General features: G+C 63.7%; 4 protein-coding genes across 5 annotated transcripts; 2 read left to right on the top strand and 2 right to left on the bottom strand.

Moving 5' to 3' along the window:
- Window positions 1-17,350: 17,350 nt before the first annotated feature.
- On the bottom strand, window positions 17,351-22,109 carry LOC128829650 (interleukin-27 subunit alpha-like). Its single transcript, XM_054015125.1, is given in 6 exon segments — window positions 17,351-17,871; window positions 17,873-17,938; window positions 18,788-18,937; window positions 19,344-19,448; window positions 19,794-19,981; window positions 21,835-22,109. Coding segments are annotated over 6 exon segments (804 nt in total). The 5' UTR covers window positions 21,899-22,109; the 3' UTR covers window positions 17,351-17,640.
- Window positions 22,110-24,189: 2,080 nt separating this feature from the next.
- On the bottom strand, window positions 24,190-34,681 carry LOC128829659 (phosphatidylinositol transfer protein beta isoform-like). The gene is made up of 12 exons (XM_054015133.1): window positions 34,606-34,681; window positions 34,490-34,520; window positions 33,918-34,063; window positions 33,590-33,681; window positions 29,543-29,550; window positions 29,225-29,299; window positions 28,773-28,856; window positions 27,909-27,986; window positions 25,611-25,721; window positions 24,973-25,095; window positions 24,802-24,879; window positions 24,190-24,631 (listed from the first exon to the last, which is right to left on the bottom strand). The coding sequence occupies exons 1-11, from the start codon at window positions 34,623-34,625 to the stop codon at window positions 24,832-24,834; spliced, it is 816 nt and encodes a 271-aa protein (XP_053871108.1). The 5' UTR covers window positions 34,626-34,681; the 3' UTR covers window positions 24,190-24,631; window positions 24,802-24,831.
- A 1,549-nt stretch (window positions 34,682-36,230) lies between these two features.
- Window positions 36,231-38,564, top strand: LOC128829648 (sulfotransferase 1C4-like). The gene is made up of 7 exons (XM_054015124.1): window positions 36,231-36,362; window positions 37,006-37,110; window positions 37,210-37,328; window positions 37,430-37,556; window positions 37,634-37,728; window positions 37,824-38,004; window positions 38,450-38,564. The coding sequence occupies exons 2-7, from the start codon at window positions 37,035-37,037 to the stop codon at window positions 38,560-38,562; spliced, it is 711 nt and encodes a 236-aa protein (XP_053871099.1). The 5' UTR covers window positions 36,231-36,362; window positions 37,006-37,034; the 3' UTR covers window positions 38,563-38,564.
- Window positions 38,565-40,851: 2,287 nt separating this feature from the next.
- LOC128829645 (major vault protein-like) lies at window positions 40,852-61,344 on the top strand. Of its 2 annotated transcripts, none has more exons than XM_054015121.1 (17): window positions 40,852-40,874; window positions 51,046-51,172; window positions 51,338-51,533; window positions 51,607-51,730; window positions 51,798-51,929; window positions 52,546-52,640; window positions 53,203-53,439; window positions 54,613-54,738; window positions 55,107-55,265; window positions 56,263-56,501; window positions 57,443-57,640; window positions 57,920-58,064; window positions 58,310-58,521; window positions 58,595-58,711; window positions 58,963-59,089; window positions 59,734-59,922; window positions 60,160-61,344. In XM_054015121.1, the coding sequence occupies exons 2-17, from the start codon at window positions 51,051-51,053 to the stop codon at window positions 60,289-60,291; spliced, it is 2,550 nt and encodes an 849-aa protein (XP_053871096.1). In that variant the 5' UTR covers window positions 40,852-40,874; window positions 51,046-51,050; the 3' UTR covers window positions 60,292-61,344. The 2 variants fall into 2 exon arrangements, with proteins under 2 accessions (XP_053871096.1, XP_053871095.1); XM_054015120.1 differs by lacking the exon at window positions 40,852-40,874 and adding an exon at window positions 50,100-50,181.
- Window positions 61,345-63,858: the final 2,514 nt, after the last annotated feature.

The following is a 63,858-nucleotide window of genomic DNA, read 5'->3' as shown; positions in this document are numbered from 1 at the left end:
GGTGGGGACCAGAGGAAGGGGGGGACAGACAGAGGGACAGGGCTGGGGCGGATGGGGGCAGGAGGGAGGTTGGGGTGAGCGGGGGGCGAGCAGGATGCTGGGGACCAGAGGAAAGGGGGGACAGATGGAGGGACAGGACTGGGGCAGATGGGGGCAGGAGGGAGGTGGGGGCGAGCGGGGTGCTGGGGACCAGAGGAAGGGGGGGGACAGATGGAGGGACAGGGCTGGGGCGGATGGGGGCAGGAGGGAGGTGGGGGCGAGTGGGGTGCTGGGGACCAGAGGAAGGGGGGGACAGATGGAGGGACAGGGCTGGGGCGGATGGGGGCAGGAGGGAGGTGGGGGTGAGCGGGGGGTGAGCAGGGTGCTGGGGACCAGAGGAAAGGGGGGGACAGATGGAGGGACAGGGCTGGGGCGGATGGGGGCAGGAGGGAGGTGGGGGCGAGCGGGGGGCAAGCAGGGTGCTGGGGACCAGAGGAAGGGGGGGGGACAGATGGAGGGACAGGGCTGGGGTGGATGGGGGGCAGGCGGGAGGTGGGGGTCACAGGCATGGCAGGGGCTGGGGGCTCTGTCCGGGGGCCATTCTGCCCCACTCAGCCTCGTGCCTCCCCCCAGGATTACGTCTCCACCTTCTCCACCTACCTCTTCGGGGACCAGGCGCACCCGGGCGCAGAGGATCATGGGAGAAGCGGGGAGATGGACTCCCCCGAGCACCCCAAGGGGGTGCCAACAGGCGCCTATGGGGAAGGAGACCCAGAGCATTATGGGTAACGAGAAGGCAGAGGGATGGGGTGGGGGGGCAGGGCACATGGGGACCCCTCACCCAGCACCGGGACCCCACTGTCCCGGAGTCCCAGTCCCGGCGCCGGGGGGAAGTGGGGCGTCCCGGGCCCGGCGCTGGGGTGGGAACGGGGGGTCCCAGCACTCTGGGACTGGTCTGTACAAAGCCAGCCAGGACTCGGGGGCAGCGCGACTCCCCGCAGGACTCGCTGTCCAGGGCAAGGGGTCTCCTGGGTCCGACCTCGGAGTGTCCAGCCCCCGTTCACCCTGTGAGCCCCTCGCAGCGAGTCCCCTGGCCGGACCCCTGGGGCCCCCCACTCCGCAGCCAGCCGGGGCTCCCAGCCGGCGTGTGACCCAGCCGGGTCATTAGCTAGCGTAGGACAGGGCTCGTTAGCACAGACATCTGGGACTTCCAGCCAAGCCCATCTTGGGGGGACCCCGAGCCGGGTGCCCTGGACTCCCCCCAGCCCAGCCTGCGACACTGACCCCTCTGCCCTGCCGACCCCCCTCCTTTGTCTGTCTCCTGGGCCAATGGGTCACCTGGCCTCACCCGCACCTTCCCTGCCAGGCTAGAGTGTGTGTCGGCATCGGGCACCCTGCCCCAGTCACACCTGCCCGGGTCCCTGCCCACCAACACCCTTGCCCCACCCCCGAGATCCTTGAGTGTAACAGAGGGGAAACTGAGGCACACACAGTCTTCACGCAGAACATGAAGAACATTCCCACTTTGTCACATCTTCCCCCCTTCGAGACTGAACTGAGCGGGGTCGCTCTGACCAGTGACCTGGGGAAGTTCAGGGCTCCTTCTCCGGGACAACGCGTCCGCTATCAGGTTGTCACTTCCCCTCACAGGGACCACGTCCATCTCCTAATCCTGCAGGATCAGGCTCCCCCTCAGGAGCTCGGCGTTGGCCCCTCTCAGCTGGTGCAGCCATGGCAGGACGAGTGGTCCAGGTACACTGCAAAGCGCAGCCCAAATAGATCCGGCTGCAGCGTTTTAGGAGCCCAGCCCAGGGCCAGGCATTGCTTCTCTGTGGCCCCATAGCCCTGCTCCCGGGGCAGCAGTGTCCTGCTCCGGTACCCGATGGGGGGTCTCTCCCCCGTGCATCTGCCTGCATCAGCCCCGCGCCCAGCCCTGTGTCAGGGGCATCAGTGAATGCCATAAAGGGCTTGTCAGAGTCTGGGTTTCCCAGCACTGGGCCCCTGACCAGAGCCTCCTTCAGCGCCCGGAGAGTCCCTGGCACTGCCCAGTCCAGACCAGCTTGTCTGGCTTCCCCTTCTCGCACAGCTCAGTGATGGGGGCTGCCAGGGAGACAAAGTGGGGCCCAAACCTCTGGCAGTGCCCCCCATCCCGATAAAGGCCTGGGCCTGGTTCTCAGTCTGGGGAGCGGCCAGTCTCTGATCGCCCCCACCTTGGCCGGCTCTGGCTTTCAGCAGCCGCCCCCCACCTTGTGGCCCAGGTACGACACCTCGGCCATCCCCAGCCTGCATGTCCCAGCTTTTACAGCCAGCCCTGCATCCTGGAGGTGACCCAGCCCCCTCTGCACCTGGGACACCTGGTCCTCCCAGCTCTGGCTAACGACACAGATCTTATCCATGTCCGCTAGGGTCCAATTCTCCACCCCCTCAGTAGCTGATCCCCCTGATGCTGGCAGGTGACCGGCGCCTCCCTGAGCCCGAAAGGCAGGACCAGGGACTTGTACAGCCCCAAAGGGTGACAGCAGCTTTCAACCTGGTCTCTGGATCCAAAGGCACCTGCCAGTCGCCTTTGGTGAGATCCCTGGTCGTGGGGTACCGAGTCCCCCCAGCTTGTCTAGGGTCTCGTCAGGCCCAGGCATGGGGCAGGCATCGGACACGGTGATGGCATTGAGCTTCCAATAGTCCCCACAGACTCAGATCGACCCGTCTTTCCTGGGGACCAGCCCACAGGAGAGGCCCAGGGGCTGGAGGACGGCTGGATCACACCCAAAGTCAGCATGTCCCCGACCTCTCTCTCCAGGTCCTGGGCTGTTTTCCCCAGTGACCCTGAATGGGGAACACCTGATGGGAGGGTTGGTTCCCGTCTCCACCCGGTGGCCAGCCAGGTTAGTGAGCCCCGGCCGGCTGGAGAACAGCTGCGGGTATGAATGCAGCACGGCTCTGATCTCTGCCTGCTGGACAGGGGTTGGCTGGTCAGAGAGGGGAGCTGATTCCAGCAAGGGGCCGGCTCCTGGCTCAGGGAAGAGACCCACCAGGGGATCTTCCCCCTTCTCCCATTGGCCACACACGGCCAGGACCAGCCTCTCCCTGTCCCAGTTCAGCTCCATCACGTTGACCTGGTCCCCTCAGTGGCTGTGAGCCCGGCTGGGCAGTTCCACCACATCGTTCTCCTCACTCGGCTGCTGGATGACCTCGAAGGGCCCGTCCCAGGCAGCTTGTGGCTTGTTCTTCCCTACCGGGACGAGACCCCTCACCTGGTCCCCGGTGCCATAGGCTGAGCGGTCGTCCCAGAGCTTCTGCCTCCCTGGGGCCCTGGCTGGGTTCTCCCTGGCCGGACCCATGAGCTCAGCGAGCCTTTCCCAGAAAGTCAGTCCATGCTCCAGCACTGGTTCTCCCTCGGGGAGCCTTCCCCTCCACAAGCCAGGGGTCCCCTCACTCCCCTCCCATACAGCAGCTGCAAAGGGGAGAACCCCGTGGGTTCCTGGGGCACTTCCCTGTACGCGAACAGCAGGTGAGGTAAGTACTTGTCCCAGTCCTGCGGGTGCTGATTCATAAATGTTTTCAGCATCATCTTCAGGGTCCCATTGAACCGCTCCCACTGGGGTCCGAGGGGCCTGAGCCCAGGAGACTTCACGCAGACATATAGGCCGGGGCCAGGAGTGGGAGCCAGTCTGTCACCCCGCCCATCTGGCTGACAGCATCTATGGCCTTGGGACCCAGCAAGGGGGCTAGATACCAGGGCTTTTCCGCAGGCCCAGCCTGGTTCCAATTGCCAGCCTCCCAAAGGCCACGAGACGGGCATCTATATCTCCCCCTCCTGAACCCGGGACAGCAATTTAGGGTCGAGGTTCCCTGCAGAACTGGCACCCCAGGGTCCATCCCCACTCACCCCTGGACGGGTCCCTCTGCCTCTCAGCTCCGCCATCACCAGTTCCCGCTGCCGCTGTCTCTCCTGCGGTTCTGCTTCATGCTGCCTCTGTCTCTCATGGGCCTCCAACTCCTTCGATCTCAGCTCCAATCCCCTCTGTCTCAGATCCACCGACCGGGAACCCGGCGGAGACCCCCGGCTGGTTGGGGACACGGGTCTCCTGGACACCCGGCTGCTCCCAGCCTCTCTCGCAGCCCCAGCTGGGTCAGGAACCAGCTCCTTAGAGCGATGCTCCCCTTTCAATCGAGCAGTGAGCTGTGAGCTTTCCAATGCGCGGCCCTCTCCCTGCACAGCTCCACAACGTCCTTCTCAAGGGGCTGGTTCTAGGCCAGTGGTTCTCAGCCAGTGTCCGTGTACCCGTGGGGATATGCCGGTGTCTTTCAGGGGGTACAGCAACGCAGCTCGAGATTTGCCTGGTTTTACAACAGGCCACAGAACAAGCACTGGCGAAGTCAGAACAAACTCAGATTTCCCACAGACATTGACGTGTACTGCTCCGTGTACTAGACACTGAAATGTAAGGACAATGTTTATATCCCAACCGATTTCTTTTATAATGCCATGGTTAAAAGGAGGAAGTCAGACATTTGTCTGCACTAGTGTGAGGTGACACTTTTGTATTTTTATGTCCGATTTTGTAAGCAAGTGGTTTTTAAGGGAGGTGAAACTTCAAGTTGTCATGGAGTGTGGGGGAGTCAGAGCTCGTCACCCCCCACTTCCTGCGATTCCCCGTGACTCTCAGCCAGCCAGTGACACAGAAGGTTTATTAGTCAACAGGAACGCAGTCCCAAGCAGGGCTTGTAGCTACAACCAGGACCCCTCAGCCAGGTCCATCTTAGTTCTGCTCCCGGGGTAACAACTTCTTGCTCAGGTACACGATGGGATGTCTCTCCCCCTTTTCATCCTCCTGAATTAACACCGCCCCCAGTCCCATGTCGGAGGCGTCGGTGAACACCATAAAGGGCTTGTCAAAGTCTGGGGTAACCAGAACTGGGCCACTGACCAGAGCCTCCTTCAGCACCCGGAGAGCCCCCTGGCACTCCTCAGTCCAGACCACCTTGTCTTGCTGCCCTTTTACAGCCGAGTGGGGTTCCCCAAGGAAGTCTTGACAGACCAAGGGTATAACTTCATGTCGGCCCTACTCCGGTGCTTGTGGGAGAAATGTGGGGTCCGGCACCACTGGGCCTCAGCGTATCACCCGCAATCCAACGGGCTGGTGGAGAGGTTCAATGGGACGCTAAAGATGATGCTGAAAACATTTATGAATCAGCACCCGCAGGACTGGGACAAGTACTTACCTCACCTGCTGTTTGCGTACAGGGAGGTACCCCAGAAGTCTACCGGGTTTTCGCCTTTCGAACTGTTATATGGAAGGTGGGTAAGGGGGCCCCTGGACCTGATGAGAGACGAATGGGAGGGGAAGGCCACTCCCGATGGAGAGTCGGTGGTGGAGTATGTCCTGACCTTCCGTGAACGACTTGCCGAGCTCATGGGCCTGGCCAGGGAGAATCTGGCCAGAGCCCAGAGGAAGCAGAAGGTCTGGTATGACCGCACGGCACAGGCCTGCACCTTCGCCACTGGGGATCAGGTGATGGTCTGTCCCAGAGTCCCCGGGCGATGCTCTAGAACTGCTCCCCACAAAGCCAGTCAGGACTCTGGGGAGCCTCCTCTCCCTCGGAGCAGACCGTCTTCAGGGCAAGAAGCTCACACGGCTTCACCTCCTGGGTCTCTCCTGGGAGCATTCAGCATATGCCCCTCCGTGCGCTTCCCACAGCGAGTCCGCCCCGGCAGGGTCCTGGGGGAGCCAGAGGGTCCTGCACCCCCCACTTCACAGTCAGACGTGACTCTCAGCCAGCCAGTAACACAGAGGTTTATTAGATGACAGAAACACGGTCTAAACCAGAGCTTGTAGGTCCAGAGAACCGGACCCCTCAGCCAGGTCCATTCTGGGGCCCATGAACCAGACACCCCCGACTGCCCTCACTCCTCGTCCCCAGCCAGCTCCAAACTCCAACCCCCTCCAGCCCCTCCTCTCTGGGCTTTGTCTCTTTCCTGGGCCAGGAGGTCACCTGATCTCTTTGTTCACCTTTAGCTATTTCCTTGCAGGGGGGGAAGGGGCCCTGGCCATTTGTTGCCAGGGAGACAGAGTGTCAGTGATTTATGCACACTGGCCTTTATCCCTCCACCTAGAGACTTAAGAAATGCATAGGGGAAACTGAGGCACCCACATAGTATTCAGAGGAAACATTAAGAACAGTCCCATTTCGTCACATGGTCCTCATCCCTGGAAAAACAAAGTCCAGGCCGCCTGGGAAGGTCCCTTCAAAGTTGTCAAGCAACTAAATAAAGTAAACTATGTGGTGGAGCTGACTAACTGGTGTACCATGTGAATATGATGAAGCCGTATTATAGACTCTCAGGGTTGGAAGGGACCTCAGGAGGTATCTAGTCCAACCCCCTGCTCAGATCAGGACCAATCCCCAGACAGATTTTTGCCACAGCTCCCTAAATGGCCCCCTTAAAGACTGAACTCACAACCCTGGGTTTAGCAGGCCAATGCTCAAACCACTGAGCTATCCCTCCTGAGGAATGTGGTGTTGGCCGTGTGTGGACGTTGGGAGGACCAGGGAGATGACCCTTTAGTAGATCTATTCCCTGGGACAGGAGCAGGGTAACCAGACAGCAAATGTGAAAAATTAGGACAGGGGGTGGGGGGGTAATAGGAGTCTATATAAGAAAAAGACCCCAAAATTGGGACTGTCCCTATAAAATCAGGACATCTGGTCACCCTAAACAGCAGCTGCCCCCCCCCCCCCTGGAAGCAATTCCCCTCTCTGATCGGCTGACCCCTGCCCAGCGAGCTGAGATCGGAGGGGTGCTGCATCTGTACCAACAGCTGTTTTTCAACCAGCCTGGATGCACTAATCTGACTGTCCACCGGGTGCAGACAGGATCGCACCCGCCTATAAAATGCTCCCTCTTCCGAGCCACAGGGAAAACTGCTCAGGACCTGGAAAGAGAGGTCAATGACATGCTGGCTTTGGGGGTGATCCAGCCGTCTTCCAGCCCTTGGGCCTCGCCGGTGCTGCTGGTCCCCTAAAAGGACGGGTCGATCCGGTTCTGTGTGGACTATCGGAAGCTCAATGCCATCACTGTAGCCGATGCCTACCCCATGCCCAGGCCGGACGAGCTCCTAGACAAGCTGGGAGGTGCTCGGTACCTTACCACCATGGATCTTACAAAGGGCTATTGGCAAGTGCCGCTGGATGCAGATGCCAGGCTGAAATCGGCCTTTGTCACCCCTCTGGGGCTCTATGAGTTCCTGACCCTGCCTTTCGGCCTCAAGGGAGCGCCGGCCACCTTCCAGCGCCTGGTGGATCAGCTACTGAGGGGGTGTGACGAACTGGGCCTGTTCTCACAGTGGTCTGTGAATGCTGACAGGGGAGTGTGCTGGGATAGTCTGCATTGCAGGATGGGATCTGCCCGAGGGCGCCCGAGGGCGCATACCTGAGTGTGTAACATGAGAACCCAGGAAGGGGTTGAAGGTGAGGTGACTCCTTAGCCCGGGAAACTGAACAAAGGCTGTGGGAGGGGTCGCAAAAGGAGAGTGCGGGAAGCAGGCTAGAAGGAGGCTGGAGAGATGGCTGGGGGGCAGAGATGGCTCTGACCCCCCAAAGGGGGGTGGGCTGGCATGCCCTGGGACCCCAAGCTGGACCTAACTGAGGGGGGCCCTGTTGTCTGTGCCTGCAAGACCTGTCTTGGACTGTATTCCTGTCATCCAAATAAACCTTCTGCTTTACTGGCTGGCTGAGAGTCATGGTGAATCGCAGGAAGCCGGGGGTGCAGGGCCCTGAGTCCCCCAATACTCCGCAACAACTGGTGGCAGCGGTGGGATCTACTGCACTCCGTGGACGGCGCTTCCTGCAGTAAGTGACTGGGGAGCAGTAAAACGAAGGGGGATTGACGGGGACCAGGCGCGCTGAAGAGTGAGAGAGAGACGGTTATTACCCCTGGGAGTGTGTGACCAGCGAGAAGGACTTTTGCAGTAACAGGGTCCCCCGAGGGGATCGCAGCGAGTGGTCCCAGGGGCGGAGGAGTCTGCAGCTTGACCCTGGCAGAGAGGCGGTGACCTCGAGAAGGGCAGGCACAGAAGGGCTGGCACACTAGGGGGCCCCCTGGGAACTGTGGGGAGCTGTGAGCACACAGGCCGGTGAGTGGCCAGCAGGAAGATGTATGCCAAGCGGCTTAAGAGCGACCTGGTGGAGCTGTGCAAGCAGAGGCGGCTGCGCATTGGGAGGCTCACCAAAGAACAGCTCATTGCCCAGCTGGAGGCAGAAGATCGCGCGAATGAACTGATCCCTGTGTCTCAGGGAAGCAGCCTGGCAAATGCAGCGCAGGCACCAGTGTCTGTCCCAGCTGGGAGTGGTCAGCCGGCTGCTGAGGGCGTCCCGAGACCCCTCCTTCCTATGCCTAGGGGAAGGGTGGGGAGGAGCCCAGCAAATACCGAAGGCGCCGTGGCCCCCCCGGCCAGCAGGGGGTCCCCCCGGCGAAGCTCGCCGGCCAGCAGAGGATCCTCCCGGCGACGTTCGGCATCCGGGGAGCGGAATTGGCTGGAATGGGAGAAAGAGCTAAAACTGAGAGAGCTGGAGGATCGTGAACAACAGAGACAGCATGAACGGGAGGAGAAAGAGAGACAGAGACAGCATGAACGGGAGGAGAAAGAGAGACAGCATCAGCGTGAACGGGAGGAGAAAGAGAGACAGCGTCAGCAGGAACGGGAGGAGAATGAGAGACAGAGACAGGAGAATGAGAGACAGCGTCAGCATGACCTGGAACTGGCGAGATTGAAGGGCAGCGAACCCCCGGCTGCGGTGAGTGAGGGGGGACCCAGGACTGCACGGAGCTTTGATAAGTGCATCATGGCCCCATACAAGGAGGGGGAGGACATGGATGACTTCCTGGAGGCCTTTGAGACGGCCTGCGAGCTGCACCGGGTGGATCCCGCGGACAGACTCCGGGTCCTTACCCCCTTACTGGACCCCAAATCCGTGGCATTGTACCGCCAACTGGGAGAGGCAGAGAAAGGGGACTACGAGCTATTCAAAAAGGCCCTGCTACGAGAGTTTGGGCTGACTCCTGAGATGTACCGGGAAAGGTTCCGGAGTCAAGATAAAACCCCTGAGATCTCATATCTGCAACTAGCCGCCCGCATGGAAAGATACGCCAGCAAGTGGGCTGGTGGGGCCCAGACGAAGGAGGACCTGATTAAACTGCTGGTACTGGAGCAACTGTATGAGCGGTGCCCATCCGACCTGAGGCTGTGGTTGGTGGACAGAAAGCCAGAGAACCCGCGACACGCCGGGCAGCTGGCTGATGAGTTTGTAAAGAGCCGGTCAGGGGGTGGCAGGGAGGAGTCCCAAAGGAGCAATCCCATCACAACGCAGAGAGAGAGTCACCATGGGACCTCCCCGTGGGAAAATACAGAAAAACCCCATCAGAGGGGAACATCCGGCATCAGGACCATCCGACCCACTCAAGGGGACCCATGGGACATGGGCTGCTACCACTGTGGCCAAAAGGGCCACATACGGGCCCAGTGCCCCAGGCTCAGGGACAGACTGAGCAGACCGAACCCACAGAGGGTTGACTGGGTAGAGACCCAGCCCGGCGAGAGGCAGCATTCCCAGGGAAGGGGGGCTGGCAGAGTACCACCTGCTAAGGAGGGAGGAGAGCCCCAGGCCAGCTTCTCTGGGGGGCCAGATGCTCCGGATTCAAAGTTCTCCGTTTACAGGGTTGGCGCGGGGCTGTCCCTGCGGAGCGAGTGCCTTGTTCCCCTGGAGGTGGACGGGAAGGAAGTTTATGGTTACTGGGACACGGGCGCAGAGGTGACACTGGCCCGGCCCGAGGTGGTGGCCCCAGATCGGGTGGTGCCCAACACCTTCCTGACCCTGACCGGGGTGGGCGGGACCCCATTCAAGGTTCCCGTAGCGAGGGTACACCTGAAATGGGGGGCCAAGGAGGGCCCCAAGGATGTGGGAGTGCACCACCATTTGCCCACTGAGGTGTTGATGGGGGGGGGACCTAGAGGACTGGCCCAGCAGCCCCCAGACCGCCTTAGTTGTGACCCGCGGTCAGAGCCGGCGAGGGGCACTGCGCCCTGGCCTTGGGGGGGGTGCCTTGCCTGAGGCGCGGGACTCTAACCTGGTGGGGAGGGAACGCCCAGGGACGCGGCTCAGGGAGGCTGCAGCTTCGGACCCAGCGGGCGAGAAAGAGCAGGTGGCCATCCCCGTCCCAGCTGCTGAGTTCCAGGCCGAGTTGCAGAGAGATCCCTCCTTGCGGAAGATAAGGGACCTGGCCGACCTCAATGCGGTACAGACCATGGGACGAGGTGGCCGGAAAAGGTTCCTGTGGGAGAAGGGGTTCCTGTACCGAGAATGGGCTCCCCCAGGGAAAATGGAGTCAGGGGGGATCAGGAGGCAGCTGGTGGTACCCCAGAAGTATCGCCGCCAGCTGCTGTGCCGGGCCCATGACATTCCCCTCTCAGGGCACCAGGGAACCTGGCGTACCCAGCAGAGGCTGCTACGGAGCTTTTACTGGCCTGGGGTCTTTGTTACTGTCCGACAGTACTGCGGATCCTGTGACCCCTGTCAGAGGGGGAGGAAGGCCTGGGACAAGGGGAAAACAGCTTTAGGACCCTTGCCCAGCATAGAGGAGCCTTTTCGGAGGGTGGCCAAGGTAAAAAGGGCGGCTCTAAACCAAGAGAGCCCAAAGCACAGACCTCCAGACTGGAGCGCTGGGAGAAGACCACAGCCCAGTTGGAGCCCCAGAGGTATGGGGGTGGGAAAAGGGCGCAGGCCGCATAAACCTTCCCACATGCGAACTGCGAGTGCCATCAAGCACCCCGACCTAAGGGGGGGCGTGAAACTGGAGGGGCCTGGTGTAATTCTCACCAAGGAATGGGAGGGATGCGGGGGCATCCATGGGAACGGGGGTAGGTTCGAACTTCCCCAGGTCACTGGCTAAAGTGACCCTGCTCAGTTCGGTCTCGAAGGGGGGAGCGATGTGACGAACTGGGCCTGTTCTCATGGTGGTCTGTGAATGCTGACAGGGGAGTGTGCTGGGATAGTCTGCATTGCAGGATGGGATCTGCCCGAGGGCGCCCGAGGGCGCATACCTGAGTGTGTAACATGAGAACCCAGGAAGGGGTTGAAGGTGAGGTGACTCCTTAGCCCGGGAAACTGAACAAAGGCTGTGGGAGGGGTCGCAAAAGGAGAGTGCGGGAAGCAGGCTAGAAGGAGGCTGGAGAGATGGCTGGGGGGCAGAGATGGCTCTGACCCCCCAAAGGGGGGTGGGCTGGCATGCCCTGGGACCCCAAGCTGGACCTAACTGAGGGGGGCCCTGTTGTCTGTGCCTGCAAGACCTGTCTTGGACTGTATTCCTGTCATCCAAATAAACCTTCTGCTTTACTGGCTGGCTGAGAGTCATGGTGAATCGCAGGAAGCCGGGGGTGCAGGGCCCTGAGTCCCCCAATACTCCGCAACAGGGGGATGGAGAGTTTTGCCGTGGCGTATATCGATGACATCTGTGTCTTTAGCCAGACCTGGGAGGACCACATATCCCAGGTTAGACAAGTGCTGGACCGACTCCAGAAGGCTGGGCTGACCGTAAAACCGGAGAAGTGCAAGGTGGGGATGGCTGAGGTATCCTACCTAGGCCACCGGGTGGGAAGCGGCTGCCTAAAGCCGGAACCAGCCAAAGTGGAGGTGATCAGAGACTGGCCCGCTCCTCAAACCAAAAAGCAGGTCCAAGCCTTTAATGGGATGGCAGGGTACTATCGGAGGTTCGTGCCCCACTTTAGCGTCATAGCCGCCCCCATCACTGAGCTGTGCAAGAAGGGGAAGCCAGACAAGGTGGTCTGGACCGAGGAGTGCCAGGAGGCTCTCCGGGCGCTGAAGGAGGCTCTCATCAGTGGCCCAGTTCTGGCAAACCCTGGCTTGGGCCGTTTTCCTGTCGGCTAATAACCCTCTGTGTCACTGGCTGGCTGAGAGTCCCGGGGAATCGCAGGCAGTGAGTGCAGGGCCAGGACTCCCCGACGCTCCCTGACAGCCCTCAGCAGCCAGCCGGCCACAGGGCGCACATCCCACCACTGCCACCAGTTGTGATGGAGTTCCAGGGCCGGTCTGTGGAACTGCTCTGTGTGAAGCCGGCCAGGACTGTAGGGTGCCACGACACCCCACAGGGCTCGTTGTCCGGGGCAAGGAGCCGCCTCCACTATGGTGCTTCCTGGGTCTGGCCCGTGAGCTCCCTGCCGCAAGTCCCCCTGGACAGGCCCCTTGGGCAGCCGGAGGGGTCCTGCCCCCCACTCAGCAGCCAGCCGGGACTCCCAGCCGGCCACCTTGCAGGGGACAGGCCCGGCCAGGCCATTCTCTGTCCCAGGCAGCCAGTCGCAGTCACACCTGCCCTCCAGGGGGCGCTGACACAGTCACACCCTCTCCCCCCACCAGACACTTGAGTGACACACAGGGGAAACTGAGGCACACACAGTATTCAGAGAAAATAAGAAGCTTCCCACTTCGTCACACGCGGCCCCTCAGGGGCAGGACGGGGGTGGGGGGCTAGTTATACAGGGACCCCTCGCCGGGTGCTGGGATGTGGCCCCTCTGGGGAGGGGCTGGGCACATGGGGACCCCTGGCCTGGTGCGGGGGGCAGGCGGCCCCTCTGGGGGGGGGCGGGCATACGGGGACCCCTGGCCTGGCGCGGGGGGCAGGTGGCCCCTCTGGGGCGCGGGGGCCGGGCACACGGGGACCTCTGGCCCGGCACGGGGGGCAGGGCATACGGGGACCCCTGGCCTGGCGCGGGGGGCAGGCGGCCCCTCGGGGGGGGGGGGGCCGGGCACACGGGGACCCCTGGCCCGGCGTGGGGAGCAGGCAGCCCCTCTGTAGTGGGGCAGCTGGGCACATGGGGACCCTTGGCCCAGCGTGGGGGGCAGGCCTCACCTCTCTTTCTCCCCCGCAGGGAGGAGGCACTGGGGGGACAGCACAAGGATGCAGGATGCCCGTCCCCGCAGGTACGTTGGGGGCAGGTGCCTGGGCACTTCCCCACTGAGGTTTGCCCCCCCTTACCGCTCTCTGCCCCCACAGGTGCCCCCAGATACCCAAGACCCCGCCCCCCAGGGGGGCCACCCAGTGCTGACGGAGTCCGGAGCCGACATGGGGTCTGTGTCAGACCAGGACACCCTCAACCCCCTCTGGTCATGTGAGTGGGGGCTGGCGGGTGCCATGGGGGCAGAATGTTGGGGGCGGGGACAGAACGTTGGGGGCTGAATGTTCGGGGGGGCAGGGCCAGAATGTTGGGGGCTGGAAGGTTCTGGGGGGGCAGCAGTGAAGGGGGTGAAGGGGATCAGGGGGAGCTGTGGGGCAGGGCAGGCGTGTCTGACCCATTCACCCCTCTTCTCTCCCCACAGGGCCGGGGGCTGTGACCCTGGAGCCTAGATCTGGGGAGCTGACAGCCCCAGGGGGACGGGCACCGCCCCCCAGCCCCTCCCTCAGCCGGGAGCCCGGCCCCCCAGCCCTGCCCCCGGCCAGCGAGGAGGGGTGGGGAGGGGGGCGCAGCAGCTGGCAGGGGGCCCCGAAGGAGGAGGAGGGGCCCGAGGAGGGGGGGCTCCCGGGGGGCCGTGCCCAGGGAGGGGCCCATGGGACCGGCCGCATCTGGCTGGAGGAGCAGGGGGAGCCCAGGGGGAGCCCCTGCCTAAGGGCTGAGAAGGAGGGGGGCACCGGGGGGGCCAGCCCCATGAAGGAGGGAGGAATTGGGTGGAGTGACACCCAAGGGGGCCCCGGGGCCGGCAGCCTCTGGCTGGGGGAGGAGAGGGGCCAGGAGAGGGGGCCAGGGAGGAGCAGCCCCCAGCTGGGGACCCAGGGAGAAGGGGAAGAGGGGGAGTCCAGTCTGGGGGGCCAGGCAGAGGAGGGGGACCTCAGGGGGGGCAGCCAGGAGTTGGGGGCCCCCATTGGGGAGTGCGAGGAGGGGGACAGGGCTGTGGGGCCCAGCAGGGGCAGCTCCCAGTCAGAGAGTGGGGAGGGGGGTCGAGAGGGGGACCCCCAGGGGGGCCGTGTCTGGCTGTGGGATCAGGGGGAGTGTGTGGACAGGGGAAGCATCTGGGCAGAGGAAGAGAAGGGCGAGGAGGAGCCAAGGAGGGAGGGGGAACCCCTAGGGATGGGGGAGCGAGGGGAGGGGGAGCTGAGGGGGGAGGGGGAACCCCTAGGGGTGGGGGAGGTAGAGGAGGGGGAGCTGAGGGGAGAGGGGGAACCCCTAGAGGTGGGGGAGGAGGAGGAGGGGGAGCTGAGGGGGGAGGGGGAACCCCTAGGGGTGGGGCAGGAGAAGAATGGGGAGGGAGAACCCGTAGGGGTAGGGGAGCGAGGGGAGGGGGAGCTGAGGGGGGAGGGGGAACCCCTAGGGGTCGGGGAGGAGGTGGAGGGGAAGCTGAGGGGAGACGGGGAACCCCTAGGGGTCGGGGAGGAGGTGGAGGGGAAGCTGAGGGGGGAGGGGGAACCAGTGGGGGAGGAGGAGGAGGGGATGGAGGAGCTGAGGGGGGAGGGGGAACCCCTAGGGGTGGGGAAGGAGGAGGAGAAGGAGGGGGAGCTGAGGGGGGAGGGGGAACCCGTAGGGGTGGGGGAGGAGGAGGGGGAGCTGAGGGGGGAGGGGGAACCCCTGGGGGAACCCCTAGGGGTCGGGGAGCGAGGGGAGGGGGAGCCAAGGGGGGATGGGGAACCCGTAGGGGTGGGAGAGGAGGAGGAGGAGGAGGAGGAGGGGGAGCTGAGGGGAGAGGGGGAACCAGTGGAGGAGGAGGAGGAGGAGGAGAAGGAGGGGGAGCTGAGGGGGGAGGGGGAACCCCTAGAGGTGGCGGGGGAGGAGGAGGGGGGAGCTGAGGGGAGAGGGGGAACCAGTGGGGGAGGAGGAGGAGGAGGAGCTGAGGGGGGAGGGAGAACCCCTAGGGGTGGGGGAGGAGGAGGAGGAGGGGGAGCTGAGGGGAGAGGGGGAACCAGTGGGGGAGGAGGAGGAGGGGGAGCTGAGGGGGGAGGGAGAACCCCTAGGGGTGGGGGAGGAGGAGGAGGGGGAGCTGAGGGGAGAGGGGGAACCAGTGGGGGAGGAGGAGGAGGCGGAGTGGGAGCTGAGGGGGAAGGGGGAACCCCTAGGGGTGGGGGAGAAGGAGGAGGGGGAGCCGAGGGGGGATGGGGAACCCATAGGAGTGGGGGAGCGACGGGAGGAGGAGCGGAGGGAGGAGGGGGACCCCATAGGGATGGGGGAGCGAGGGGAGGGGGAGCCGAGGGAGGAGGGGGACCCCATAGGGATGGGGGAGCGAGGGGAGGGGGAGCCGAGGGAGGAGGGGGAACCCATAGGGGTGGGGGAGGAGGAGGAGGGGGAGCTGAGGGGAGAGGGGGAACCAGTGGGGGGGGAGGAGGAGGGGGAGTGGGAGCTGAGGGGGAAGGGGGAACCCCTAGGGGTGGGGGAGAAGGAGGAGGGGGAGCCAAGGGGGGATGGGGAACCCATAGGGGTGGGGGAGCGAGGGGAGGAAGAGTGGAGGGAGGAGGGGGGACCCATAGGGGTGGGGGAGCGAGGGGAGGAGTGGAGGGAGGAGGGGGAACCCATAGGGGTGGGGAAGCCGAGGGGGGATGGGGAACCCATAGGGGTGGGGGAGCAAGGGGAGGAGGAGTGGAGGGAGGAGGGGGAACCCATAGGGGTGGGGGAGCGAGGGGAGGGGGAGCCGAGGGGGGATGGGGAACCCATAGGGGTGGGGGAGCGAGGGGAGGGGGAGCCGATGGGGGGCAGCCCCCAGCTGCAGACCCAGGGGGAGCAGGAAGAGGAGAGGCCAGAGGGGCAGCCCCGGGAGGGTGAGCCTGGGGGACTCAGGACCGGGGTAGGGGCCCGCGGGGAGGAAGAGGGGGACCCTGAGGGGGACATCAGCCCAGCAGGGGCCCCCATGGAGCAAGTGGGGAGCGGGGGGAGCAGCATCTGGCTGGGGACCCAGAGAGAGGGGGGAAGGAGTGTGGGGGGGGGAACTGGCCCCAGGGAGGGGCCCCAGGGGAGGGCTCGGCAGACCACCACCCCCTCTGCCCCATCCCCCAGCCCGACCTCCCAGATGGTGCCCAGACCCCCCTGCCGGAGCCGGGAGAGGTGAGTGGGGGGCAGCAAGGGATTTGGGGGGGGGGGCAGTTGGGGTACTGGGAGGTCCTGGGGGCAGCGAGGGGAGGGGACGGGGGGTCCTGGTGCAGAGCCCCCCCTCATGTCTCCTTCCCCCAGGTCCACCCCCTGGACGTGAGTGCCCAGAGGAGCCGGGTGCTGCTACGGAGGAAGGGGTCGGTGCGCCGGGCGCCCAGCCTCCGGGCCCAGAGACCCCCTGGGGGGGGCCCCACCCGAGACCCTGCCCCAGCCCCCCCAGGAGCCAGGCACCCCAGGGGGCTTCCTGCCCCCCATGCCCCACCAGCCACAGACACTGAGGAGGCAGCTCCCAGGGCATGCTGGGTAAGGAGGGCCTAAGGAGGGAGGCTGTTGGCGGGCAGGGGAGCCAGGACTCCAGGGTTCCCTGCCCGGCTCTGGGAGGGGAGTGGGGGCTGGTGGTTAGAGCAGGGGGGCTGGGAGCCAGGACACCTGGGTTCTCTCCCAGGCTCTGGGAGGGGAGTGGGGGCTGGTGGGTTGGAGCGGGGGGGGGGCTGGAAGCCAGGACTCCTGGGTTCTCTTCCTCCTGCTGGCCGCTCCCCTCACCCCCTCCTGGTCTCTCTGCCCCACAGCTTCGGCCTCGCCCACCCCAACATGATGGCAGAGCTGAAGTTTCGTCTGCGCAGACCCCCGCCCCAGTGACGCTGCCCCATCCCCACCCGCTGGGGGCCCTGGGGGGGTGGGGGCTCGTGCCATCTCCTGGCCGGACAGACTCCAGCCATGACAGACAGCCCCCTCCCTCCCCCCGCAGCCTGGGATAGGACCCAGGCGTCCAGGCCACCTGCCCACCTGCATCAGCGTGTCTGGGAACATGGAATAAAGAAAACACATGTGAAAGGAATGTGGGGTGTAGAACTGGGGGCGAGGGATGGTGCAGGACCATAGCAGTTACTGTAGGACCTACCAAAATCATATCAGCTGAAGGGTGGGGAAGGTTCCGGGAAAGAAGATGCTCCTGACAGCCCGTGAGTTCCTGTAGGACCTACCAAAATAGCACCTTGTGGGTTTTGTTTACTTTGTGTATCAGTCAGCACCGGGTTCCCAGAAAACCCCAGGGCGAAGGGGAATGAGGAGGGGCTGAATCAACTAGAAACAGGGAACGGAAAAGAGAAACCAGAATCGAGAGGTGATGGGGGGAGAGAACCCAGGAGTCCGGGCTCCTGCCCTCCCACCACTCCCCTCCCAGAGCTGGGAGAGAACCCAGGCGTCCTGGCTGGGTGAAAACAACAAGACACTTAACATTAGTCACTTTATTACAAAAAATAAATAAAAATCACATTTCTTGGTAATAAATAGCAAAAAAATAAATAATATATAAAAATCCACTCATATAAATTAACATCGGGGCTGCTGGGAGCCCGGACGCCTGGGTTCTCTCCCCGGCTCCAGGAGGGTTGTGGGGGCTGGTGGGTGAGAGCAGGGGGGGCTGGGAGCCAGGACGCCTGGGTTCTCTCCCCTGCTCCGGGAGGGTAGTGGGGACGCCTGGGTTCTCTGCCCGGCTCTTGGTGGGGAGGCGGGCTGGTAGTTAGAGCAGGGGGGCTGGGAGCCCGGATGCCTGGGTTTTCCCCCCAGCTCTGGGAGCAGCAGTGTGACCCCGGGGGGTCAGTTTTGTCGGGGGTGGGGTTGGGGGGGTCAGTGGGGGGCCCAGCCCCCCCCCCACGCGCAGCAGGGTGAACTCCCGGACGACGCGGCCCAGGAAGGTCTCCATGGCGCGCAGGACCAGGTACGACTCCTGCAGGTTGCTCCAGGCGCTGGGGGTGCTGCAGGATTGGGGGGGCAGGGGGCCCCGGGGGCGGCAGGGTGGGCTGGCCAGAGCCCCACACCTGGGGGGAGAAGGGGGGAGAGAGTGAGACGCAGCCCTGGTGAGCATCAGCCCCCCCCCCATTACCCCCCACGGGCGCCAGACCCCCCATTGCCCCCTGCGGGCCCCACGCCTGGGCACCAGCCCCCGTTACCCCCCGTGGGCCCCACGTCCAGGCGCCAGCCCCCCCGTTACCCCCGTGGGCCCCACACCTAGGCGCCAGCCCCCCCGTTACCCCCCACAGGTGCCAGCCCCCCACAGGTCCCACGCCCGGGCGCCAGCCCCCCCGTTACCCTGCGTGGGCCCCACGCCCGGGCGCCAGCCCCCCCGTTACCTCCTGTGGGCCCCACGCCCGGGCGCCAGCCCCCCCCGTTACCGCCCCCGGGCCCCATGCCCGGGCGCCAGCCCCCCCCCCCCGTTACCGCCCACGGGCCCCATGCCCGGGCGCCAGCCCCCCCCCCCCCGTTACCGCCCACGGGCCCCACACCCGGGCGCCAGATCCCCTGTTACCCCCCACGGATGCGAGCCCCCCCGTTGCCCCCTGCAGGCCCCACGCCCAGGCGCCAGCCCTCCCGTTACCTCCCGTGGGCCCCACGCCTGGGCACCAGCCCCCCCGTTACCCCCCACGGGCGCCAGCCCCCCACATTACCCCCCACAGGTCCCACGCCCGGGTGCCAGCCCCCCCGTTACCCTGCGTGGGCCCCACACCCGGACGCCAGCCCCCCACGTTACCCCTCGTGGGCGCCAGCCCCCCCGTTATCCCCCCACGGGCCCCACACCCGGGCACCAGCCCCCCGTTACCCCCCGCGGGCCCCACACCCGGGCGCCCCCCCCAGGAACCAACCCGCCCCCCAACCCCTCCAGCCCTCACCTGGTAATCGATGTGGTGCATCAAGTCCCGCAGATCCAGGCTGATTTCCTCCAGCCCCTGCGCCAGGCCGGGATCCTTGCGCCCCAGAATCTGCACGTAGCCCCGAAACACGACCAGCGCCCGCCTCATCTCTCGCAGCCGCTGCAGGGCCTGGGGATGCCGAGTGGGGGGATCAGCGACAGCCACTCCCCAGCCCCTGGATCCCTCCCCAGCACCCCCATCGCCCCCCACTGCCCCCCTCCAGCACCCCCCACTGCCCACTGCCCCCTGCCTCTCCCCAGCCCCCCGCCCCTCCTCAGCACCCCCATCGCCCCCACCTCTCCCCAGCCCCACGGATCCCTCCCCAGCACCCCCATTGCCCCCCACATCCCCCTGCCTCTCCCCAGCCCCCTGCCCCTCCTCAGCAGCCCCATCCCTCCCCACCTCCCCACTGCCCCCTGCCTCTCCCCAGCCCCCTCCCCAGCACCCCCATCTTCCCCCACCGCCCCCTGCCTCTCCCCAGCCCCCCGCCCCTCTTCAGCACCCCCATCACCCCCCGACCCTCCCAGCCGCTCACCGGCAGGGCCAGCCACTGCTGGGCTGTGCAGCTCATGGGAGGCAGGATCCCCGACTTTGCCAGGACGGGGAATGGCAGCTTGGCGCCAGCCAGACGCTCCGACACCTGGCAGGAGAAGAGAGGCTGAAACCTGTTCGGCCAGACCCCCCCGGCTCGAGCTGCTGCCCCAGCACAGGGTCCCCCCGCAGCGCCGGCAAGGGGTCCCCTGTCCCCCCCCCCCAGAGGGGCCGTGTCCCAGCGCAGGATGAGGGGTCCCTCTGTGGCCAGCCCCCCCCACCCCAGAGGGGACACGTCCCAGCGCCGGGCGAGGGGGCCCCCGTGTGTCCAGCCCCTCAGCGCCGGGCGAGGGGCCCCCGTGTGTCCAGCCCCCCCAGCGCCGGGCGAGGGGCCCCCGTGTGTCCAGCCCCCCCAGCGCCGGGCGAGGGGCCCCTGGGTCCCCCCAGGACGTACGAATTGCTGCGTGAGGATTTTCGTCTCTGCCAGGAGTTTCCTGGCAAGTTTCAAGCTGCTCCCGAATTCTGCCTGCATCTCCCAGCCCCAGCGGGCGGCTCCCTCGAACCCGGGGCCCTGCCCGACCGCGGGGAACCCCAACGCCACGAGCCCGGAGCCCAGCAGCGCCTGGAGCAGCAGCGCGAGTCCTGAGAGAGAGACAGAGAGACAGAGAGAGCCGTCAGCTCCCAGCAAGAGCCCCGCTGGGGCTGCAGGTCGGGAGTGAGGGGCACCGGCAGAGCTGGGGGGCAGTGCTGGGCTAGCAGGGGCTGCGGGTCGGGAGTGAGGGGCACCGGCAGAGCTGGGGGGGGCAGGGCTGGGCTGGCAGGGGCTGCGGGTCGGGAGTGAGGGGCACCGGCAGAGTGGGGGGCAGGGGCCCAGGGCTGGGCTAGCAGGGGCTGCGGGTCGGGAGTGAGGGGAGCGGCAGAGCTGAGGGGGACAGGGCTGGGCTGGCCAGGGGCTGCGGGTTGGGAGTGGGGGGCACTGACAGAGCTGGGGGGGGCAGGGCTGGGCTGGCCAGGGGCTGCGGGTTGGGAGTGGGGGGCACTGACAGAGCTGGGGGGGGGCAGGGCTGGGCTGGCAGGGGCTGCGGGTTGGGAGTGGGGGGCACCGACATAGCTGGGGGACAGGGCTGGGCTGGCAGGGGCTGCGGGTTGGGAGTGAGGGGCACCGGCAGAGCTGCGGGGGGCAGGGCTGGGCCACCAGGGGGCTGCGGGTCAGGAGTGAGGGGCACCGGCAGAGCTGGGGGGGCTGGGCTGGCAGGGGCTGCGGGTTGGGAGTGAGGGGCACCGGCAGAGCTGGGGGGGGCAGGGCTGGGCTGGCAGGGGCTGCGGGTCGGGAGTGAGGGGCACCGGCGGAGATGGGGGGGGGCAGGGCTGGGCTGGCAGGGGCTGCAGGTCGGGAGTGAGGGGCACCGGCAGAGCTGGGGGGGGCAGGGCTGGGCTAGCAGGGGCTGCGGGTCGGGAGTGAGGGGCACCGGCAGAGCTGGGGGGGGCAGGGCTGGGCTAGCAGGGGCTGCGGGTCGGGAGTGAGGGGCACCGGCAGAGCTGGGGGGTGGCTGGGCTGGGCTAGCAGGGGCTGCGGGTTGGGAGTGAGGGGCACCGGCAGGGCTCAGCGTCAGAGGACCCACGGGTGACGTGGGACTCTTCTCTTTGGGATATTTTGGGCAGTTTTGAGTCTAAAATTATCGACACGCGGCGCTGACACAACCCCAGCCCCGGGTATCCCCAGTTTGCACCATCCCAGGTCACCACACCATGGTCAGCGGTGCCCCTCACTCCCAACCCGCAGCCCCTGCCAGGCCAGCTCTGCCCCCCCAGCTCTGCCGGTGCCCCTCACTCCCGACCCGCAGCCCCTGCCAGCCCAGCCCTGCCCCCCCCCAGCTCTGCCGGTGCCCCTCACTCCCGACCCGCAGCCCCTGCCAGCCCAGCCCTGCCCCCCAGCTCTGCCCCCCCCAGCTCTGCCGGTGCCCCTCACTCCCGACCCGCAGCCACTGCCAGCCCAGCCCTGCCCCCCCCAGCTCTGCCGGTGCCCCTCACTCCCGACCCGCAGCCCCCTGCCAGCCCAGCCCTGCCCCCCCCAGCTCTGCCGGTGCCCCTCACTCCCGACCCGCAGCCCCTGCCAGCCCAGACCTGCCCCCCCTAGCTCTGCCGGTGCCCCTCACTCCCGACCCGCAGCCCCTGCCAGCCCAGCCCTGCCCCCCCCCAGCTCTGCCGGTGCCCCTCACTCCCGACCCGCAGCCCCTGCCAGCCCAGCCCTGCCCCCCCACAGCTCTGCCGGTGCCCCTCACTCCCGACCCGCAGCCCCTGCCAGCCCAGCCCTGCCCCCCCCAAGCTCTGCCGGTGCCCCTCACTCCCGACCCGCAGCCCCCTAAGGGGCCAGGCTGTACAGCGAATCCATGTCCCCGCCCCACAGCGCCCTCTGGTGCCAGGTCAGGGCCGCTCGCCCCAGGCCCGCTGAGGGGCCCGATTCCCACAGGCCCAGCTGCTCCCCACACACTCACCACCCAGCCGCATCCTGGAGCTCGGGCGCTGCCGTCTGTCTGTCCGGCCGGCCAGCGGGTGCATGAATCCAGCGTCCAAGTCCCCCAGGGCTTTTATTGCCCCGGCCCAGTTTCATTTTCGCTCGCTCCAAAATCTCCAAGTTTCTGTTTTTGGTGTCGGGAGCCGATACGGCCCCCCCGTCCGCGCCCCCCCCCGGCCTGCGGTTTGTGAAGGGACGTTCAGTGGTTCCTGTTTTCAGGGATCATAAAACTGAACACGCGGGTCAGTAGGAGAAACCCGCTGGGGTCCCCACCCCCAGCCCTGCCGGTGCCCCTCACTCCCGACCCGCAGCCCCTGCTAGCCCAGCCCTGCCCCCCCCAGCTCTGCCGGTGCCCCTCACTCCCAACCCGCAGCCCCTGCCAGCCCAGCCCTGGGCCCCCCCCCCCCAGCTCTGCCGGTGCCCCTCACTCCCAACCCACAGCCCCTGCCAGCCCAGCCCTGCCCACCCCCAGCCCTGCCGGTGCCCCTCACTCCCGACCCGCAGCCCCTGCCAGCCCAGCCCTGCCCCCGCTCCCCCAGCTCTGCCACTGCCCCTCACTCCCGACCCACAGCCCCTGCTAGCCCAGCCCTGCCGGTGCCCCTCACTCCCGACCCGCAGCCCCTGCCAGCCCAGCCCTGCCCCCCCCAGCTCTGCCAGTGCCTCTCACTCCCAACCCGCAGCCCCTGCCAGCCCAGCCCTGCCCCCCCCAGCTCTGCCAGTGCCCCTCACTCCCGACCTGCAGCCCCTGGTAGCGCAGCCCTGCCCCACCCCCATCTCCACCGGTGTCCCCCACTCCCGACCCACAGCCCCTGCTAGCCCAGCCCTGCCGGTGCCCCTCACTCCCAACCCGCAGCCCCCTGCTAGCCCAGCCCTGCCCCCCCCTCTCCACCGGTGCCCCCCACTCCCGACCCACGGCCCCTGCCAGCCCAGCCCTGCCCCACCCCCAGCCCTGCCGGTGCCCCTCACTCCCGACCCGCAGCCCCCTGCTAGCCCAGTCCTGCCCCCCCCCAGCTCTGCCAGTGCCCCTCACTCCCGACCCACAGCCCCTGCTAGCCCAGCCCTGCCCCCCAGCTCTGCCGGTGCCCCTCACTCCCGACCCGCAGCCCCCTGCTAGCCCAGTCCTGCCCCCCCCCCAGCTCTGCCGGTGCCCCTCACTCCCGACCCGCAGCCCCTGCTAGCCCAGCCCTGCTCCCCCAGCTCTGCCGGTGCCCCTCACTCCCGACCCGCAGCCCCCTGCCAGCCCAGCCCTGCCCCCCCCCAGCTCTGCCGGTGCCCCTCACTCCCACCCGCAGCCCCTGCCAGCCCAGCCCTGCCCCCCCCAGCTCTGCCGGTGCCCCTCACTCCCACCCGCAGCCCCTGCCAGCCCAGCCCTGCCCCCCGCCGGCACACAGCTGAGTTGCAGTGCTGGGGGGGGGCAGTGGAGTCGGGTTATTGCAGGAAGCTCTGGGGTTGCATCATGAATCTCTGAGCGAAAGAAACTGGCCGGAGCGAGAGCTGGTGGAGGGGGAAGCGAGGGGGTTTCACCCGGGGCAGGCGGATTTCCCAGAAGCTTTTTCCTAAGGGAAATGTCAGTGTCACCCCGTCTCCTCTGGGGCCCAGTGCTGGGGGTGGGAGGAGCTGGGCACGGGACCCCTCACCCGGCACAGTTTCCCGGATCACCCTCACGTGAGCCGCCGGCTCTAACTGAAAGCACCGGGCGAAACCCGCTGTGCCTGGCGCCGGCCCAGCCCCCGGGGCTGCGTCATGGGCAGCGTCTGGGCTGGGACACCCCTCCGGGCCCGGCCCCCCCATGGCATCCCCCTGCCGCTGGCTCCTGCCTCCACCCCCTTGGCCCGTCCCCAGGCCCAGCCTGGCCCGAGCCCCCCGGCCCAAGGGGGGGGGGGGCTTGGCCAGGAGCCCCCAAGATCCCCCCACTACCCCCGGCCGAGGCGCCCGAGCCCCAGATCAGAGCAGGGCCCAGGAGCCAGGCAGGGGCCCCACATGCTGCCCCCTCAGCCCAAGGGGGCTCTAGGTGGGGTCATTTGCATACAGGGCGGGGGCGTGGCCAGCCCATGGCCCCACCCAAGGGAGGAGGAGGATTCCCAGAAGCAGGGGGGCCCCCACAGGGAACTTTCCCCCCCGAGCCGGGCAGGTGGTTTCCAGCAGTTCCCAGATGAGAGGCAGTTTCGGGCCAGGACCCAGTGGGCATCCCCAGCCCGGCAGCCCTCAGTGCCCCACCGGGCAGAGCCCCCTGGAGCCCTCCCCAGAGCAGAGCCCCCGCCCCCGAGCGGAGCATCCCCCCGAGCGGAGCACACACCCCCCCCGAGCGGAGCCCCCCACCAGGTTAGTTCACAACTTGTGTCTGACAAGTTCTTTATTGATCATGTTTTTGCACCATCCTGAGTTACAGAACGTGGAGGGGGGGCCCTAGGGGGCCCCCCCGCTGCCCCCACCCCAGGCGCATGGAGTCCGGCGGAGGCCGCCCGGCCCGGGGTATCCTCTCCCGACCCTGACAATCAGCCCTCCGGGGGAACAGCACCATTTCCGGGGGCTCCCTGCTCCCCCCGCCATGATTCCAGGGGGCACAGGAACGTGTTGAGAACTGGGGGGTTGCCAGGGCCAGCAGCCCCCACTCCCCCCGGAAGAGCCTGGGTGGGGTGGGCCGGGCGGGGGCTAGACCATGATCAGTCGGGGAAGGGGGTTCCCAGCGCCCCCAGCTGGACGGAGAGAGAAGGGGGATCCCCGGGGTCCCACGAAGGCAGCGGGGTCCTCGCTCCCAGGCGGGAGGGGGCAGAGTCCTAGGGGAGACGGGGACGTTAGCAAGAGACTGGGGACCCCAGATCCAGCCCCCCAATTCCTGTCCCGAGAGCCCCTCACCCCCCAGCTCAAAGCCTCAATCCAAGGAAGGCCCCTCCAGGCCCTGCGCCCCTCTCCCTGGCCCCGTTCAGCCCCACCTTCCCCCACATACCAAGTCAGTGTCCTGTGGCACCCGCCGGGGTCACTCGTCTCCAGCCGCCATCCCCCGCACTGCGCCTTTCTGCCTCATCTGCAAGGGGGAGAGGGCGGAGTTAAGCCCTGGCTAGCCCCGCCCCCACAGAAACCTGCCTCCTCCCCTAGGGGGCAGACCCCCCGCCCCCACCTCATCCAGCTCCTTCTGCGTCTCCTCCTCCATGCGGCGAATATCGGCCATGCTCAGATCCACCCATTTGTCCAGCCAGCAGAAGACCTGCCGGTTGAAATTGGTGAAGAGCCGTTGCTCTTGCTAGGGGAAGAGACAGAGAGCGGCGTCATATTGGGGGCCGGATGGACAGGCCCCGTGTCCTGTTCCCCACCCCTGAGCCAGCCAGCCCAGCCCCGGGGCGGGTGGGAGCCGGCGCCCCCTGGAGAGGAGGAGCCCCGTGTCCCAGCCCCGGGGCAGGTGGGAGCCAGCGCCCCCTGGAGGGGAACGGCCCCGTGTCCCAGCCCCGGGGCGGGTGGGAGCCGGCGCCCCCTGGAGGGGAACGGCCCCGTGTCCCAGCCCCGGGGCGGGTGGGAGCCGGCGCCCCCTGGAGGGGAACGGCCCCGTGTCCCAGCCCCGGGGCGGGTGGGAGCCGGCGCCCCCTGGAGGGGAACGGCCCCGGGGCGGGTGGGAGCCGGCGCCCCCTGGAGGGGAACGGCCCCGTGTCCCTGCGCCGGGGCGGGTGGGAGCCGGCGCCCCCTGGAGGGGAGGAGCCCCGTGTCCCGGCCCCGGGGCGGGTGAGAGCTGGCGCCCCCAGGAGGGGGACGGCGCCGTCTCACCTTGTGTATGAATTTCTCCATGCGGCCCTGCAGGCCCCACCAGCGGAAGTTCACCGTCACCAGCTTGTAGGCGCACATGTGGGGAGACTCCTGGTTACTGGCCAGTTCCCGCTAGGAAAGGACGCAAAGGATGTAAGAACGGTCCCGCCGGCTGAGAGCGGGCAGTGCCAGGCGCCCTGTTCTGGTCATTCCCTCTGGAGCAATTCTCCAGTATCCAGCCCGGCGCCCACGCCCAGCCGACCATGGGGTTAGACGGGGCACAAGGGACATCCAGGCTAACCCCTGGCAAGGTGTGGGATTTGTTGTGTCTCAAGGGCCGCTCAGAGCAAGGGGGTGCGTCCCTGCCCTGCCTGGCCACTAGCCAGAGATGGACCCATCCTCCAGGAACTCGGCTAGTTCTTTGTTGAGCCCTGTTATAGCCTTGGCCTTCACAACATCCCCCTGGCACCGAGTTCCCCAGGCTGTCCGGGCGTTGGGGGAAGAAATACTTCCTTTGTTTTAAACCTGCTGCCAACTAATGTCATTGGGTGACCCCTAGTTCTTGTGCTATGAGGAGGAGTAAACAACACTTCCTTATCTACTTTCTCCGCACCCGTCATGATTTTATAGACCTCAATCGTATCTCCCCTTAGCCGTCTCTTTGCCAAGCTGAACAGTCCCAGTCTTATTAATCTCTCCTCACACGGCAGCCGTTCCATGCCCCTAATCATTTCTGTTCCTTTTTCTGGCCCTGTTCCGATTCCAGTCTGTCTGGTTGGAGGTGGGGCAACCAGATCTAGACACGGTGTTCAAGGTGTGGGTGTCTCACATGTGACGAAGGGGGACTGTCCCTTGTTATGTTGTACTGAAGCCTATGTGAGTCTGGCTGTTTGGCATGAATGCTGTGCGTGCCTCAGTTTCCCTGTGTATTGCACCAATGTCCAGGTGGTGGGAATAAGGGGGGTGACTTGCGGGGGCTGCTCCAGCTGTCTGCAGGGATGCTATGGCCCCTTCGTAACCTGAGACCCAGGAGGGGGATGCGACCAGGTGACTCTTGGCCCAGGACAGAGGAGGAGCAACGGGCCGGCAGGGGCCAGGCAGCTGGAAGCGAGTCGGTCTCGGCTGGCTTGGGGCTTGGGGCGCAGGGGGAGGCAGAGCCCTAGTTCTGGGCTCCCCTCCCCCCAAGATGGACTTGGCTGAAAGTCACAGATTTCTGTGCTAACAAGCTCTGCCCTACGCTGTGTTCCTGTCGGCTAATAAACCGTCTGTGTTACCGGCTGGCTGAGAGTCACGTCTGACTGCGAAGTGGGGGGTGCAGGACCCTCTGGCTTCCCCAGGACCCCGCCTGGGCGGACTCGATGTGGGAAGTGCACGGAGGGGCAGATGCTGAATGCTCCGAGGTCAGACCCAGGAGGTGAAGCCGTGTGAGCTCCTTGCCCTGAAGACAGTCTGCTCCGAGGGAGAGGAGGCTCCCCAGAGTCCTGACTGGCTTTGTGGGGAGCAGTTCCAGAGCATCGCCCGGGGACCCCCTGACACCAGGGATTTATATAGAGCTAACATGAGATTTTCTGTCTTATTATCTCTCCCTTTCCTAATGGTTCCCAACAGTCCACTCAATTTTTTGGCTGCATCTGCACATTCTGGATGTTTTCAGAGAACTCTCCGCAGTGCTGCCAAGATCCCGAGTGGGAACGGCTCATTCAGACCCCAGCACTGGGATTCTGGTTTCCAATGTGCATTACTTTGCATTGATCACCACTGAATTTCATTGGCCACCCAGTTCTGTGAGATCCTTTTGTAGCTTTTCACAGCCTGCCTGGGACTTAACTATCTTGAGTAGCTTTGTATTGTCTGCACATTTTGCCACCTCCCTGTTTACCCCTTTTCCAGATCGTTTATGACTATGTTGACTAGGACGGGGCTCAGAACAGACCCCTGGGGGACACCACTATTTACCCCTCTCCATTCTGAGAATTGACCATTTCTTCCTGCCCTTTGTTCCCTGTCTTTTAACCAGTTCCCAATCCATGAGAGGACCTGCCCCCTTATCCCACAACAGCTCCCTTTGCGGAAGAGCCTTTGGGGAGGGGCCTTGTCCAAGGCTTTCGGACAGTCCACGTTCACTAGATCCCCCATGTGCACATCTGTCGGACCCCCCCCCCCGGTACAATTCTCAGAGTGGGGAGGCGGATTTCCTCAACAAACCGTGTTCAATGTGACGATGCAAACAGGTGCAGACATGCTGCCCTGAACCCAGGAGTCCGGGCTCTCAGCCCCTCCCCTCTCTCTCACTGCTCTAAGCCACTAGGCAGCAGGTACCTTCCAGTCTGGACCGAGTGGCCCTCGCCCCGTCTTCACGGATGTGAAAAGAGCCGGATCTTCATCTGCTTTGTAATCCTGGCAGAGAGAGAGGCAGTTAGTGCTGACCTGCCTCCGGACACCCTGCAGTCAGGGCTGGGCTACCAGGGGCTGCGGGTCGGGAGTGAGGGGCACCAGCAGAGCTGGGGGGGGCAGGGCTGGGCTAGCAGGGGCTGCGGGTCGGGAGTGAGGGGCACCGGCAGAGCTGGGCGGGGCAGGGCTGGGCTAGCAGGGGCTGTGGGTCTGGAGTGAGGGGCACCAGCAGAGCTGGGGGGGGGCAGGGCTGAGCTAGCAGGGGCACCGGCAGAACTAGGGGGGGCAGGGCTGGGCTGGCCGGGGGCTGCAGGTCGGGAGTGAGGGACACCGGCAGAGCTGGGGGGGGCTGGGCTGGGCTAGCAGGGGCTGCAGGTCGGGAGTGAGGGGCACTGGCAGAGCTGGGGGGGGCAGGGCTGGGCTAGCCGGGGCTGTGGGTCTGGAGTGAGGGGCACCAGCAGAGCTGGGGGGGGGCAGGGCTGGCCGGGGACTGCAGGTCGGGAGTGAGGGGCACCGGCAGAGCTGGGGGGAGCCCAGGGCTGGGCTGGCAGGGGCTGCAGGTCAGGAGTGAGGGGCACTGGCAGAGCTGGGGGGAGCCCAGGGCTGGGCTAGCAGGGGGCTGTGGGTCGGGAGTGAGGGGCACCGACAGAGCTGGGGGGCAAGCCCAGGGCTGGGCTGGCAGGGGCTGCAGGTCAGGAGTGAGGGGCACCGGCAGAGCTGAGGGGGGCAGGGCTGGGCTAGCCGGGGCTGCGGGTCGGAAGTGAGGGGCACTGGCGGTGTGTGGGCTCTCACCTCCTCGGACACCTGGGTCCGGTCAGCGATGTCTATGTGAACGACTTCCACGTCCTTCCATGTCTCCGTGTCCAGACCGTGAACCTGCTCCGAGCAGGGAGGGGAGCCGTCAGCGACGGGGGAGCAGAGCATTATGGGTAAGTGGTCTCACTGCCCAGGTCGGGGGAGGCGCTGGCTAAGAGGGGACACCCACCCCCAGGGCGCTCCCCTACTTTGGCCTCCTTCCCTGGGGAGCGGGGCTGACTCACACTGGCCTGGCCGGGGCGGGGCTGCCAGGGGGATTGGGCCTGGCATGGCCGCGGGGCTACTGGGGCGGGGGGGGGGGGGGGGGGGAGAGGAACTGATGGGGGGGGGCTGACAGGGGCGGGCTCTGGCCTGGCCACGGGGGGGGGCACCGGGGGTGGAGCTGCCAGGGGACGGGGCTGGGGCACCAGGGGGCGGGGCTTACTTACATTGTCCTGGGTGCCCAGGTCGGGTTTGTGCCACGTCTCAATCTTGATGATGAAATCGTCCTTCATGTACTCGTTCTGGGGATCAGTCACAAGTGAGGGGCGGTCACAGAGCCAGAACCCCCCAGCCTCTGGGGGCTGCCCGCAGACACCTCCCAGGCAGGGGCAGACACAGCAAGAAAATGGGAGGCCAGATTCCGGCCCCATATTGGGGACGGAGTCCCAGGGGGGATCCCCCACCCCTGGGGAGTGAAGACCTGCCACATCCCCCTCCCCATGGATCCCGCCTCCCAGCTGAGATAGGAAGTGGAAGGCACTTACTGTGACAACTGCAGGCCCGGACCCCAGGACAGAAGGAACAAGCGAGAGAAAGAGAGAGATGTAGGAGATTAGCAGCTAACATCAACAGCAGAGAACCCAGGCGTCTGGGCTCCCAGCCCCTCCCTGCCCCCAGCTGGCCGGGATAGAACCCAGACGTCCAGGTGCGAGGCTGTCACAGAGTGTGGGGGACTCAGGGCCCTGCACTCCCCACTTCCTGCGATTCCCCAGGACTCCCAGCCAGGCAGCAACACAGAAGGGTTATTAGCCGACAGGAACAGAGTCCCAAACAGAGTTTGTAGGTTCAGAGACCAGGACCCCTCAGTCAGGTCCATCTTGGGGGCTGGGGAGCCCAGACCCAGGTTCTGGGCCTCCCCCCATCTCCCCAGCCAGCTCCAAATTGAAACCCTCCCCCAGCCGTCTCACTCAGCCTCCCCCCGGCTCCTCCTCCACCCTCTGTCCAGTGTCACCTGTCCCCAGCCCCCTCCTGGCTCAGGTATCGTCCCTCCAGCAAAGTCACCCCCTGCTCTCCCATCCCCCATGCAGACAGTCCCAGTAAAACTAGACGACATTCCTAGATCAAATCCTCCCTGCTCCATCACATTTCTCCCCCCTTTGAGACTGAACTGAGCGGGGTCACTCTGACCAGTGACCTGGGGAAGTTCAGGGCTCCCTCTCCGGGACAACGCGTCCGCTATCAGGTTGTCACGTCCCTTCACATGGACCACGTCCATGTCATAATCCTGCAGGAGCAGGCTCCATCTCAGGAGCTTGGCATTGGCTCCTTTCATCTGGTGCAGCCAGGTCAGGGGAGAGTGGTCGGTGTGCACGGTGAAGTGACGCCCAAAGAGATATGGCTCTAGTTTCTTGAGGGCCCACACCATGGCCAGGCATTCCTTCTCGATGGCCGCGTAGTTCTGCTCCCGGGGTAGCAACTTCTTGCTCAGGTACACGCTGGGGTGTCTCTCCCCCTTTTCATCCTCCGGCATTAACACCGCCCCCAGTCTTGTGTCTGAGGCGTCGGTGAACACCATAAAGGGCTTGTCAAAGTCTGGGTTTGCCAGAACTGGGCCACTGACCAGAGCCTCCTTCAGCGCCCGGAGAGCCTCCTGGCACTCCTCGGTCCAGACCACTTTGTCTGGCTTCCCCTTCTTGCACAGCTCAGTGATGGGGGCGGCTATGGCGCTAAAGTGGGGCACGAACCTCCGATAGTACCCTGCCATCCCAATAAAGGCTTGGGCCTGCTTTTTGGTTTGAGGAGCGGGCCAGTTTCTGATTACCTCCACTTTGGCTGGTTCTGGCTTTAGGCAGCCGCTTCCCACCCGGTGGCCTAGGTAGGATACCTCAGCCATCCCCACCTTGCACTTCTCCGGTTTTACGGTCAGCCCAGCCTTCTGGAGTCGGTCCAGCACTTGTCTAACCTGGGATATGTGGTCCTCCCAGGTCTGGCTAAAGACACAGATGTCATCGATATACGCCACGGCAAAACTCTCCATCCCCCTCAGTAGCTGATCCACCAGGCGCTGGAAGGTGGCCGGCGCTCCCTTGAGGCCGAAGGGCAGGGTCAGGAACTCATAGAGCCCCAGAGGGGTGACAAAGGCCGATTTCAGCCTGGCATCTGCATCCAGCGGCACTTGCCAATAGCCCTTTGTAAGATCCATGGTGGTAAGGTACCGAGCACCTCCCAGCTTGTCTAGGAGCTCGTCCGGCCTGGGCATGGGGTAGGCATCGGCTACAGTGATGGCATTGAGCTTCCGATAGTCCACACAGAACCGGATCGACCCGTCCTTTTTGGGGACCAGCACCACCGGCGAGGCCCAAGGGCTGGAAGACGGCTGGATCACCCCCAAAGCCAGCATGTCATTGACCTCTCTTTCCAGGTCCTGAGCAGTTTTCCCTGTGACTCGGAAGGGGGAGCATTTTATAGGAGGATGCGATCCTATCTGCACCCGGTGGACAGTCAGATTAGTGCATCCAGGCTGGCTGGAAAACAGCTGTTGGTACAGGTGCAGCACCCCTCCGATCTCAGCTTGCTGGGCAGGGTTAGCCGATCAGAGAGGGGAATTGTTTCCAGGGGGAAGCCAGCTCTTGTCCCAGGGAATAGATCTACTAAAGGGTCATCTCCCTGCTCCTCCCAATGTCCACACACGGCCAACACCACATTCCCCCTGTCATAATATGGCTTCATCATATTCACATGGTACACCCGGTGGTGGTGCACCCGGTTCCACAGCTCCACCACAAAGTTTACCTCATTTAGTTGCTTGACAACCTTGAAGGGCCCTTCCCAGGCGGCCTGGAGTTTGTTTTTCCTCACGGGGATGAGGACCATCACCTGATCCCCAGTGGCGAAGGCGCGGGCCCGTGTTGTGCGGTCATACCAGACCTTCTGCTTCCTCTGGGCTCGAGCCAGATTCTCCTTCCCTCTGGGACAGGGACCAGCTCCTCTGAGCGATCTCCCTCCTCCAGCCGGGCAATGAGCTGTTCTTTGGTGAGCCTCCCACTGCGCAGCCCCCTCTGCCTGCACAGCTCCACCAGGTCCCTCGTAAAGAGATGGTTCTACATCATCCCGCTGGTCCCAAATTGCTGTGGACTCACAGGTCTGTGTGCTCTCAGCTCCCCACGGTTTCCAGGGGGACCCCTAGTGTGCCAGCCCTTCTCCAGGTCACCACCTCTCTGCCAGAGTCAAGCCGCAGACTCCTCCGCCCCTGGAATCGCTCATCGCGGTCCCCGGGGGACCCTGTTACTGCAACAGTCCTTCTCGCTGGTCACACGCTCCCAGGGGTTAAGCATAGCTCCTCCACCCCCCGAAACCGCTCCTCTCTGAGCCTTCAGCACGCCTGGGCCTCGTTAATCCCCCTTCGTTTTACTGCTCCCCAGTCACTTACTGCAGGAAGCGCCGTCCACGGGGTGCAGCACATCCCACCTCCGCCACCAGTTGTCACAGAGTGTGGGGGAGTCAGGGCCCTGCACCCCGCCTTCCTGCGATTCCCCGGGACTCTCAGCCAACCAGTAACACAGAAGGTTTATTAGACGACAGGAACATGGTCTACAACAGAGCTTGTAGGTACAGGAAACAGGACCCCTCAGTCAGGTCCATCTTGGGGGGTGGGGAGCCCAGACTCCGGCCCTGGGGCTCCCTCCGTTTCCCCAGCCGGCTCCAAACTGAAACCCTCTCCAGCCAGCCCCTCTCCACTCCTGTCACCTGGCCCCAGCCCCCCTGGGCTCAGGTTACAGGCTCAGGTATCGTCCCGCAAGTGACGTCACCCCAATATCCCATCCCCCATGCAGCCAGTCCCAGTAAAACTCCCTCGCCCCATCCCCAGGCCAGTCCGCCTGTCGTGGAGTGTGGGAGACTCCGGGCCCTGCACCCCCGGCTTCCTGCAATTCACCGTGACTCTCAGCCAGCCAGTAAAGCAAAAGGTTTATTTAGACGACAGGAACACAGCCCAAGACAGGTCTTGCAGACACAGACAACAGGACCCCCCAGTTAGGTCCATCTTGGGGTCCCAGGGCCCCACAGCCCCCTTGGGAGGTCAGAGCCCCGTCTGCCTCCCAGCCATTCCACAAGCCAGCTATGAAACTCTCTCTCCAGCCTTTGTTCAGTTTCCCGGGCAAAGGTGTCACCTGGCCTCTAACCCCTTCCTGGGTTCTCATGTTACACGCTCAGGTATTCTCCCTCGGTCAGTCTCCCATCCCCCAATGCAGACCATCCTAGCCACACTGCCCTGTCAGCATTCACACACCACAGTAAGAACAGTCCCAGTTCGTCACACCGCCCCAGTCCCCGCTCCATCACAGGGGCTCACCGGTGCAGCGGTAGGGGTCAGGGATCGCAGTGGGGTCAGCAGTCAAGGCTCACCAGTGAGGCAGTAGGGTTTGGGGTGAGGTCAGGGGTCGCGGTGGGGTCAGGGGTCGGGGCTCCCCAGTGCGGCAGTAGGGGTCGGGGTGGGGTCAGGGCTCACCGGTGCGGCAGTAGGGGTCAGGGTGGGGTCAGGGCTCACCGGTGCGGCAGTAGGGGTCGGGGTGGGGTCAGGGGTCGGGGCTCACCGGTGCGGCAGTAGGGGTAGGCGTTCCAGGCCTTCTCGTGGAACACCAGGGAGCCCTCAGGCGCCAACATCTTGACGAAGGTGGGCACCTTGCTGTGGGGGGAGCATGTGGTGCTCAGAGCCAGGGGCCTTGGCTCTGCCCCACTCCACCAGCCCCAGCCCCACCCTGGGGGCACCTCCCACCTCCCCAGCCCTCCCTTGGACAGCACCTGACTCGCCTGGCCCCCCAAGCACAACCCCCCCAGCCGCCATGCTATCCCCTCTCCCCACATCCCGCTGTCCCCTCCCCCCACATGCTGCTGTCCAAGCGCCCCCCGCGTCGTGCTCACCTGTGCAGGTGGTAGATCTTGTGGGTGTACTGGCCGGCCTCGCCCGGGCGCTCGTAGGGCTCGTTGGCCACCACCTCGATGCCCTCCCCGCCCCCCGTGTTGTTCTTGCTGGCCTCCGCCACTGCGAACAGCTGCCCCACCTGGTACTGGGGAAGACGGATTGAGCCCGGCGCCCCGCCCACCTCCAGCCAGTCCATGCCCCCCTCGGCGCCGCCCCGCCCCACCCCACCCCTCCCAGCTAACCCCACCCCCTCCAGCTAGCCCACCCCTGCCCTCCTCCAGCCAGTCCATGCCCCGCCCTCCCAGCTAACCCCGCCCCCTCCAGCTAGCCCACCCCTGCCCTCCTCCAGCCAGTCCATGCCCCGCCCTCCCAGCTAACCCCGCCCCCTCCAGCTAGCCCACCCCTGCCCTCCTCCAGCCAGTCCATGCCCCGCCCCCAGCTAGCCCCACCCCCTCCAGACAGCCCATGCCCCGCCCCCAGTCCATGCCCCGCCCCCTCCAGCCAGCCCATGCCCCGCCCCCAGCTAGCCCCGCCCCCTGCAGCCAGCCCATGCCCCGCCCTCGGGACTCACCTCTTCCACGGAGCAGGGCAGCAGCACGCGGCTGCGGAGAGAGAAAGGGGGGGTCAGAGCTGGGAGCCCCCAGCGCCCCTCCCCCCCCCCGCCCCGCCGGACCCCCCCCCACTCACAACTCTTTGATCAGCACCATCCCGCGGCTGCACCGGAAGCAGGAAGCGGCGGAGCCCCGCCCCTTTGACGCCACTTCCGCCCTCGCTTTGCCCACAGCCCCAGCCCGACATCGGGGTTCGGCGATGACGTCATCGCCCCGCGTCGGTGGAGAGGGGCGGGGCTCAGGGAAAGGCGCTGGACCCTTCGGGGGCGGGGCCTAGCCCGACTCCCCCCTCCCCGAGCTGCCCCTCCCCCACGGGTCAGCCACACGGCATAGGGAGGGAAACTGAGGCACGCCTGGGCTTCATCGCAACGCTACAGACACTGCCCAGCACAGCGCGGCCCCGCCCGACCCCCAGCCCGGGAATCGCCCCACAGCCTGCCCCACGGCCCGGCCCCGCCCCCCACGGCCCGGCCCCGCCCCCAGCCTGCCCCACGGCCCGGCCCCGCCCCCCACAGCCCGGCCCCACGGCCCGGCCCCGCCCCCCACAGCCCGGCCCCACGGCCCGGCCCCGCCCCCCACAGCCCGGCCCCGCCCCCAGCCTGCCCCACGGCCCGGCCCCGCCCCCCGCATCCCCCGCCCCGCCCCCAGCCTGCCCCACGGCCCGGCCCCGCCCCCCACAGCCCGGCCCCGCCCCGCGCGTCCCCAGCCCCACCCCCAGCCCAGCGCGCTCTGGCCCCACGGCCGGGCACAGACTCGCGTGGGCGCGGTGTGTCGCGTACTCGGGTCCCGGCGCTGGAGGCTGCCGGGCGGGACGAGCCACCGGCAGGAGCCGGCGGCGAAGGCCCCGTTCCGGGGCAGCCGGAGGTGAGGGACCCGCCCCGACACCCTGCAGCCCGGCCTGGCGTGGTAGAGCGGGGGGCGGGGGGGGGCTGGGAGCCCGGACTCCTGGGTTCTCTCTGGCTTTGTGATTTTGTCCTCACCCACAACTATTTCACATTTGGGGACAATATATACCTTCAAGTCAGCGGCACTGCTATGGGTACCCGCATGGCCCCACAATATGCCAACATTTTTATGGCTGACTTAGAACAACGCTTCCTCAGCTCTCGTCCCCTAACGCCCCTACTCTACTTGCGCTACATTGATGACATCTTCATCATCTGGACCCATGGAAAAGAAGCCCTTGAGGAATTTCACCATGATTTCAATAATTTCCATCCCACCATCAACCTCAGCCTAGATCAATCCACACAAGCGGTCCATTTCCTGGACACTACTGTGCTAATAATAATAATAATACTGTTTATGCTCTCTGTATGTGTGTATATATATCTCCTCATTATATGTTCCATTCTATATGCATCCGAAGAAGTGGGCTGTAGTCCACGAAAGCTTATGCTCTAATAAATTTGTTAGTCTCTAAGGTGCCACAAGTACTCCTGTTCTTTTACAATCCAGCATGTATCGGTAACTGCTACCAGTGGCACGTTCCTAGAGAGAGCAATTTAATTTAATGCCCAGCCGGGGGGGCAGCATGGAGCAGCGGACACAGGGCTTCAGGGGACGTTCTCCTGGGGCCGGGGGCACTGGCTGCAGGGCGGGGCACTGTGGGGTGAGGGCTGCGTGGGGAATTTGACCCCGATCTCTCCCCCCAGCTCCCCATGGCCCAGGCGGAGCCAGTCCCGGCCCTGCCCCCAGACATGGTCACTCGCTGCGAGCTGGTGGCCGTCCGCGGGGTCCCGCTGCCCAGCAACACGGCGCAGCTGTGGGGGCAGATATGGGGCTTCCAGGCCCGGCCTGACGATCTCCTCATCTGCACCTATCCCAAGGCGGGTGAGTGGGGACGGGGTCTGAGTGAGGGGACCAGCTGGGCGGGGGCTGCAGGTCGGGAGCGAGGGGCACCGGCAGGGCTGGGGATCGGGGGCGAGGGGCACCGGCAGGGCTGGGGGTCGGGAGCGAGGGGCACCGGCAGGGCTGGGGGTCGGGGGCGAGGGGCACCGGCAGGGCTGGGGGTCGGGGGCGAGGGGCACCGGCAGGGCTGGGGGTCGGGAGCGAGGGGCACCGGCAGGGCTGGGGGTCGGGGGCGAGGGGCACCGGCAGGGCTGCGGGTCGGGGGCGAGGGGCACCGGCAGGGCTGGGGATCGGGGGCGAGGGGCACCGGCAGGGCTGGGGGTCGGGAGCGAGGGGCACCGGCAGGGCTGGGGATCGGGGGCGAGGGGCACCGGCAGGGCTGGGGGTCGGGAGCGAGGGGCACCGGCAGGGCTGGGGATCAGGGGCGAGGGGCACCGGCAGGGCTGCGGGTCGGGAGCGAGGGGCACCGGCAGGGCTGGGGGTCGGGAGCGAGGGGCACCGGCAGGGCTGCGGGTCGGGAGCGAGGGGCACCGGCAGGGCTGGGGGTCGGGAGCGAGGGGCACCGGCAGGGCTGCGGGTCGGGAGTGAGGGGCACCGGCAGGGCTGAGGTCTCTCGTCTCCGCAGGCACCACGTGGGTTCAGGAGATCGTGGACATGATCCAGCAGGACGGGGACCCCCAGAAGTGCTGCCGTGCCCCCATTTACCAGCGCATCCCCTTTCTGGAGCTCTGCCCGCCCCGCCCCCTCCCGCGTGGTGAGCCAGGCCGAGGGGGTCCCGTGCGGTGGGGCGGGGGAGGGGCTCGTGCCACGGGGTCTGGACCCCACTCACCGGTGCCCCCGTCTGGTTCAGGGTTTGAAGAGGCTGTGGCGATGCCCCCCCCACGGACCCTGAAAACCCACCTGCCCCTGGAGCCAGTGCCCCCCTCCTTCTGGGAGCAGGACTGTAAGGTCAGGACACCTGGGTTCTCTCCTGGGAGGGGGGCGGCTGGAGGTTGGGGGGGAGGGGGGAGCCAGGACGCCTGGGTTCTCTCCCTGTTTTCTCCCCCCAGGTGATCTACATGGCACGGAACCCGAAGGACAACGCCGTCTCCTACTTCCATTTCCAACGGATGAACCAGTGGCTCCCGGCCCCGGGCTGCTGGGACCAGTATCTAGAGAACTTTCTGTCTGGGGGGGGTGAGTGAACCTGGCTGGCCCAGCCCCCCCTTTCCGCTCTGAGCCCCCCAGCCTGACCCCCCCCGTCTCTCTGACAGTGCCTTGGGGCTCCTGGTTCGACCACGTCCGCGCCTGGTGGGACGCAAGGGACAAGCACCGAATCCTCTACCTCTTCTACGAGGAGCTCCACAAGGTGAGTGCAGCGAGCTTCCCCCCGGCGGTGCCCCCGGCCGGGCTCCCCTGGCGCCGCGAGCTTCCCCCCGGCAGTGCCCTGTGTCTCTCCGCCAGGACCCCAGAAGTGAGATCCAGAAGGTGGGTCGGTTCCTGGGCCGGGAGTTGCCGGAGCCGGTTCTGGAGACTATCGTCGAGCGCACGTCGTTCGAGAGCATGAGGGAGAACCCCATGGCCAACTACAGCACGGTGCCCCCCTTCATCCTGGACCATGCAGTATCCCCCTTCATGCGCAAAGGTGGGGGCTAGGAGCCCGGACACCTGGGTTCTCTCCCAGCTCGGGGAGAGGGGGGGGTCTTGGGGCCAGTGCAGGGGCAGCTCTATGTATTTTGCCGCCCAAGCATGGCCGTCAGGCGGCTTTTGGTGGCGCGCCTGTGGGGGATCCGCTGGTGCCGCACCATCGGCGTCCCCACTGCCTAATTGCCGCAGAAGCCGCGGGCCCGGTGGAGCTCCCGCAGACATGGAGCCCCCCGCGGCTTCCCGCCCCAGGCACGCGCTTGCTGCACTGATGCCTGGAACCGCCCCTGGGGAGGAGTTGCTATGAGCCCGGATGCCTGGGTTCTCTCCCAGCTCAGGGGGGGTGGGGGTTGCTATGAGCCCGGATGCCTGGGTTCTCTCCCAGCTCGGGAGGGGTGGGGGGTCACATCGCTATGAGCCCGGACACCAGGGTTCTCTCCCCTCAGGCACGGTGGGCGACTGGACGACCCAGTTCACGGTGGCGCAGAGCGAGCGGTTTGACGCCAAATGGGCCCAGCGGATGGAGGGGAGTGACCTGCGTTTCCACACCCGGCTCTGAGGGGGCAGCAGGGCCCACGGCCCCCCAGCTGGCCCCTCCCCGGTGGCTAACGCAGCGATTCTCATGCCGCAGTTTCTGGGCTCGCTGGGGCCGGGCTGGTTGTTAGGGGTCCCCTGGAATAAACCATTGCACAGAATTAACCAGGCACCTCCGGGTCACTGCCCCCCCCCCCGGGGCCCCTCGCCGCCTTCGCCCCCAGAGCAGTGGAGGGTCTCTGCGCCGTGAGCTTCCCACAGCAGTGCCCCCCCCCCCATAGCCCCGGGGGCGCTGGACTACATTGCCCAGAGTGCTTTGTGGAATGGCCAGGCTGGGGCACGGAGGCTCATGGGGGGCATCGCGTTCTTATGGGAGCTGTAGTTCTGGGGCGGTTCTGGGCCCTCCCCATAGGATTCCGTCTCCCCCAACCCCTTTCACTGGCCCCCTCACGACCGCCCCCGGCTGAGAGAACGCATCAGGTCCCATATCGGCCCCCAGTGTCCCTTGGGAGCCCGCCTCCCACAATGCCCTGCAGCACCGGCCGGGCTCCCGGCGTGCATCACCCAGGGGCCAGGCGCATGAGGGAGCGCATGCTGTGGGGCTGCCATGCACTGTACAGGGATGGGGGTGGGGCCGAGGGGGGCGGTTCTGAGCCTGGCGGTGTGGGGCTGAGGGGGGCAGCCAGAGGGTGATGGGGAAGCACTGGGAGGGGAAGAGCAGCTTAGTCAGTTGGTGAGAGGGGGTGTCCAGAGGACCCCCCCCCCCATTGTACTTAGCGCCCTGCCCGGGATCTTTTCGGGGGGAGACAAACGCCACATTGATTGGTAACACACGTATCAATCCACACGGTATCACCTGCATATGAGACATATCTCACACACACACGTGCGCTCTCTCTCTCGCACAGACACACACGCTCTCTCTCACACGCACACACATGCTCTCATGCGCGCGTGCACACACACACTCTGGCTTGTTGTTGTCCCCCATTAGTTGCTCCCCATAACGTCACTGGCAGGTGAGTTTGATGGGGGGGTGGAGCCGGATTGTCGCTCCCGTGTTGACAAGACGAGACCGGGGGCCTCTGCCCGACACCTCACATTTATCGCCGCTTCGCGCTCACGCAAATCTGCACCAGCCGCAAAATCTGTGTGTGGCCGTTGGGCCTTCGTGCTGCGTCTCTCCAGGGGGGTCCCGCTGCTGTTCGGTTTGCTCTTAACCCCCGAGGCCGCCAACGCGTCTGAGCTTCAGCGAGCCCCCGGGCCCCGTGTTCTTGTCCTGGGGTCTGGCTCCAGCCCCTCCCCAGGGGTGCCACCTCCCACCTTCCTCAACCGCCCCTGGCTCAGCCAACGGGCCAGTGATGGACGGGGACGGGGGGATCTTATTCTCCTCTGAGCAAAAAGCCATGTTTTTAACCTTATCCCAAGGCTCAGGACAAAGTTTTCTAGATAAGGATCTGATACAAAGTGGTATGAAAATAGAGGCATAATACAAAGTCACGTGAAAGTTGTGTGAAGATGTTAATGCAGAGATTTATCGACATTGTCCCTCGACCTTGGTCTGATCAAGCGCTAGCTGATGTCTACACAATTTCAGACCTAGAAGACAAATTGACTAGGGACTTATTGATATGTAAACGCTCAACTCCAATGAGAAAGGAATCAGCCGCAGTTTGGCTTCTATGAAAAACCTGTAATGAGGGATCCCTTCAACTGCCTGAATGTACAAATAAAAACAGAAAACTGCACCAAGACTTCAGGGGCGGCTCTAGCTTTTTTGCCGCTCCAGGCTTCAGCGACTGGCGGACCTCCTGCAGGCAAGCCACCGAAGTCCGCCTGTGATGAACTGAGACTAATGTGGTCTTTGAATGCTGAGTGGAAAGTGTGGAGTGACGGCCTGCACTGGGGGATGGGAGACTGACCGAGGGAGAATACCTGAGCATATAACCTGAGAACCCAGGAAGGGGTTGGAGGCCAGGTGACGCCTTTGCCCGGGAAACTGAACAAAGGCTGTGGGAGGGGTCGCTGAAGGGAGAGTTTCAGGAGCTGGCTGGTGATATGGCTGGGAGGCAGACGGGGCTCTGACCTCCCAAGGGGGCTGGGGGCCCAGGGACCCCAAGATGGACCTAACTGGGGGGAATCCTGTTGTCTGTGCCTGCAAGACCTGTCTTGGACTGTGTTCCTGTCGTCTAAATAAACCTTCTGCTTTACTGGCTGGCTGAGAGTCATGGTGAATCGCAGGAAGCCAGGGGTGCAGGGCCTTGTGTCCCCCCACACTCCGTGACAACTGGTGGCAGCGGTGGGATCTACTGCACCCCGTGGACGGCGCTTCCTGCAGTAAGTGACTGGGGAGCAGTAAAACGAAGGGGGATCGACGGGGACCAGGTGGGCTGAAGAGTCAGAGAGAGACGGTTTCAGGGGGCGATTCACCCCTGGGAGTGTGTGACCAGCGAGAAGGACTGTTGCAGTAACAGGGTCCTCCGGGGGATCGCAGCGAGCGGTCCCAGGGCAGAGGAGTCTGCAGCTCGACCCTGGCAGAGAGGGGTGACCTGAAGAAGGGCTGGCACACTAGGGGGCCCCCTGGAACAGTGGAAAGCGGAGAGCACAGGCCGGCGAGTGGCCAGCAGGAAGATGGATGCTAAACACCTTAAGAGCGACCTGGTGGAGCTGTGCAGGCAGAGGGGGCTGCGCATTGGGAGGCTCACCAAAGAACAGCTCATTGCCCAGCTGGAGGAGAGGGATCGCTTGGATGAACCGAGCCCTGTCCCTGAGAGAAGCCGCCCGGCGGATGCAGCGTGGGCCCCGGGGCCTGACATGGCTGGGAGGGGTCAGACTGCTGCCGAGGACATCCCGAGACCCTGCCTACCTATACCTAGGGGAGGGGTTGGGGGAAGCCCAGCGAATACCGAGGACACCCCGACCCCGGCGGCCAGCAGCGGATCGTCCCGGCGGAGCTCCCTGTCCCGGGAGAAGATGCGACTGGAATGTGAATGGGAGATAAGACTGAAAGAGCTCGAGTTAAGGCAGCAAGAACTGAAGCAGGAGCGGGACCAACGTCAGCATGAGCTGGAGCTGGCCAGGCTGAGGAGCAGTGGGGCCCCGGCTGCGGTGAGCGAGGGGGGACCCAAGACTGCAAAGAGCTTTGATCAGTGCTTCCTGGCCCAGCATAAGGAGGGGGAGGACATGGATACCTTCCTGACGGCCTTTGAGAATACCTGCGAGCTGCTCCAGGTTGACCCTGCAGAGAGGCTCCAGTTTCTCATTCCCTCACTGGACCCCACAGCCAGGGAGGTGTACAGCCGACTGAAAGGGGCGGAGACAGGGGACTACGAACTGTTCAAAAAGGCCCTGCTCCGCGAGTTTGGGCTGACCCCTGAGATGTGCTGGAAAAGGTTCCAGAGTCAGCGTAAAACCCGTGAGGTCACATACCTACAACTAGCCAACCGGGCACAGGGGTATGCCCGCAAGTAGACAGCTGGGGCCCAAACTATAGAGGACCTGCTTGACCTAGTCGTACTGGAGCACGTGTATGAGCAGTGCCCATCCGACCTGAGGCGATGGTTGATGGACCAAAAGCCACAGAACCCGCAGCATGCAGGCCAGCTGGCCGACGAGTTTGTGAACAGTCGGGCAGGGGATGACAGGGAGGAGTCCCAAAGGAACAGTCCCACCACAACGCAGAGCAAGAGTCACCATGGGACCTCCCAGCGAGGAAATACGGAAAACCCCCACCAAAGGGGAACATCCAGTGTCAGGTCCATCCGACCCACTCGAGGGGACCCACGGGACATGGGCTGCTACCACTGTGGCCAAAAAGGCCACATACGGTCCCAGTGCCCCAGGCTCAGGGACAGACTGAGCAGACCGAACCCACAGAGCGTTGACTGGGTAGAGACCCAGCCGGGCGAGAGGCAGCATTCCCAGGCAAGGGGGGCTGGCAGCGTACCACCTGCTAAGGAGGGAGGAGGGCTCCAGGCCAGCTCCTCTGGCTCCAGACTCAGGGTTTTTGGTTTATACGGTGGGCGCGGGGCTGTCCTTGCAGAGAGAGTACCTTGTTCCCCTGGAGGTGGATGGGAGGAAGGTCAATGGATATTGGGATACGGGCACAGAGGTGACGCTGGCCCGGCCCGAGGCGGTGGCCCCAGATCGGGTGGTGCCCGACACCTACCTGACCCTGACAGCGGTGGGTGGGACCCCAGTCAAAGTGCCCATGGTGACAGTACACCTGAAGTGGGGGGCCAAGGAGGGCCCCAAGGACGTGGGGGTACACCCGTATTTGCCCACTGCGGTGTTGATGGTGGGGGGACCTGGAGAACTGGCCAAGCAACCCCCAGGGTGCCCTGGTTGTGACCCGCAGTCAGAGCCGGCGAGGGGCACTGCGCCCTGGCCTCCGGGGGGGGGTGCCTTGCCTGAGGCGCAGGACCCTAACCTGGTGGGGAGGGAACGCCCAGGGACACGGCTCACGGAGGCTGCAGCTTCAGACCCAGCGGGCGAGAAAGAGCAGGTGGCCATCCCTGTCCCAGCTGCTGAGTTCCAGGCCGAGTTGCAGAGAGATCCCTCCTTGCGGAAGATAAGGGACCTGGCCGACCTCAATGCGGTACAGACCATGGGACGAGGTGGCCGGAAAAGGTTCCTGTGGGAGAAGGGGTTCCTGTACTGAGAATGGGCTCCCCCAGGGAAAATGGAGTCAGGGGGGATCAGGAGGCAGCTGGTGGTACCCCAGAAGTATCGCTGCCAGCTGCTGTGCCGGGCCCATGACATTCCCCTCGCAGGGCACCAGGGAACCTGGCGTACCCAGCAGAGGCTGCTACGGAGCTTTTACTGGCCTGGGGTCTTTGTTACTGTCCGACAGTACTGCGGATCCTGTGACCCCTGTCAGAGGGGGAGGAGGGCCCGGGACAAGGGGAAAACAGCTTTAGGACCCTTGCCCAGCATAGAGGAGCCTTTCCGGAGGGTGGCCAAGGTTAAAAGGGCGGCTCTGAACCAAGAGAGCCCAAAGCACAGACCTCCAGACTGGAGCGCTGGGAGAAGACCACAGCCCAGTTGGAACCCCAGAGGTATGGGGGTGGGAAAAGGGCACAGGCCGCATAAACCTTCCCACATGCGAACTGCGAGTGCCATCAAGCACCCCGACCGAAGGGGGGGCGTGAAACTGGAGGGGCCTGGTGTAATTCTCAGCAAGGAATGGGAGGGATGCGGGGGCATCCATGGGAACGGGGGTAGGTTCGAACTTCCCCGGGTCACTGGCTAAAGTGACCCCGCTCAGTTTGGTCTCGAAGGGGGGAGATGTGACAAACTGGGACTGTTCTTACTGTGGTCTGTGAATGCTGACAGGGGAGTGTGGCTAGGATAGTCTGCGTTGGGGGATGGGAGACTGATCGGAGAATACCTGAGCATGTAACATGAGAACCCAGGAAGGGGTTAGAGGCCAGGTGACACCTTGGCCCGGGAAACTGAACAAAGGCTGGGGGAGGGGTCGCTGAAGGAGAGGTTCAGAGCTGGCTGGTGGAATGGCTGGGAGGCAGATGGGGCTCTGACCTCGCAAGGGGCTGGGGTGCCCAGGGACCCCAATATGGACCTAACTGAGGGGGGCCCTGTTGTCTGTGCCTGCAAGACCTGTCTTGGACTGTATTCCTGTCATCCAAATAAACCTGCTTTACTGGCTGGCTGAGAGTCATTGGGAATCGCAGGAAGCCGGGGGTGCAGGGCCCTGAGTCCCCCACACTCCGTGACACCGCCTTCACAGGGACTGGTAGGGCGCCCCCCGTGGCTTGGAGCACTGGTCCCTGGAGCTGCCGCTGAAGACTTACAAGCCTCTGCTGCAGAAGCAGAGAAATGGAAATGTCTGTCCATTAGCACCCAAAGCCAGGTAGATGCCCTTAGGACGGGTACAGAGAGTTAAAGCAGCACTCGCAAATCTTACAGGAGCACATGAAAGAACAAGGAAAACAATGAAAAAGAAACCAGGTATTACAGGGAATGGTCAAAAAGTTCACATTAGAACAGGGGAGAGCCCCGCTGACCATAACCGCTGTAAATCCCTCATTAAACAACTGGAACAAACATTGGGATTTGCAAATAGATCAATGGCAGCAGTAACGTCAGGAGAAGGGACTTTTGAGACCCCAGAAGGGGGCAGACTTTTGGGACCCCCCTGGAGACTGGGAAGGGGGCATTTGGGTAGATTCCTCCTCCCAGGGCCAGAATGCCATTAAAACAGTTAACAACAGTGCCTGCTTCTGCCTCGGAGCTCCAGGCCATGGCAAAGTGGCTGGGGCTTTGAAAACGGAATTTGTTTTCTGGCTGGAGTGTTAATGTCTTTTTCTGGGGAAAGGGAGGATTTACACTCACAAGAAATGCACCACTTAGTGAGCATTTGTGCAGCCCCAAGTACCAAACACACTGTGGCAGAGACTGAGCGGGGTCTGCCCTGGTGGGAGCCAGGGCTGGTGGAACCCATTAGGCGACCTATGTGGTTGCCTAGGGCGCTAGCATTTGAGGGGCAGCATTTTGGGTCCTTCGGCGGCGGTCGGATCTTTGGCCGCCCCAGTCGCCGCCAGCACACACAACAAATAAGATTTTCTAGGGGTACCACAGTTGTCTCTGCAAGACACCTCACGTTTATAGCACCTTCCCTCTCATGCAAATCTGTACCAGCTTCAAACTCTGTGTCTGTGTCCATTGGTCCTTTGTGCTGCTTCCTTCTGAGTGTTGTCCCAATGCTGCAAAGAGGGTGTTTCCAAAAGAAGGTGCTGGCTTCTAATGAGGCCATCAATATGTCTGCTTGTCTTTAGAGAGCCCACTTGACACGTTTTATTGTCCTTGGGTCTGGCTCACAGCCCCTCTCCAACAGTTGAGGCTGTCTGGAGGTGCTGCCTTCCCTGCCTTGCTCATCCACACCTCATTCATTCAACAGGGCAATTGATTAAGAGTTGCGGGGGGGGGGGGGGGGGGAAGATCTTGTTCTACTGCTAGCAAAAAGAACAGGAGTACTTGTGGCACCTTAGAGACTAACACATTTATTTGAGCATAAGCTTCCATGGGCTAGAACCCACTTCATCAGATGCAAGATACAGACTAACACGGCTGCTACTCTGAAACCTGCTACCAAAAGACATTTTTCTTCTCTCTTATTCTATCCTTAGGGGCTATAACATTATACCAAGGGCAATACGACGTTTCTATATGAGGCTTTGATACAAAGTTTCATGAAAACCGAGGTCACACGTGGGTAGACCCACTACAAGGTTATGTGAAGAGGCACAATGTAAAGTCATATGAAAATGATCAGAGATTTATCTACACAAGGTCTTACAGGTGATGGGGGCCCAAGAACTACCCTTCAGGGCTTGGGGAAGTAGAACCAGAGTGCATAGAGCAAAGTGTGGAATTAACAATACAAGCAAATGTAACTAACAATACAAATGTATCAATAACAAAACTCAACAACAAAATGATTATCAGAGAACCTAACAAAAAATAACCTGATGCATTGGGGACCAAAGTCTTTTGGCCAGAGATGGATGCGATTGATACTTTGGTTGGAGATGGGGGAAGTAGAGAGAGGAAAAGGCATTTACCCTGTCTAGTGTAGTATCCCCTCTCTCTCCGGACCCAGTGCTAGCCCAGGACACCCACCACAGACAGACACGGACACTGAACACAGACTTTGTGGCGACACTATAACCGTGGTGTTTCTGTAACTCTTCAGCTGGTACCAGCTCTCCTGACGTTCCAGTTCAGAGCCTGAAAGCTGGAAGCGTAGAAACAAATTAGCACAGTGCTCCCACCAGGGCCGGTGCAAGGATGTTTCGCGCCCCAGGCGAAACTTCCACCTTGCGCCCCCTCCCCCTGAGCCCTGGGCAGCTCCCCACCCCCCCACCCTGAGGCGCCCACCCCTGCGGCAGCTCCCCCCCCCACCCTGAGGCGCCCACCCCTGCGGCAGCTCCCCCCCCCCCGAGGCACCCACCACCTCTGACTTTTATAGTTCGATGGCTACTGCAGCATCAAACTTGGGCCTCATTCTGTTTGTCAGTGTACCCAGTTATGGTGATGGTTTTAGTGTATTTCCCAATGATGATTCTGATTGTTTGCATTTGTGTTGCTATAGCTGGTGTTGTCAGTTGTCATGTTTTTAGTTCTATTCACCTGGTTATGATTGTTTGGTTTGTTTGCAACAGATCCTCTGCGCGCCCTACGACGACAACTCCTGTCGTGCTCACAGATCCTGGGAGCTGCCCAGGCAGCAGGTCATCCCCTAACCCTGCCCCCTGCGTTGGCTCGAACGCTCTGCACGGGCTGCTGGGTAACACACGGACTCCAAACTGAAACCACAGGCTGAGACCATGACCCAATACGTAGCTTTAAAACAGATACAGAAGATTTAGATGGTGACCACTCAAGAATTGTTCTTGAGAGGTCAAAAGGGGGACAATGTCGATAAATCTCTGCATTAACATCTTCACAGAACTTTCACGTGACTTTGTATTATGCCTCTATTTTCATACCACTTTGTATCAGAGCCTTATCTAGAAAACTTTGTCCTGAGCCTTGGGATAATGTTAAAAACATGGCTTTTTGCTCAGAGGAGAATAAGATCCCCCCCATCCCCGTCCCCGTTAATCACTTGCCCATTGGCTGAGCGAGGGGAAGGCGGGAGGCAGCACCTCCAGACAGCGGCACCCCTGGGAGAGGGGCTGGAGCCAGACCCCAGGACAAGAACACGGGGCCAGGGGGCTCATAGGGGCCAACTTTCTCCAGCGCTGGTGGATGCCCGCGCCCCCCCACCCCTCGCCCCCACCCTTTCCCCACCCCTGGCCCTGCCCCTGCCCCCGTTCCAACCCCATCCCCAAATTCTCCGCCCCCTCCCTGCCCCTATTGGACCTCTTCCCCAAATTCCCGCCCCAGCCCCGCCTCTTCCCCCTCCCTCCCTGCCCCGCGAATCAGCTGTTTCGCAACGCAAGCGCTGGGAGGGAGGGGGGAGACGCAGGATGCGGTGGTGCTGGAGGCGGAGCTGAGCGGGAGCAGGGGCGGGGCCACAGGGAGTGGCCGGTGGGTGATGAGCACCCACCAATGTTTTTCCATGGGTGCTCCCGCCCCAGGTTTTCACCTTTCCAAGTGTTGTGTGGCAGGCGGCGTCTCGCTGGCGCTTCCCTTCACATGGCTGTGACGGTGCTGCACGTGGGAGCTGGCTGAGGTCACTCAATCAGCAAACAGAACGGGGCACCAAACCCCAAATGCTGGTGGATCTTCCAATACTTAGATTTACCAACCAGCCTCTGTATTACCTCACTGGTTACTCAGAGTCCAACCAACGCAGTTCCCTTAAAGTGCCCAGCGTCCGGCCTCCGTCCAGACACACACGTCAGATATGATGAGGATTCCTGACAATCTGATCTCTTCCTATAAAAGAAAAGGTTCTTCCAACCCCAAAGGATCAGCCACACACCCAGGTTCAATTACAACTTAGATCTGACCCAAAATACACCCTATAGTCAATTCTTATTAACTAAACTAAAACGTATTAAAAAAGAAAAGGGAGAGAGTGTTGGTTAACAGATCAATATACAGACAGACTTGAATTCAATTCTTGAGGTTCAGACACAGCAGAGATGAGCTTGTCGTTGCCAAAAGTCCTTTTAGAAATAGTCCAGAGGTTATAGTCCAATGTCCATATTCAGGGTGGCTCCAGTCAGTGACTGGGGATCTCAATCCTTGTGGCTTAAGGTTTCCCCCTCTTGAAACCCAAAGCAGATCTGAGATGAAGCAGGATCGTGTCCCAGGGTCTTATACATTTCCAGCAGCCTTTCGGCCTGAGAAAACAATAGGCCTAATTCTCCTTCCAAACATCCTGGCAATTAGCACAGGGTCATTTATCCATTAAACAGTTCAGATCCAGGTTACCACAACCTTCAAAGAGACATAGAGACAATAATACTATTTCCCTCAAGTATCAACATAAATGTTAATATTCCTGTTTTGACCTTTGAATCAAAGCTCTAGCAATAGACCAGACTTGTTTGCTGACCCCACAAGCCCTGAGCACCCAGCTCCCGTCTACCTCTAACAACCCCGGCTGCATTTCCCAGCTCTGCTCATGAACAGATCTTCCGAACCAGTCGCTACAGTTGGGCCCTGGGTCAGGTCAGTCTGGGAGGTAATTAACTCTCTGGCCCTGTCACCTGTCAATGAGATATTCTATCACACTCCTAACGGCACAATGGCCCACGCCCATATCATAACCCTGCAGGAGCCATCTCCACCTCAGCTCGGCCAGGTCCCTCTGGGGGGCCGGGGGCTCAGACCCCAGTCCTGGGGCTCCTTCCAGTTCCCAGCCAGCTCCAAACTGCCCCCCAGATGTCTCACTCCCCCCCGGTCCCTCCCCCAGCCTTCGGCCAGTGTCCCCTGGCAGGGCCGGCTTTAGGCCGATTCAGCCGATTCCACTGAATCGGGCCCCGCGCCTAAGAGGGTCCCACAGCTGTCTACCCCACCCCCGCCCCCAGCTCACTTCCCCCTCCGCTCCTCCCCCTCCCCTGCTTCGCGCCAATCAGATGTTCGCGGGAAGTCTGAAAACAAGCGGTGGCGGGCGGCAGCAGGTAAGCTGGGGCGGGGGCGCAAGGAGGAGGGCTCTGGGGAGGCGCGGACCAGTCCAGCCCCAGCCCAAGCGGCACCGGTCCGGACACAAGCCCCGCGACTCCGGCTGGAACATGGCCCGATTCCTGGGGGCGGGGCTTGCCGGCAGGAATCGGGCTCCACTCTTCCTAGAGCCGGCACTGTCCCTTGGCTCCACCCCTGCCCGGTTCGGGTCACCTGCTCAGGTGTTGCCGCACCCCCCCATGCAGCTAGTCCCAGCCAACTCCCCTGCGACCCCCCCAGGCCAGTCCACCCCCTCCCTGCTGCGTCACACCAGCCCCCGGTCCTCCCAGCCTGCCCCCCACCCCTGTGTCGGGCCCCGCTCCCTGGTCCTCCCAACCCCCCCCGTGTGGGGCTCCACCCCCCTCCCTGCTCCATCACGGGGCCCAGGACTGGGGGCGCTGTGATGGGAAGGGGGGTCCACTGGCCCAGGACTGGGGGGGGGCTGTGAGCAGGTGAAGAGGGCCCAGGATTGGGGGGGCTGTGAGCCGGGGGAAGGGGGGGTCCCAGGTCTGGGGGGTCTGTGAGAAGGGGGGCCCAGGACTGGGGGGGGCTGTGAGTCGGAGGAAGGAGGGCCCAGGTCTGGGGGGGGGCTGTGAGAAGGGGGAAGGGGGGGCCAGGTCTGGGGGGGACTGAGATGGGGAAGGGGGGCAGGAGTAGGGGGGCTGTGAGCCGGGAGAAGGGGGGGCAGGACTGGGGGGGCTGTGAGCTGGGGGAAGGGGGGGCCCAGGACTGGGGGGGCAGGACTGGGGGGGGGCTGTGAGACATGGGAAAGGTGGGGGCCCAGGACTGGGGGGGCTGTGAGCTGGGGGAAGGGGGGGCCAGGTCTGGGGGGGGCTGTGAGCCGGGGGGAGGGGTGGGCAGGTCTGGGGGGGCTGTGAGCTGGGGGAAGGGGGGTCCACCGGCCCAGGACTGCTGGGGTGGCTCCGTTGCCCCTTTAAGCGAGTCCCTCCCAGCCCCAGCCCTGGGCGGGTCTGGCTCAGTCCCAGCTGGGCCCTGCAGGAAGCAACTGGTAGGTTTGTGGAGCGGGGGCCCAGCCCTGGGGGGCAGCAGCGGGAGGGGGCGCCCAGCCCAGCGAGGGGAGGTGTGGGGGGCTCTGAGGTCAGGGCTGGGGATTGCCCCCAAACACCCCCCTCCCCCGCAAACCTGAGTCACTGCTTCGATGGTCACCAGGCAACCCCGGGGCTAGTACTGGGGGGACCCTGACACTGGTGCACTGGGGGGGCGGTCCTGGCACGGGCACCCCGGGCACGGGACAGGGGAGGGGTCGGCCCTGGTGCAGGTGCCCCGAGAGTGTGATATTGGGGGGGGGGTCCTGGCGCGGGCGCCCCAGGTGCAGGATGGGGGGGTCAGCCCCGGCGCAGGTTCCCCGAGAGTGTGATATTGGGGGGGGGGTCCTGGCGCGGGCGCCCCAGGTGCAGGATGGGGGGGTCAGCCCCGGCGCGGGTGCCCCGAGAGTGTGATATTGGTGGGGGGGGTCCTGGCGCGGGCGCCCCAGCTGCAGGATGGGGGGGTCAGCCCTGGCGCGCGTGCCCCGAGAGTGTGATATTGGGGGGGGGGTCCTGGCGCGGGCGGGGCCCTGCTGCAGAGGGTTCTGGGAACGTGGCTGGGTGTTGGTTGCTGTGTTTGCTCTGGGATTAGGGCTGTAAAGTGGGCGGGTTCTCGCCAGAGGGGAAATTCTGGGCGGGGGGGCGGAGATCCTAGTGTGGGTGCCTGGGGCCGTGGGTCAGGTCCGATCGGGGCTGGCAGGGAGCCGCGAGCGGGGCCCTGGTGCAGAGGGTTCTGGGAACGCGGCTGGGCCGGTCGCTCCATTTGCGTTGGGATTGGGGGCTGGGTTGGGGCTGATCCGGGGGCTGCTAATTCCCACCCCCCCCAGCCGACATGGCCGAGGAGTCCATCATCCGCATCCCCCCGCACCACTACATCCACGTGCTGGACCAGAACTCCAACGTGACCCGCGTGGAGGTGGGGCCGCAGACCTACATCCGCCAGGACAATGAACGGTGAGGGGCGCCGGAGCTGGGGCAGGCCTGGGCCGGGGGGCAGAGGGATTGTGCTGCTTGGGATGGGATGGGATGGGGAGAGGCCAGGGGGCGGGGTGTATGGGGGCTGGGGGGTCACAGGGTCGGTTCCCAGCACCCCCATGATGTGTTCCCCCCACCCCGCAGGGTCGTCTTTCCCCCCGCCAAGATGGTGACGGTGCCCCCCCGGCACTACTGCGCGGTGCTGAACCCTGTGCTGCGGGCGCCGGGCGCCGGGGTGCAGTTCGATGCCTCGGGGCAGGCGCTGCTACGGCACGCGGACCTGGAGATCCGGCTCAGCCAGCCCCCCTTCCCCCTCTACCCGGGAGAGGAGATCCAGCAGGTAACGCCCAGCCCCAGGCGGGCCCAGAGCCAGCGCGCCCCCGAGCCTCGCCCTGACCCCCCTCTCCCCCCAGGGGATCACGGCCCTGCAGGTGGTGCTGCCGGACACCGCCCTGCACCTCAAGGCCCTGCTGGATTTTGAGGACGACCAGGGGGAGAAGTACGTGGCTGGGGACGAATTCCTCTTTGAGGGGCCAGGTGAGTGGGCTGGGCTGGGGGCTGGGGCGGAGCCCGGCCGGCCACAGCTAACGCCAGCCTCCCGCAGGCACCTACATCCCGCGCACCGAGGTGGAGGTGGTGGAAATCAGCCAGGCGACCGTCATCCGCCACAACCAGGCCATCCGGCTCCGGGCCCGCAAGGAGTGTACGGACCGGGAGGGGACCCGGCGCGTCACAGGTACCCCCCCCCCCCGGCCTGCCGCGCCCCTCATTCCTGACCCACAGCCCCCCTGCCCTTCCCCCACCCCCTCTCACTCCCGACCCGCAGCCCCCTGCCCTGCCCGCACCCCCCCAGACTGCTGCGCTCCTCACTCCCGACCCACAGCCCCCTGCCCTGCCCGCACCCCCCCAGACTGCTGCGCTCCTCACTCCCAACCCACAGCCCCCCTGCCCTTCCCCCACCCCCTCTCACTCCCGACCCGCAGCCCCCTGCCCTGCCCGCACCCCCCCAGACTGCTGCGCTCCTCACTCCTGACCCACAGCCCCCTGCCCTGCCCGCACCCCCCCAGACTGCTGCGCTCCTCACTCCCAACCCACAGCCCCCCTGCCCTTCCCCCCCCCCCTCTCACTCCTGACCCGCAGCCCCCCTGCTAGCCCAGCCCTGAGCTCCCCCCCAGTTCTGCTGGTGCCCCTCACTCCCGACCCGCAGTCCCTGTCAGCCCAGCCCTGCCCCCCCCGGCCTGCTGGCGCCCCTCACTCCCGAACCGCAGCCCCCTGCTAGCCCAGCCCTGCGCCCCCCAGCTCTGCCGGTGCCCGTCACTCCCCACGTGTAGCCATGTTTCTCTCCCCCCCAGGTGAGGAGTGGCTGGTGAAGCGAGTGGGTGCGTATCTCCCTGGCGTGTTTGAGGAGGTGGTTGACATTGTGGATGCTTTTCTGCTGACAGAAAAGGTGAGTGGAGGGGTGGGCAAGGGGTGCTGGTGGCAGTCGATGTGTGATCTGCACTGTGTGTGTGTTCTGCACTGGTGTGTGTGTGTGCGCGATCTGCACTGGGGTGGGTGGGGGTGCTGGGGTGGGAAGGACAGGCTGGGGCTGGGTTCCCAACTCGGGGGAGGAGCTCCCTTGATGTGAGGTGGCCTCCTTATCGGCTGAGGGGGTGGGACTGAGGTTGGAGGGTTCCCAGCCCCGGTGGGGGGACAGGATGAGATTGGGGCATGGAGCTGTCTGGGAGCGGAGGGGATGGGAGAGTCCAGGGTCAGGAGGGAGTGAAATGGATCTGGTCCGGGGCGGGGAGGAAAATGGGGGAAGCTGGATGTGAGCTAGGGGGGAAGGAGTGGTGTGGGGTCGACCCCATGGACAAAGGGAAAATGTGGGGGACCGTGGGGAAGAGGGGGGTCTTGGGCAGGGGAGAGTAGGTGGACATGGGGTGGAGTCGGGGGTCCTTGAGGAAGGAGGGAATAGCCAGGACCCAGCTCCCCTCATGCCGACGGCCGTGTTCCCCTTTCCCCCGTAGAGGGCGCTGCATCTCCGCGCCACCAAGACCTTCCGGGACCCGCAGGACACGGTGCGCCGGACAGGGGAGGAGTGGCTGGTGACGCTAGCGCAGAGCGAGGCCTACATCCCGGACGTCTACGAGGAGGTGGTGGGCATTGTGGACATCACCACACTGAGCAGCCGCCAGTACTGCGTGGTGTGCGACCCCGTGGGGCCCGACGGCAAGCCGCAGCTGGGCCAGGAGAAGGTGATCAAGGTATAGTGGCCACGTGTGTCCGTGACAATCTGGTACTAGTGTGAACTCCGGGGCCACGTGTCCTGTAGGAAATACGGTAGCACTTGTTGTACTGTGTGTATGGTCAGGTATGGCTCTGGTAAGGCTGCATAGCTCCTGGGGCGCATTTATTCCACTAAATGTGGTAGTGCTGTGGGGCATGTGTATTCTACTAAGCATGGGTCACTTATATTCTAGTAAATATAGTACAACTGTATCCTGAGGAATCTTTATGCTAGTGCATATTATGTTGGGGGGACGCTTGTGTCAGTAACTATGGAAATGATGGGTATCTCGTTGGGCGTATTTACACCATTATATATGGTAACTATATCTTGTAGGGACATATTTATCCTAGTACATAGGGTAACCAAATATTATTGGTACAGGTTTATTCTAACATATACGGTAGTTTTGTTTCTCTGATATAACTACAGCACCCCTATGTATAGCTGTGGGGCACGTTTATGCTAGTAATTATGGTAATGATGTGCCTCTATGGGATGTCATAGTTACCTTTCTAATTACCGCCTTCTTGTAGCCTCCTGTATCCTAGGAAGTACGGTAACCGAATGGGACCCAGAAGGGCTGCGTCTACCGTAATTAGTAGAAATAAAGCGACAGCTGTGGCTAGACTGCGATGGTTAACCTAGGAGCCAGCTACCGTATATACCAGAATATATCTGCAGTTATAGATGGTGGGGGCGGGGAGTGGCTGTTGCCAGGTCGTAGGCTACAGCTGGAGGCGGGGGGGGGGGGGTACCGTATTACCCAGGGTATAGGAGCAGATGGTTACTGTATTTCCACTTTGGAAGGGGGGTTACTGTAATTCCTAGACTATAGGCAAGAGCTTACTGTATTTTCTAGGCTATATGGCGAATAATAGAAGCAGCAGCTCCTCACCTTAGAGCCGGGTGGGTCTAACCGTATTTTGCAGACTACCTGGGCAGGTGTTGCCTTGTTTCTACGGCAATAAGTGGGAAAAGGAATAAAATATTCATTGAGGCATGGTCTTGCCGTATTTTCTAGTTTATATGCACAGTAACTGATATTACCATATTACCTAGACTACATGCCCATACATGCGCCCCATATTTCTTGGGTACTGTGGAAATTCTCACGGAGCCCCCCCCCCGCCCCCATTCATTGCTCCAGGGGGAGAAGTCGTTCTTCCTCCAGCCAGGGGAGTCTCTGAAGGACGGGATCCAGGACATCTACATCCTCTCGGAGGACGAAGGGCTGCTGCTGCGGGCCCTGAGCAAGCTGGAGGACTTGGATGAGGTGGGGGAAGCTCAGGGTGGGGCTGCGGGTCGGGAGTGAGGGGCACCGGCAGAGCTGGGGGGCGGGGGCAGGGCTGGGCTAGGAGGGGGCTGCGGGTCGGGAGTGAGGGGCACCGGCAGAGCTGGAGGGGGGGCAGGGCTGGGCTGGCAGGGGCTGCAGGTCGGGAGTGAGGGGCACTGGCAGAGCTGGGGGGGCAGGGCTGGGCTGGCAGGGGCTGCGGGTCGGGAGTGAGGGGCACTGGCAGAGCTGGGGGGGCAGGGCTGGGCTGGCAGGGGCTGCGGGTCGGGAGTGAGGGGCACCGGGAGAGCTGCGGGGGCAGGCGGCTGCGGGTCGGGAGCGAGGGGCACTGGGATCTCTGCCACCCGCAGGATGGTGGTGAGCTGCACCGGAAGCCGGGCGATCGCTGGATTATCTGGGGGCCCCGGGAGTACGTGCCGCCGGCAGAGGTGGAGGTGCTGGAGCGGCGCTGTACCATCCTCCTGGGCGAGAACGAGGGGGTCTACGTGCGTGACAACAAGACAGGCAAGGTGAGCGGGGCCCCAAACCCTGCCCCCCAGCCTCCCGCAGTGCCCCATATTGTTGTACTTTAAGTACTGCACAGGATCTTTTCAGGGGGAATAAGGCAAAACACCACATTTATTAGTAATACATGTATTTATTAACACTGTATCATATGCATATAATATATATATATATATATATTACACTCATGCACTCACACGTTGCTCCTCTTAACTGCACTGGCCAGGTGAGTTAGATGGGGGAGGGGGTGGAGCCGGGCTTCTGCCGATCCAGATCGATGCTCCCATGTTGACAAGACGAGACCCGGGGTCCTCTGCAAGACACCTCACTTTTATAGCAGCTTCCCTCTCATGCAAATCTATACCAGATTCAAACTCTGTGTCTGTGTCCATTGGTTCTTTGTGCTGCTTCCTTCTGGGTGTTGTCCCAATGCTGCAAAGAGGGTGTTCCCAAAAGAAGGTGCTGGCTCCTAACCCCCCCCCCCCCCCCCCAGGCCATCAGTATATCTGCTTGTCTTTAATGAGCCCACTTGACACGTTTTATTGTCCTGGGGTCTGGCTCCCAGCCCCTCTCCAAGGGTTCAGGCTGTCTGGAGGTGCTGCCTTCCATGCCTTGCTCATCCACACCTCATTCATTCAACAGGGCAATTGATTAAGAGTGTGTGTGGGGGGGAGAGCTCTTGTTCTACTGCTAGCAAAAAGACATTTTTCTTCTCTCTTATTCTATCCTTAATAGGGGCTATAACATTATACCAAGGGCAATGCAAAGTTTCTATATGAGGCTTTGATATAAAGTTTCATGAAAACAGAGGTCACACGTGGGTAGACCCACCACAAGGTTATATGAAGAGGCACAATGTAAAGTCATATGAAAATTATCAGAGATTTATCTACAATATCCCTGCCCCCCACTGCTCCTGGCCTGCCCCACTCACCACCAGTGCCCCATACCCCTGCCCCCCATGGGCTCCTGAGCCCCCCATTGACTCCCCCCTCTCCCCAGGTGCGGGCGGTGATCGGTCACACCTACAAGATGACGCAGGATGAGGAGCTATGGGATAAGGAGCTGCCCCCCACTGTGGAGGCCCTGCTGTCCTCGGGCCGGGACCCCGTGGCCGACCGCTTCAGGGGGCCCCCCCAAGAAGGTGAGGACCGGCCCCGCAACATGTCGCGGGTGGTGAGTTACCGGGTGCCCCACAACGCTGCTGTGCAGGTGTACGACTACCAGGAGCGGAAGTCCAGGTGAGCAGGGGGCGGGCGGGGGGGACTCGGGGCGGGGTGTTGTACTTAAAGTACTGCACGGGATCTTTTCAGGGGGAATAAGGCAAAACACCACTTTTATTAGTAATACAGGTATTCATTAACACTGTATTATATGCATATGATAGATCTATAATCACAATCATATACACACACACACTCTCACACACACACACCGTCTTGTTGTTATTACCAACTAGTTGCTCCCCTTAACTGCACTGGCCAGGCGAGTTAGATGGGGGAGGGGTGGAGCCGGGCTTCTGCCGATCCGGATGGATGCTCCGATGGTGACAAGATGAGACCCGGGGTCCTGTGCAAAACACCTCACGTTTATAGCAGCTTCCCTCTCATGCAAACTCTGTGTCTGTGTCCATTGGTCCTTTGTGCTGCTTCCTTTGGGTGTTGTCCCAATGCTGCAAAGGGGGGGTTCCCAAAAGAAGGTGCTGGCTCCTAACCCCCGAGGCCATCAATATGTCTGCCTGTCTTTAATGAGCCCACTTGACACGTTTTATTGTCCTTGGGCCTGGCTCCCAGCCCCTCTCCAAGGGTTCAGGCTGTCTGGAGGTGCTGCCTTCCACCTTCCTCATCCACACCTCGGTCATTCAACAGGGCAATTGATTAAGAGTGGGGGGGAAGATCCTGTTCTACTCCCAGCAAAAAGACATTTTTCTTCTCTCTTATTCTATCCTTAATAGGGGCTATAACATTATACCAAGGGCAATGCAAAGTTTCTATATGAGGCTTTGATACAAAGTTTCATGAAAACTGAGGTCACACGTGGGTAGACCCACCACAAGGTTATGTGAAGAGGCACAATGTGAAGTCATATGAAAACGATCAGAGATTTATCTACGGGGGGGGCTGGATGCATCTCATGGGGCTCCCTCCCCCGGCGTGTGGGGTCACCTTCCCCTCCCCCGCAGGGTGGTGCTGGGCCCGGAGCTGGTTCTGCTGGGCCCGGACGAGCAGTTCACGGTGCTCAGCTTGTCGGGGGGGCGGCCCAAGACCCCCCACAGCCGCCGCTCACTCTGCCTGCTGCTGGGCCCCGACTTCTGCACCGACATCGTCACCATCGAGACGGCCGACCACGCCCGGCTGCAGCTCCAGCTGGCCTACAACTGGTGAGGGGCTGGGTGGGAGGGGCAGCACGGGGGTGTCACAGGCCCTGTCAGGGGCCCCCCACCCCAGCCTGCTCTTGGCTGGCCCGGCCGGAGCCCAAGCACTGCCCCGATCTCGGGGTCTCCAGGCCACTCTTGGGGGCCCTGCCCCTGGGCCCAGCGCTGGCCCTTCCCTGCCGTCTGCCTGGGGCGGGGGGGCTGGGGAGTGGGGGGGCAGAGGTTGCAGGGAGGGGGACTGAGGAGGCCTGTTCCCCAGCCCCCCAACCGCGCTGTCCCCCCCAGGCACTTCGAGGTGCCGTCGCCCCCCGACCCCCCAGCGCTCTCCCGGCTCTTCAGTGTCCCGGACTTCGTGGGAGACGCCTGCAAAGCGCTGGCCTCCCGCATCCGCGGGGCCGTGGCCTCCGTCAGCTTCGACGACTTCCACAAGGTACGGGGGCCCCCCCTCGCAGCCCCCCCCCCCGGCCTGCCTCCTCCCGGCTCAGCCCTGGGCTCCCACGCCCCGAACCCCCTGGGGTGCATCCTGGAGCTGGGCCCCCGTCCGCCGCTTCCCGGGAGGGTCCCTGGGCTGGCCGCGCGTCTGGGTCCCATGGTTGTACCTGCCAGGCTGGCGGCGGGGGAATATGGGGGTTCTGGGTGCTCCCCCAGCGTCCCACAATCCACCCCTGCCCCCAGAACTCGAACCGGATCATCTGCTCGGCCGTGTTCGGCTTCGACGCGGAGCTGCAGGTGCGGAGCTGCCTGCGCTTCCCCCAGAACGGGCTGGTGGTGAGCAGCGTGGACATCCAGAGCGTGGAGCCGGTGGACCAGCGCACGCGGGACGCGCTGCAGAGGAGTGTCCAGTTGGCCATCGAGATCACCACCAACTCCCAGGAGGCGGCCGCCAGGTACGGGCTCCCCCGGGGCCGGTTCCCCCCCAGCCCTGCCCCAGCCCCCCTCACCCCAGCCCGTCTCCCCCAGGCACGAGGCCGAGCGGCTGGAACAGGAGGCCCGGGGGCGGCTGGAGCGGCAGAAAATCCTGGACCAGGCGGAGGCTGAGCGAGCCCGGAAGGAGCTGCTGGAGCTGGAGGCACTGAGGTGGGGGGAACCGGGGGGGCGATGGGGGGTCAGGGGAAGGTTGGCCAGCTGCCAGGGGCGGGATCTGCTGGGGCCAGGGGCGGGATCAGGGGGTCACAGGGGCTCAGTGTCAAGGGACAGGATCGGGGGGAGTCTGTGGCCAGGGGAGGGATCGGGGGATTCTGGGGGTGGGATTGGGGGGAGATCTGGGGGGGATCCGGGAGACCGGGGGGCGGACGTGGGGGTCTGTGACTCTCTCCGGCCCCTCCCAGCGCGGCAGTGGAGAGCGCTGGTGCGGCGCGGGCCGAGGCCCAGTCCAAGGCGGAGGCGGCGCGGATCGCGGGGGAGGCGGCTGTGGAACAGGCCAAGCTGAAGGCGGAGGCAGCCGCCATTGAGACAGTGAGTGGGCGGGGCTGGGGGAGCCTGGGGAGGGGGCGTGGCCCGGCGGGAGGTCCCTGGGGGAGGAGGCGGGGCAGGGCCCGGTGGGAGGGTGGGAGGGCAGGTCCCTGAGGGAGGAGGGTGGGTGCAGCCTGGTGGGAGGGCGGGTCCCCAGGGGAGGAGGGGGCGGGGCCCGGTGGGAGGGCGGGGCCCCGGGGGAGGAGGTGGGGGGTCCCAGGGGAGGAGGGGGCGGGGCCCGGTGGGAGGGCGGGGCCCCGGGGGAGGAGGTGGGGGGTCCCAGGGGAGGAGGGGGTGGGGCCTGGTGGCAGGGCGGGGTCCCTGGGGAGGAGGTGGGGGGTCCCTGGGGGAGGAGGGTGGGTGTGGCCCAGTGGGTGGGCGGGGCCCCAGGGGAGGAGGGGGTGGGGCCCGGTGGCAGGGCAGGTCCCCGAGGGAGGAGGTGGGGGCGGGGCCCAGTGGCAGGGCGGGGCCCTGGGGGAGGAGGTGGGGCCCGGTGGCGGGGCGGGGTCCCGGGGGAGGAGGTGGGGGGCCCCAGGGGAGCAGGGGGCGGGGCCCTGGGGCAGGAGGTGGGGGGGCCCGGTGGCAGGGCGGGGCCCCGGGGGAGGACTCAGAGCTCCCCCTGAGCCTGTCCCCCCCCGGTGGCGCAGGAGTCGGAGCTGGCGCGGCTGTGCCAGGCGCGGGAGCAGGAGCTGCGCTTCGCCCGGGCGCAGGGCGAGCAGGAGGCGGCGCGGGCCCAGCTGCTGGCCGAGGTGGAGGTGAAGAAGTTCCAGCAGGTGACGGAAGCCATCGGGCCCGAGACCCTGCGGGACATCGCGCTGGCCGGGCCGGAGCTGCAGGTGGGCCGGGGGCGGGGCTTAGAGCAGGGTGGGGGAGGGGGTTAGGGGCGGGGCCTGGGCAATCACTGGTGGCATGGGTGGGGCTAAGGCGGGGCTTGCTGTAGGGATGGAGTGGGCAGGGTAGGGTTGGGAGGGTTCTGGGGGTGGGGCCCAGGAGGGGTGGAGCTTACACGGGTGGGGGAGGGGCTGGGGGCGGGGTCTCACTCACTCCCTCACTCCCCCCCCATTTCCCCCCAGGTGAAGCTGCTGAAGGGCCTAGGTCTCCAGTCGGCCCTCATCACCGACGGCTCCTCCCCCATCAACCTCTTCTCCACGGCGGGGGGGCTGCTGGGCATCCTGCCCAGGCCCCCCCCGGGGCCCCAGGAGTGAGGGCCCCGCCCCCCATGGAAACGGGACCCCAGTGTGCCTTACAGTCTGCAATAAAGATGGCAGCCGACGTGGTGGGTCGTGGCTGATGGGGGCGGGGTCTGGGCTCAGCGGGGACTGTGATGTTAGCCTGATCTAGGGAGGGTTTGTTCGATTGATTTAATTCATCACTTTAATTTTATTTGTAATTAATTTGAATGTTGCAGGGGAGTTTTACTGGGACTGCCTGCATGGGAGTGGGAGACTCTCCTTTGTTGTACTCAAAGTACTATACGGGATCTTTTCAGGGGGAATAAGGCAAAACACCACATTTATTAGTAATATAGGTATCAATTAATACTCTATGATATGCATATGAGATATATCACAGTCATGCACACACACACACACACTCACTCTCTCCATCTTGCTGTTGTTACCAACTAGTTGCTCCCCTTAACTGCACTGGCCAGGTGAGTTAGATGGGGGAGGGGTGGAGCCGGGTCCATGCTCTGATGCTGACAAGATGAGACCCGGGGTCCTTCTGCAAGATACCTCACCTTTATAGCAGCTTCCCTCTCATGCAAATCTAGACCAGATTCAAAATCTGGGTCTGTGGCTGTTGGTCTTTGTGCTGCTTTTCTCCAGGTGGTGTCCCAATGCTGCTCCAAGAGGGGGTTTGCTAAAGAAGGTGCTGGCTTCTACTCCCTGAGGCCCTCAATATGTCTGCTCTTCTTTATTGGGCCCACTTGACGACTTGTATTGTCCTTTGCTCTGGCTCCCAGCCCCTCTCCAACTGTTGTAGCTGTCTGGAGGTGGGTGTCTTCCAAGCCTCACTCACTCAGACCTCATTCAGTCAATAGGGCAATTGATTACTACGTGGGGGGGGAAGATCTTATTCTACTTCTAGCAAAAAGGCACATGTTTCTTTTACTTTAACTAGACTATCCTTAGGGGCTAGAACATTTGATACAAAGTTTTCTACCAATTTTCTATATCGGAATCTAATACAAAGTTGTATGAAAATAGAGGCACAAGGCCAAGTCATATGAAATACAAAATAATATCATGCAAGATGCAATGTCATAAAGATTTATAAAGATCGTTAAATACAGAGATTTCTCTACACCTCGAGGGACAATGCCTGAGCCCAGGAGGTGGTGGGGCCAGGTGCCACCTGCCTGGGACACTAGGCAAAGGTTGGGGGAGGAGCCAGGGGGGTCAGTTTGGAGCTGGCTGGGAACTGGAGGGAGACCCAGGGTTGGGGTCTGAGCCCCCTGCCCCCCAGAGGGACCTGGCTGAGGGATCCTGGTTGTACCCACAAGCCCTGGTCTGGATTTTCCTGTCAGCCAATAAACCTCCCGGTCTGCTGGCTGAGAGTCCCATGGAATCACAGGAAGTGAGGGTGCAGGGCCCTGACTCCCCCACTCCATGACAACTGGTGGTAGCGGTGGGATCTACTTCACCCCGTGGACGGCGCTTCCTGCAGTAAGTGACTGGGGAGCAGTGACCAAAGGAGGATTGCCGGGGACCAGGTGTGGTGAAGAGTCAGCCAGCAACAGGCTCAGGGCGGAGAAGCTGAGGCGGTGACCTGGAAACGGGCTGATACACGGGGAACCAGCACCCAGGCTGGCAAGGGGCCGGCGAGGGGATGTATGTGAAGCGCCTTAAGGGCGACCTGGTGGAGCTGTCCATTCAGAGGGGGCTGCGCAGTGGGAGGCTCACCAAAGAACAGCTCATTGCCCAGCTGGAGGAGGGGGATCGCTCGGAGGAGCCGGTCCCTGTCTCTGAGGGAAGCCGCCCGGCAGATGCAGCGCAGGCACCAGGGTCTGTCCAAGCGGGGAGGGGTCAGAGAGGGCTTCCCAAGCCCCCCCTTCCTAGGCCTAGGGATTGTACTTAGCGCCCTGCCCGGGCTCTTTTTGGGGGGGGAGACAAACGACACATTGATTGGTAACACACGTATCAATCCACACGGTATCACCTGCATATGAGACATATCACACACACACACACACACATACAGGCGCGCGCTCTCTCTCGGGCGTGCACACACACACACGCTCTCTTTCATGTGCGGGCGCACACACACACACACACATGCTCTCATGCATGTGCACACACACACACACACTCCGGCTTGTTGTCCCCCATTAGTTGCTCCCCATAACGTCACTGGCAGGTGAGTTCGATGGGGGGGTGGAGCCGGATTGTCGCTCCCGTGTTGACAAGATGAGACCGGGGGCCTCTGCCCGACACCTCACATTTATCGCCGCTTTGCGCTCACGCAAATCTGCACCAGCCGCAAAATCTGTGTGTGGCCGTTGGGCCTTCATGCTGCGTCTCTCCAGGGGGGTCCCGCTGCTGTTCGGCTTGCTCCTAACCCCCGAGGCCGCCAACGTGTCTGAGCTTCAGTGAGCCCCCGGGCCCCGTGTTCTGTCCTGGGGTCTGGCTCCAGCCCCTCCCCAGGGGTGCTGCTGTCTGGAGGTACTGCCTCCCGCCTTCCTCAGCCGCCCCTGGCTCAGCCAACGGGCAAGTGATGGACGGGGACCGGGGGATCTTATTCTCCTCTGAGCAAAAAGCCATTTTCCTTCGACCTGAACTGTCCGTCGGGGCGATAACATTGTACCCGGGCTCAGTGCAAAGTTCCCGTAGCAAAGGCCTTGACCCAAAGTTGCTGGAAACCAGAGTCACGCATGGACGGACCCAGCACAAAGTCACAGGAAAGTTACGCGACGCTGCTTAATGCAGAGATTTATCTACCCTGCCTGGTGCACCCTGCCCGGCCCTGCCCGGCGCCCCCTCCCTGCCTGGTGCCCCCTGCAGGTACCTGGAGAACACACCCAGCAGGGGTCGCCAGCTAGACTTAGGTTCACCTTCCTCATGCGCGGCAGCAAGCGAGAGTCCCTGACAGTGAGTCCAGAGAACCCAGGCATCCGGGCTCCCAGCACCATTCCCCTCTCAGAGCCGGGAGAGAACCCAGGAGTCCTGGCTCCCAGCCCCCACCCCACCCTCTCTTCTCTCCCCCTGGCAACGCCACCCTGCACTTGTATCCCCACTTCCAAGCCCTGCAGGATTTTAAAGGTGAGGGAACTCCTCACCTCAGTACTTGGGGAGCTGGGCTCCATGGGGCATGAAAGGGGACCCCAGAGCCCCCCATTTCTTCAGCTGTTGTCAGAGTGGGGGAGTTGTTTGTGTCCCCTTGGGGGCCTCTGCTGGGCCCCCCGCCCCTCCAGGGATGTTGAGTGCCCCTCCCCTTGGAGGTCTGGGGCGGGGTGTCTGACCCCTTCCCCCCAGGGCTCTGGGAGTACCTGGCGCTGAGAACTGCCCCTCTAAGCAGAAGCACTTCCCCCCCCCCCCCCGCCCCGGTGACCTTCCTGGACAGGCTGGGGCTGGGGCTGGGGCACGGGGACAGCGCCCCCCTCTGGTTTGGTGAGACCCCGGGGGAGGGGCGGGGCTGCAAGGGAGGGGGCAGGGGTAGAGTAACCAGATGTCCTGATTTTATAGGGACAGTCCTGATTTTTGGATCTTTTTCTTATACAGGCTCCTATTACCCCCCACCCCTGTCCCGATTTTTCACACTTGCTGTCTGGA

This window comes from Malaclemys terrapin, unplaced genomic scaffold, assembly GCF_027887155.1.
Source record: "Malaclemys terrapin pileata isolate rMalTer1 unplaced genomic scaffold, rMalTer1.hap1 H_1, whole genome shotgun sequence".
Taxonomy (NCBI): domain Eukaryota; kingdom Metazoa; phylum Chordata; order Testudines; family Emydidae; genus Malaclemys; species Malaclemys terrapin.
This window is presented reverse-complemented; position numbering and strand designations above follow the sequence as displayed.

Bases quoted from the DNA above. Each gene is read 5' to 3' on its own strand.
- LOC128829659 (XM_054015133.1), bottom strand. From the start codon at position 34,625: ATGGTGCTGATCAAAGAGTT. The intron at 34,521-34,605 runs GTGAGTGGGGGG...CTCTCTCCGCAG, and splicing joins ATGGTGCTGATCAAAGAGTT to CCGCGTGCTGCTGCCCTGCT. The intron at 25,722-27,908 runs GTACCTGCTGCC...GTCCTTTCCTAG, and splicing joins CACTCGGTCCAGACTGGAAG to CGGGAACTGGCCAGTAACCA.
- LOC128829648 (XM_054015124.1), top strand. From the start codon at position 37,035: ATGATCCAGCAGGACGGGGACCCCCAGAAGTGCTGCCGTGCCCCCATT. The intron at 37,729-37,823 runs GTGAGTGCAGCG...TCTCTCCGCCAG, and splicing joins TCTACGAGGAGCTCCACAAG to GACCCCAGAAGTGAGATCCA. The intron at 38,005-38,449 runs GTGGGGGCTAGG...CTCTCCCCTCAG, and splicing joins ATCCCCCTTCATGCGCAAAG to GCACGGTGGGCGACTGGACG.
- LOC128829645 (XM_054015121.1), top strand. From the start codon at position 51,051: ATGGCCGAGGAGTCCATCATCCGCATCCCCCCGCACCACTACATCCAC. The intron at 51,173-51,337 runs GTGAGGGGCGCC...CCCACCCCGCAG, and splicing joins ATCCGCCAGGACAATGAACG to GGTCGTCTTTCCCCCCGCCA. The intron at 51,930-52,545 runs GTACCCCCCCCC...TCTCCCCCCCAG, and splicing joins GGGGACCCGGCGCGTCACAG to GTGAGGAGTGGCTGGTGAAG.